General features: G+C 43.3%; 2 protein-coding genes across 2 annotated transcripts; one reads left to right on the forward strand and one right to left on the reverse strand.

The window, feature by feature from the left end:
• Positions 1-9,540: 9,540 nt before the first annotated feature.
• On the reverse strand, positions 9,541-18,190 carry chmp2bb (charged multivesicular body protein 2Bb). The gene is made up of 6 exons (XM_066662225.1): positions 18,052-18,190; positions 17,412-17,503; positions 15,096-15,290; positions 13,958-14,060; positions 12,934-13,040; positions 9,541-12,504 (listed from the first exon to the last, which is right to left on the reverse strand). Exons 1-6 carry the CDS (start codon positions 18,083-18,085, stop codon positions 12,391-12,393), a joined length of 645 nt encoding a protein of 214 aa, XP_066518322.1. The 5' UTR covers positions 18,086-18,190; the 3' UTR covers positions 9,541-12,390.
• Positions 18,191-19,882: 1,692 nt separating this feature from the next.
• On the forward strand, positions 19,883-30,850 carry creb1a (cAMP responsive element binding protein 1a). The gene is made up of 8 exons (XM_066661309.1): positions 19,883-20,088; positions 24,328-24,426; positions 24,973-25,119; positions 25,434-25,534; positions 25,675-25,814; positions 26,267-26,449; positions 27,910-28,063; positions 28,850-30,850. Exons 2-8 carry the CDS (start codon positions 24,337-24,339, stop codon positions 28,992-28,994), a joined length of 960 nt encoding a protein of 319 aa, XP_066517406.1. The 5' UTR covers positions 19,883-20,088; positions 24,328-24,336; the 3' UTR covers positions 28,995-30,850.
• The last annotated feature ends 36,142 nt before the right edge of the window (positions 30,851-66,992 follow it).

Consider the following 66,992-nt stretch of genomic DNA (forward strand, 5'->3'; position numbering starts at 1 on the left):
AAAAACACACGTTAGTAGGTGGATTGGCAACTCAAAGTGTCCGTAGGTGTGAGTGAATGTGTGAACTGGATAAGGGTTACAGATAATGAATGAATGAATATACAAAAAGTGTAGTCCTCTATTAGAGAATTCCTAAAGAGAATAAACCGATGTTAAAATGGTTATGCAGAAAAGCAATCATCCAATTCTGAAAGGCTCTGAGAGAAACTGAATTTGGACACATTTTGGAGTGACCTTGTCTAAGGTCAGACATAAATTCAATGGCGGTGCTATAACACAACCTCACATAAGCAGCCCATGCTTGGAAACTCACTAATATATATGCACTAAAGCAGCAGGTGGGTGGGCTCAGACTGTTCCACACTAGCATTGTGTTAGTTATTAGCATTAAAGGTCATGAAGTTATTCATTTTAAGGAAGCCATTATTGTGTTTTTTTTTTGTACAGGGATGATTCAGTGCTGCTTATCTTTGCTCCTTAAATAAATTAAATAATAATTGAAAAATGTGTTTTGTGTTTGTCAAGGCTCTATCTCTAATGTGACATTTTGTTGAACAATCTAAAAACAATTTACTGTGACGAGCATGTATCCTGTGTGAGCCACAGGTCTAGCAGAATGTGGTGATTCAACTGAATGTGTCTCTGAGCAGGGCCACGGTATTGGAGAGGGACATCTTGGAACCTAAATAAAAGAGAAAACTCAAAATAGTAAGGCAGAATAATGTTTGAACCTTATTTGCTGATACTTTTAAATGGGTAAGAGCCTCGAGAATCTTAAACGCACATGTTCTTGGTTGTTGCAATAGTGTTTTACCTCATATTCCCACACCTGCCACTTTATTTGAGTCGGATAGGCCAACTTTTTCTTTCTGACTTCATTTTTTTCCCCCCACATTTGTATTCTCTCCAGTGAGGAGGTCCCAAGCCGGCGGTGTGTCTAAATACTCTAATCCGATCAGGTTAAAAACGAACTGACATGAAAAAGATGGGGCTGAGACAGCACGGCCAGCCGTCTGAGCTTAGCCTCGGGCCAAAAACAGCGCCATTTTTGATGGAGGTTGCCTATGTTTTGGCATGTAACTTATTTTTTCAATATCAAGCACACGATCGGTAACGTAAGCCACATTGCATTGTGGGTATGCTCACAGCTGAATGTCTGGTTCATTGGTGGCACTGCTATAATGGTTAAAGCTTTCCTTAAGGCCTACATAAACCCATTAATAACTCTGACAATGAAATAGAGCAGGGCAGAGCTTGAAGTCAAGAATTGATCGACAACAGTCATGAAACGTTGTGCTTCAGAGACTTCTATGAGGTCTGTGGAGTCAATGCCCCCTGTTATTTTTCAGCAGCTGGACTGTCAGTGTGTGAAAAGTGTGACAGGAATGAAGAGCCCCAGTGTGTGAGTGAGTGTATGGTGGAGGGATTTACCTCTGAGACCACACATTTGTCACCATTCCCAAAAGAAGTGCAAAGTGGTCCTATCATTGGCTTTTGGACTGTTTCTGCGAAAAAGAGGTGACGATACGAAGGTGGCACTTTTTAAGTGACTTTCAAGGGACTTTTACAGTACAAACTTCAGGGTCGAGAATCAGGAACCACATGTAGGATCCCCATAAATACACTGGCAACATTAATCGAGATCCGCTAATGCAGTCACTAACTGATTGGTCACCCCTAGCTCTTGCCGTTTCATTTAAAGCTGCATTGACCAGATGGTTCAGGATGAGCCAGCTGATATAGGCAGTCCCATGATTTATATTTTAATTATAACCTTAACATGCCATGATAGTGCATTTTGTCCTTAATTAAGGCTGCAGGCATGCAAGAAAATTACACATGAAAAATTCAGAGACGTCCTTCCTTTTATTTAATTACCAGTTAAAGCGGCCATTAAGTTATTCATAGTTATTCATGTTTAGGTAACTGGGGAAATCAAGCAGTAATCACAGAACACACAAGCACATCAGCACCTGCACAACATACCAGCTCCTATTCTTTTCAGTAGACCGAAACATCCCAAATATGTTCAGAGACGCTGAAGACTTTTTAAACTGTGACTTGCTAAAAGAAAATTAATATTATCGCTCAGGAAAAAACGGACAGTCTCCAGGTGACTGTCTGTGAGGAGTGTGGTGTGTTCTCCCTGTGTCTGCGTGGGTTTCCTCCGGGTGACTGTCTGTGAGGAGTGTGGTGTGTTCTCCCTGTGTCTGCGTGGGTTTCCTCCGGGTGACTGTCTGTGAGGAGTGTGGTGTGTTCTCCCTGTGTCTGCGTGGGTTTCCTCCGGGTGACTGTCTGTGAGGAGTGTGGTGTGTTCTCCCTGTGTCTGCGTGGGTTTCCTCCGGGTGACTGTCTGTGAGGAGTGTGGTGTGTTCTCCCTGTGTCTGCGTGGGTTTCCTCCGGGTGACTGTCTGTGAGGAGTGTGGTGTGTTCTCCCTGTGTCTGCGTGGGTTTCCTCCGGGTGACTGTCTGTGAGGAGTGTGGTGTGTTCTCCCTGTATCTGCGTGGGTTTCCTCCGGGTGACTGTCTGTGAGGAGTGTGGTGTGTTCTCCCTGTGTCCGGGTACTCCGGTTTCCTTCCACACTCCAAAAACACACGTTGGTAGGTGGATTGGCGACTCAAAAAGTGTCCATACGTGTGAGTGTGTGTGTTGTCTTGCGTCCCCTCCAGGTTGTGTTCCTACCTTGCGCCCAGTGATTCCGGGAAGGCTCCGAGCCCACTGCGACCCTGAACTAGATAAGCGGTTACAAACAATGAAAGAATGAATGAATGAATGGATGGATCTTAATACACACTAATGTCAACAATGCTATAACCTGTCTGTAAATGGTTGATTATGGTAATTATGGAACACTGGTAGCATGGTGGCATAACTTTCACACAGCTCATGTGTTCTCCTTTAGTCTAAAACACATGCTGCTAGATGGATTTGCTGTGCAAATGTGTCCACAATGTGAGTGTGATGCCCTGTAGTGCACTGTCCAGGGTCTTTTCTTGCCTTGTGCCCAATGATACTGTGTAGACTACAGACTCACCACGTCACAAAATGTGACTCAGTGGTTACAGAAAACGAATGAATGAATGAATGAATGAAAGAACCTCAAACTCCACCCATGAGGACAAGCATGGAAGCACTGAAAGCCATTTTCTTTTAAAAGACTCAGCGTCCAAATAATTGAATGACTTATACTTCAAGTGATGTTTATGTAAATGAGGGCAAACTGGGGCGTGTTATATGTAAATAAGGTATTTCTGGGTGTTTCAGTGCACAGAAGCTGATTCATCAGTGACACTCAGAGCTTGTTTCGATGTTGTACAATGGTTTCTAAATCATACATAGGTTAGTTTGCCCATCACTCAGAGCACTAGATGTGTCCTCTGTTCTATGCAGCTGACGTCATAAGAGCCTTGGTGTTTTTTAATCAGTTATTTACAAAGGAGAACTTTAGTTCAGAATCAGTTTAAGGTTCGGAATGCATTTCAGAATGAAAAGCTTGAAAAAAGTCTTTGATTAAATCATTGCTCCTCCTTTAATACAAAACCCTACCCAAACTCTTAAAACAAGTGCACGCACCTCCAGATGTTAGAACCAGGCACATCAATTATCTATTAACTACCCGATCTCAGACATTAAACCAGGGCTGTCTTGGATCTATAGTTACCTGCTGATCCATTAATGGTTAATTAACTGTTAGTTCAATACAAGACACATAGGAATACCAGGAGCCTGCTATGAGAGAGAGAGAGCGAGAGAGTGAGAGTGAGAGAGACAGAGAGTGAGAGTGAGAGAGAGAGAGAGAGAGAGAGAAAGAGAGAGAGAGAGAGAGAGAGAGAGAGAGAGTAAGCCATCTGACCTCAGATGCAGTGGTGTGGTAACTAACGTCAATGATGTGTTAAGTAACCTATCTCAGTGGCATGTCCAATTGAATCCATAGTGATAAGGTTTAGTGGGATACGTATACCACATACAAATGGCCACTCACTTTATCTTCCAACTTCAGGGTCTATTTAGGAAGCGAAAAGCTAGGATTAAAAATGACATTGGCATATATAAATACATACAGTACTCTAGCCATTGCTTTTGCTTTCCGGTCACGGTCTAAAATAACTAAAGCCGATTATATGGTGCAACCCCCTTGAAAGTGTTTTTTTAATCATTGCCAGAAAAACTCTATAAGACTCACTGAAGAATGCTTGAGTGGATTGTTCTTTACAGAACCTGTGTCTGTAAATGAGAACTGTGTGTGTGAAGACTTTTAAGAAACCTCCACCTAATTTAAAACTGCATACGAAATAATGACGTTTCTACAGAAGTGAATCAAAGCAAAAAAAGATTCAAGTTCCTGAATTTTTAATAGAATTTAAAATAATTTTTTATTTTAATAACTGTCTGTGAGGAGTGTGGTGTGTTCTCCCTGTGTCTGCGTGGGTTTCCTCCGGGTGACTGTCTGTGAGGAGTGTGGTGTGTTCTCCCTGTGTCTGTGTGGGTTTCCTCTGGGTGATGGTCTGTGAGGAGTGTGGTGTGTTCTCTCTGTGTCTGGATTGGCGACTCAAAAGTGTCCGTAGGTGTGAGTGAATGTGTGACTGTGTGTGTTGCCCTGTGAAGGACTGGCGCGCCCTCCAGGGTGTATTCTTGTCTTGCGCCCAATGATTCTAGGTAGGCTCTGGACCTACCGCGACCCTGAACTGGATAAGTGCTTAAAGATAATTAATGAATATATATATATATATATATATATATATATATATATTCCTTGTTTCTCCACTCACCATTCTTTGTACTTGTATCTCTACAGTTGCAGACTGTAGTCCATCAGCTATCTTGCTAGCCCCTTTTACACCCTGTTCTTCAATGCTCACAACCCCCACAGGACCACCATAAAGCAAATGCTGTTATAGTGGATCATTCACAGGACTGCAGTAACACTGATATGGTGGTGGTGGTGTTACTGTTGTCGTAACACTAAGGTGTTGAAAACTCTAGTAGCAGTGCTGTGACTGATCCACTTGTACCAGCACAGACCACAGTAACACACTTCCACCACTTCAGTGTCACTGCAGCACTGAGAATGATCCACCACCCAAATCATACCTGCTCTGTGGTGGGCCTGTGGTGGTCCTAACCACTGCATAAGGGGGTTTAAGGGGGCTAATGAAGTATGCAGGGCAACCGATGAACCACTGTCTGTAACTGGGGAACTACAAAGTCAGTGTACCTGATAAAACTGAAAATGGACACAGAAAGAGGGCAGGTTAATGTTTTGTCTTGATGAAATATTTCTTACCTGCCAGGCATCCTGAGATTGGGAATCATTTTTGATGTAGTATTTTGGTGTGCACACTGGCATTCAAGGTGAAATCCATAAAAGTCTTCTTCCCTATGCTCCCTGAACTCATGCTCCCTCATATTAACAGACTTTCTCCACCGTGTTTCATCGGTGGCACTAAGCAGCTTCAGTCCTGGCCAAACACACTGAACCCCACGTGATCCAAACAAGTTTATTTTCTTTTCATCTGACCAGAAAATGAGCTGCCAATATTCATCAGAACACTTTTCATGTTCTTGGCAAACCTCAGTCTTGCAATTTTCTGCCTATTTGTTATTAATGGTTTTCTCCTTAGGAGTCGTCCGCAGAGGTTGATTGTCTGGGCACTTACTGAGAGCCCAGTATCTTATAAGTCTTGTGCTAAGCCTGAAACCGTGGGCTATCTGTTTTTCAGCGGAAGATTAGGTAAAAAGCAGACTGTGTGCTTTGTCATCTTTCAAGGACGGCCACTGTGGTAATAGTGTGCCTTTTTCTAAACTCCCTAATGGCCGTAGCAACTGTGTCTGGGCTTTTGTTTATTAGCTTACTAATGTTCCTCTAGCCTTTTCCATCTTTGTGAAGGCAGTTCCTTCCCATGGCAAACCGTCATGAACAAACAGAGCCTGTATTCGGCCAAAAACGCAGAAAACTCTGTTGTTAACAGCTTGGTTTGCATAACTACGTACCATGCATTCTAGCAACCAAACAGGCAGCCAGGAAATACACTGCACTGGGTCACAACTGGAGCACCTAACTTGTCTCAAACTGTACACTGATCAGCCATAAGGTTATGATTTGGGGGTGGATCATTCTCAAAGCTGCAGTGACACTGACGTGGGGGTGGTGTGTTAGTGTGTGTAGTGCTGATATAAGTGGATCAGACACAGCAGTGTTTGCTGAAGTTTTTAAGAACGTTACTGTGTCAAACTGTAAAAGGCAGGTGTGTCTAACAGAGTGGATTGTGAGTGGACACAGTGTTTTAAAACTCTAGCAGCATTGTTGTGTCTGATCCACTTGTACCAGAGCAACACACACTAATCCCCACCCACATAAAACACATACATGTCACTGCAGCATTGACAATCATCCACCACCCAAATCATAACTATTCTGTGGTGGTCCCGACCAGTGGAAAACAGGGTGAAAGGGGACAAAAAATGTACGCAGAGCAACAGATGGACTACGCGCTTTAACTGCAGAACTGAGGAGCTGACAGAAGGGACAGTGAGTGTAGAGACAAGGAGGTAGTTATAATATTCGGATATAACTCTCTCTCTCTGTGTGTGTGTGTGTACATATTTACAAATGCATATACATAAATATTTCTCTGGCAGCAAAATGTCAAATTATTGACTCATCTACTTGTCAGATTTTGCCTTTCACAAACTACAAACCTACTGGAAGAAATGCAAAAAACCAGGCAGGGATCCATGAAGTGATTCAGATATATGAATTATATATATCATACCCAAGTGTTTGGATCTCACACTGAGCACAGCTGGATCCAACAGTCAGAGAACAGTCAGAGTGTTTGGATCTCACACTGAGCAGAAGCTGCATCAGACCCAGACGGTGTCTAGAAAAGGCTGCCCCTCACAAGCCTGCATCCTGATAAGGTCTAGAGTAGTAAGGAAGGCCACACTTTTCAAAATCACTTTGAAGGAGCTACAGAGATCAGTAACTGAATGTAAAAGGAACCCTGCAGTAAACTAATGTGTACTGGAGGTGGAGGTAAAAAAGATTATTATCATTAAGGAAAAACTTACCGCAAAGTACGATAGTGACTGGACCATGTTGTGCTTTGTGGTGATACTGTATATACAGAGGTACAGTATATGGACCATTTGATACTCTACGTTCCCAAATCTTGGTAGAAACACTTATTATAAGCAAATCTATGTACAATCACAATTCCAAAAAAAATTTGACACTGTAAAATGGAAATAAATGGAAATAAAAATAGAATGCAATAATGCAGCAACGCATCTCAAAAATTTGGGACAGGGCCATGTCTACGTCTGTGTAGCATCCCCTCTTCTATTAACAGCAGTCTGTACACATCTGGGAAGTGAGAAGACCAACCACTGGAGGTTTTGGGAGAGGCGCGTTGTCCCATTCTTGTCTGATGTAAGATTCTAACTGTTCTGCATGCCATAGGCACTAATGAAACACTATTCTATGAGAGATGCAGGCTTTTGAATTGTACACTGGATGGTCCCTTTCCTCCTGAGTCCACAGGACATGGCTTCTCTCGTTTCAAAAACAAAAAAAAGAATTTCAAATATTGATTCCACTGACCACAGAACAGTTTCCATGCTCCATCAGTCCATTTTAAATGAGCTCTGGCCCACGTTTCTGGATTGTGTTGATATATGGCTTCTTTTTTTTTCATGATACAGCTTTAACTGGTTTTTTGGTTTGTGAACCACACTGTTCACAGGCAATGATTTCTGAAAGTGTTCCTCAGCCCCTGCAGTGATCAGGGCTGTTTTGAATGCAGTGCGGCTTGAGGGGCCAAAGGTCACGAGCATCTGTTTTTAACAGTTGGCCTTGTCCTTGGAGCACAGGGATTTCTCCAGATTGTCTGAATCTTTGGATGATAGTATGTACTGAAGATGGTGGGATCTTTACAGTCTTCACAATTCTAGTCACAGTTTTTCACAGAATGGTGAACCTCTGCCAATCTTTGTTTCTGAGAGACTCCGCCTCTGTAAAATGTTCTTTTTGACCCAGTCATGTGACTTAGTTGCAAATTAACCCACCAGCTGTTTTATGTTGTTTTTTATTAGTGCTATTTACTTTTCCCGCCCTAAACTTTATGAGATACGTTGCTGTCATCTAAAGTTCTAAAGTAATTCATATTTATCAAGAAATTTGGAAATGTCTCACTTTAAACATGAAAGTGAATAAAATAAATAAAATATGGGTAATACTTTGAGTATTTTTATGTAAATTTATTGACATTTTACACAGTGTCCCAGCATTTGTTTGGGAATTTTTGTTGTACTTGAAGGTGTAGCTAATGTAAACGCTGATGATGTTGTGAGTGAACTCACCAGAGAAAAACATATGACAAAATGGGATGCTGTAGAACAACCGAGCATAAGGTCATCATTGTCACGTTTGAGCTAGAGGGGTATAAAGTGCTCCAGCGCCGGGCTTTGGAACAGTGGAGTCATGTTCCCTGGGGTTATCTTTTGGATGAGTCTAAGTGGGGTTTCTGATCCAAACCTAATCACCCAAATTCACTACCTGACCTGTTCATATGGCTGAACGCCATCAAATCCTCCTGAATGTTCCAACATCCAGTGTGAATGTTTCCCAGAAGAGTAGAGGCTGTTATAGAGGCAAAGGTATTAATACCTTACTGTTTGAAAAGCAGGTGTCCACTTTGGACCATTATTTTATATTGTTATTATAATAAAAACATTTCTTGCGCTACATTGTCATGAGCATTAATGGCATTCTGTAAAGAACATTTTTCTCCAGCCTCACAATCCTTATAAGAATGCTTTTGTGAGTGAACCACTTCAATAGTTTTTTTTTTTGTTCTGATGCTTTTTAATGCCTTTGGTTAATAACTGAAACAAGCAAGGCCAGAAGCTTATATAACTTCACGACTGAGAGTCTTCCTAGACAGATGGAGGATGACACATGGTGACCAGTTCCAGAAAAAAAAAAAGAATTCTCTAATGCCTGTGCTCTGGGGCAACATACAAGGTGCACGGATTTTACACAGATCTCATCTTCACTTGTAGATCAATGGAGGTTAAAGGAAGAGGCCTTCAGGCTTTATTCCAAAGCTCATAATAACTTTTGAAAGTTGAAATCAGGTGCCCTCTATCCATTCGGCTGTATCCATTATGATATATCTTAGATCATCACTCTGTAGAGGTTTGACACAGTATATCCCCAGGAAACTAGAGCACTAAGCACGGAGTCTAAATTTGTTCAGCCAAGCCTGAGCTCTCTCTCCAACTACAACATAATGCAAGCTCGAAAGGTCCAGGATTCCAGTCCCTGCTATATAACCCACCTGTGTTTCTCATGTGAAGCAGCACATGGTGTGTTGTCTCCCTGTGTTTACACACTGCCATCTAGTGCATGGTGTTGTTGGAGATTAACCATGCTGTTTACCTAAAGCCCAAAGTATTATTTACAATCAACATTGGAAAATGAATCCCAAACAAAACAAAACAAACTGGAGAGGCAAAACCCAGCGCATCTTTAAAAAGGTATTTTTATTCACGGTTAACAAAAAGATATTCCAATTCACCCATCATGTAGAACAGATAACTGTTAACAGATGCATGTTACTCGTTTTCCAAAACTCTGATAAATATGACTATGAATATAAAACAAAAACTCCCAATCGCCATCACACGTGCACTATTTTTACACTGTGTTTGAATATCGCATAGCTTAAACAATGCTTTCCCAAATTCCATAGACATTAACATGTACATAGACCATGGGACCATCCAGCAATGTTCATATTATTATTATTATTACTGTTCTGCATAAGCAAATCCTTAGATGTATACAGTCATTCAGAGTGGTCTGAGGTGAATTGCACAATTGTATTCACCTAAACCAGACGTCCAAATATTCAAAATATTCTCAAATACACATCACAAAGCTATTAGATGAATTTGCCGAGAGTTGCCTCACAGAGTGTTTTAAAGGTATAATATATAAAGAAATAACATTTGAAGTAAACCATACATTTTTAAGCCATTCATGTTGGAAAAGTACCATCATCAACGTTATACATAAAGCTCAGAACATACAGGTTCACTGGTATAACTGCAAGTTTCCATCAAACCACCCTGAAAACCTTTGTTTACATCTCAGCACCTGAATTATACAGAAATTTGGGAAAATTGGTGGAATTCCCAAACCTGTCACGGTTTTTCGGTAGATTAAGTCTGCCCTTGGGTTAAAGCTGCATTCGCACAGAGAGCCGTAGCCACCCCGTCACAGACTAAAATAACTAAATCCCCATTGTTGGTTGCGATTCTCAATTGAAAATCCATCTTAGCTCTGAAATAGACTCAATCTTTGGCTGTGAAAGCTTCCCTGAACGATGAAGTCCAGGGATTAGGTGGCTCCAAATAAACTGAAAAGGAGTTTAAAAAAAATGTGCATATCCTTCACATTAGAACGTTCCTATCCATATTCACTGACACAGAACCGTCAGCAGGCTCATCGCTATAAAGTTCAGCTTTTATAAAATTCCATTTACACCCGCGTCATGAAGAGGGGCTCTGCTCTCCCCCCCCCCCAAACTACCCTTCTATAAGATACAGTCGATTACCAGGGACAATTATTTGGATTCTTTTTCTCTGGAAAAGCATTGGATTGTTATTTATTTATTTATTTATTTTTAAAATCACACTTCAGCATTTAGGTTTGTCATTTGTTGTCATTAAAGTCTTCGGTTTCTGTGGTAACTGAGTGTACACTGCAGGTGCACAGACAGACATTAGGCTGAAAGGTGGTGTATTCCTTTTAAAAAGCAATTATCAGGCAACCAAACAAGTCCATCTGTAATTTCTCAGCAAATTGGAACACGCACTGCTGCTGTATCTCACCATCCATTCACTCTTGACAAAGCCAGCAGCTTCGTATCCTTTGGTTGCCAATGTGATAAGCAGTCAGGAACCTTAAGGGACTGTACTGCCAAAAACAATGGCAAACAAATATGGAAGTCAGCAACAGGGTTGGAATGCCAGCAGCCAGCTAGCATGGTGATATTAACTGATGGTTTTCATGCCCTGCTAGCTTCTATGCATTGGCGTGCTTTGGCCAAAATTACCTCATATTCTTACTAGATTAAAAACAGAATATGTCCGTTCCAGGGCTCACTATTTGAGCCAAAGCAGAACATACATCACTCCAATGAGGCAGAGAGACTGCTGACAAACAGAACAGAATAAAGTGCTAAAATAGAAGTGAGGATTAAGGATTTGTTTGAAAGATGATGTGAAATCCCCCCCCCCAAAAAAAAAAAAACGTTTGATGTGCCTGCGGTGGGATTGGGGTTGTTTTAGGACGAGACGAAAAGGGTTTGACAAAACCGAGGATACGATCAGCACAGTGCCACTGCTCTCCAGTCAAGTCATAGGAGGTAGATCTCTTGGGAGAATAGGAGACGTTTGCAGTGTGATGAGATTCGTGTTAATATTATCATACAGTGGTGTGCCAAAGTCAGAAAGCACACTTCATTCATTTAATTTCCTGTCTGAATATCCATTAAATACAAGTTATTTATTTTTCAAGAGAGTTCTGAGGAAATTAGATAGAAGACAATCTACATGCAGATGGAATGGAATTTTTATTTCACAGTGGACGTGTCAGGGTTCCCGCACCCCCACCACCCAATACTGAAAAATGATAACAGTCTGGACCAGAAATTAAATGAATGTGTGGTTTCAAACTTTACACAGCACTGCAGTTGATTTTGAAGCCATCCTGCAACTGCACTAAAAAAATCTGTATATTGTCGCTGTTATATCAAAATCTCCACTTTGTTTTTTCTATTCATGTGTTTATTTACATACTTCTTTATCTATTTACATTATATTTAACATGCCAGTAGATCTTGAAACGACTAACAAAAATGGTACAAATAACATTTCTTGCCGTAACTTGCATTCAAATTGACATTTTTTCCATATTGCTGTTGAGAATTAGGAGCCTTTGTTACAACAGCGAGAACGTTGAATATTATCACTTGTTTAACTTTTTATTTTAACTTTTCTCATAACACTACATAAAAGAAGGGGTGATAGTTGGGCAAAGAGTGTTTTAGCCACACTGCAACCATCTTTTTGTGTTCCTTCAAACAAATAAATGGCTGAATGTTAATGCTATAAGGAGTTCTCTGTGAAAATTAAAACAGGATTGAATTTGCCTGGAGTGGCACTTTGTGAGTAGGTATATTTGTTTGTGTGTATATGAGACTGCAAACGTCAAGTCTGAGTGTTCAATAGTAGTGTGTGTATGTTCTGTGTATGTGTAGCACGGCAAGTGTGACACCAGGCAATATGAAGAGATGTGTGTGTGTGTGAAAGACAGAGAGTTAGTCCACTCCAAGAGCTTTTAGCTGTCTCTCGATGTCTTCATCTGATATCCCATCTGCTTTGGAGGTGGAGGTGGCTGGGGTGTTTCTGCTGGCTTTAGGAGCGGTGGCCATCTGCCGAAGAAACGGGAGGACATGGGTTGGCCATTACGGCTCAGAATGAAACATGACGCAAAAAAAAAGAACACAAAAAGAAGCCGCTCGAGATTTTGGAGAGGGCCCTGAAATCTCTGAACATTCATGAAATCTAGAGGATGTGACTGTGTGCACAATTTACAGGACGTACATAACATTCCAGGAAATAATGCTATCAAGATGCTTTTAGATGCTTTTACTGGCAAATGCATCAGTGCCATTTTAAAGAAATGGAGGTGTAAAAGATTTGCTGTTATCCTGTGGGACATCTATTTAAATAATTAATTCTTTAATGGCATAATAACATCCACCTGAGATTGGAAAAGACATCTGAAGTACAAATATTTATTTGAAACCAACTTCTATAAGAGTCCTAATCTTATAGCAATCTATGTTTGCCACTCTTACCTTTCCTGAGATTTCGATGCCAATCTCATCCAGCACCTGGTTCACAATGTCCTGAGATTCTTCCTCATCGCCAGAGTCCTCAAAGAGGTCGTCCAGTGTGTCGTTGACTTTAAAAGAACGACGTGTTAAAAATCATTGAACACATGACTCCTATATAAATATATATATAAATAAAAGTCTTAGGCACCTAAGATAATGATATTTCATATAACTTATGTCTTCTCTGTGAGCGTTGTGCTTGTATAAAGTTATATATAAATCACCACAAATACAAAAAATTATATATAAAACAATAAGGAATAAGATTATTTTCTATAAAGTAGTGGGTGTGAGTTTGAAGAACAATGTTTTGTTCAGATTCTCCTTGATTCTCGCATCATTCATTCATTTTTCATTATCTGTAACCCTTATCCAATTCAGGGTTGCGGTGGGTCCAGAGCCTACCTGGAATCAATGGGCGCAAGGCAAGAACACACCCTGGAGGGGGCGCCAGTCCTTCACAGGGCAACACAAACACACACACATTTACTCACACACTCACACCTACGGACACTTTTTGAGTCGCCAATCCACCTACCGACATGTGTTTTTGGACTGTGGGAGGAAACCGGAGCACCCGGAGGAAACCCACGCAGACACGGGGAGAACACACCACACTCCTCACAGACAGTCACCCGGAGCGGGAATTGAACCCTGCAACACTACCTGCTACACCACCGTGCCGCCCTTGATTCTCGCATGAATTTGTTAAATCAACAGCACACATTATTTAAAATCATTATTTATTAACTGCTAAAACTAGGTATTGGATGATAACCTCAAATAACATGGACTCCACGAGGAGAGATTTGGGAAAAGTTAAACCAACACATTCACACACAGTATCACACTGGAATAATGAAAATAAACACTTGCTGCTCAGATAAATAGCTTTTTAAAGCATCTCTGGTAAATAGATGCATCTAAAACTTTTGCACAGTACTGTAATATGAGAGAGAGAGAGAGATCTTAAGAATGAACATACTCATTTCTTCAGTCATCTCCATCTTGGCTGTCTCTTTCTGGAAGTTCTGCATGGTCTGCAAGGTTTTCTGAGGATCCATCTTCTTATTGACTGCCTGCATTGTCTACAGAGTGATACACAGAAGGATAAATACATTCATTCAGTATGCACAGACATAGCCCCAACACTAACGGCTCATACTGGAGCGTCTATTGTAATGGAACATCCTCAAGATTACATTATAGTTTCAAATTATCGCTTCTATTACAGCCACAGTCGCAAACACACAAACAAAATATTACTAGTTATGGGTTTAAAATGTTCCCCTAATAACAACTGCTTGCTTTTGATGTGAAAAACAGAACTCTATTATAGGCTACAACTATTATAGGGAAAAGAATTTGTGAACAATTAAATTATTTTGTACAATAACATCACAAAGCGTTTGCTTATCAGTCTCCACAGTTTTCAAAGAGCACTGCAAAAGAGCAAACCTTGATATTCATTCATTATTCATTAGCTGTAACCGCTTATCCAATTCAGGGTCGTGGTGGGTCCAGAGCCTACCTGGAATCATTGGGCGCAAGGCAGGAACACACCCTGGAGGGGGCGCCAGTCCTTCACAGGGCACACACACACACACACACACACACACACACACACACACACACACACACACACACACACACACACACACACACACACACACACATTTACTCACGCACTCACACCTACGGACACTTTTGAGTCGTCAATCCACCTACCAACGTTGTTTTTGGACTGTGGGAGGAAACCGGAGCACCCGGAGGAAACCCACGGGGACACAGGGAGAACACACCACACTCCTCACAGACAGTCAGCCGGAGGAAACCCACACAGACACAGGGAGAACACACCACACTCCTCACAGACAGTCACCCGGAGGAAACCCACACAGACACAGGGAGAACACACCACACTCCTCACAGACAGTCACCCGGAGTGTGACTCGAACCCAAACCTTAATGTAGCTTATTAGAATTTCAGTAAGACGTAGTATTTACAACTACCCAGGCTCTTCATCCTCACTGGAGAGCATGATTACTGGGTGGACTGCAAATAAAAATAATAATAATAATAAAAAAAACACCTGAGCAAGTTGAAAACTACTCAACCTTACTTTTGCTGTGGAGCCCATGGCCCCTGCCATCTTCATCTGTGAGTGCATGAGTTTGGTCTGAGTAGACATGGATGTGACTTTGGAGCTGACGGCGTATGTTCTGGTTTTCTGTTTTCGTAGCTGCACCAGCTGTTTGGCCAGGATCTTACACGCCTCCTTGTTCCCAGTCTTGGCCATTTTCTTTATCTCCATCTCCTTTTAATAGAAATTTAAGAGAATACACAAAAATGCAGTTAAGAAAAACATTCAAAAACTTGTATGAATAAAATTGTCTCCTCATCTGTGAAGGACCTACTTTGTCTTTAACTGTAGATGAATTTAACCAGGTTTTTTCCTCTTCCAATAACAATTCCAAACCCAATTCCAATTCCTGACCGAGTGTTACAGCCAAGTGTTTAAACACTGCATTTTCACTCTGCTTTTTAAAATTGTGTTTATCACTATTTCATTATTATCATTAAGAATAAAAAACATATTCACACCTTAAACTTATTCGAGTCTTTCATTAGTCCTTAAATAATACTCATTAAATGGCCGATGAATTTTGCCCTTATAACTTATGACCACGGTAAACACTGGATCTTCAGCAAAGAGTTCTGCACCTGTAGCAAGGAAGACATCTGATAAAACCTTAGTCTAATGAAGCCATTAAAATTTGCTTTTTACTACATATCAATGAGAAAGAAATTGCAGTAATTAATAAAATGCCTTACTTTGCACTGCTCTGTGTTTTTATTTCCTTGGTGTGAGCACTCTTGTTTTTTTACTGCAATTTGGTTTATTCTGTATTTCTCTACATCTAGAGTCCTATTCACAATGGATTCATTTTACCTGTGTAAATGGAGTAGTGTATTTATTATGTGAGTGTCTCAATGATTTTACTCCCGTCTGAATACACTGTTTTTGTAATTTTCCCCAGAGTGTGGGTTCCAGTTTAAGGAGCATTTTTCCTATTTTAAAACTAGCAGCAAAATTAACCCCAGGTTATATTAACATGTGGGTGAATATTCCATCACTCACTGTGGTAAAGGAGTTTGTGTTTTCAAGATTGGTGGCACTGGAGAAGGCATTTTAACAATATAATATACAGCACAAACAAGGCGTGTTGGTGAACTAGGTGGCAAACGTCAGTTGTTGAACAACGCACCACATTCAAATCCACAAGATGACCTAAAGGATCACCCAGGAGTGAAACTTCTGGCAGCTACAGGTATTTTTATTTTATTTATTTATGTTTTTTTACACAATAGCACCTTACAGACCTCACAGAGTTATTACAATTTAAATGGTTTATAAAAGCAGTTATAATAATTGTGTGAAGGTTTACTGGTGAAACCTTTTGCCATCAAATTGCCCATCTATTTTCTGTTATCAAGGACTAGAAGATATGGTTGTTGAAGGCTGGATATTTTTGGTTGGTTGGCTGTGCTCAGAAAAGTAGTGACAGTCTAAAAACAGTAAATTTAGTAGCCACTCACATCTCTTATGTACACCAAGATTTTCTTATCCAACATAATCATTACTGGCATCCTGCGGGAAAATGACATTACCCCAGCTCTTCATGTAAAACTAATGTCATTCAATAAGGGCTTAGGGGTCATGACTGGGTCCTGTCACTAGTAGCATCTCAGTTGAATTAAGCTATTAGTTAATAATAAATAAATATAAATAAATGCATTAGACAACAAAGCATTCACTCTGGATAAGAGCATCCACTAAATGCCATAAACGTAAATGTAATATACATTATATATATATATATATATATATATATATATATATATATATATATATATATATATATATATATATATATATATGTATGTGTGTGTGTGTGTGTGTGTGTGTGTGTGTTATCAGAAACCAAGCTACACTCAAATGGCTCACTATTTCATATGCATTTAATTTCATAATTAAATAGTGGAAGTAGAAGGTAACATCACTAAAACTAATCTCAAAGCAGAGGGTGTTCCATCACACCAGAGGACACCATTTCCACTGCTCTATGGGTCAGTGCTGGGGTGCTATACACCTCTGGCCGTCCGCATGTTGATGATAGGCTAATATGCAGCTACTGAAAATGCCTTCCTATAGAGACAGTACTCGCACAACTAAATGCCAGTGCCAGTAATGGGTGTCTCTTAGGGTCACAGAATTACAGGGAAACATATAGGGTATAATGCTCTACTGAGAACTTTAATATGTTATTCCCTAACCTACACAGTACACTAGATACGGAGTAGGAAGCCATTTAAGACTAAGCCTGGGATAGGATTGCGATTTGTTTTCTGGAGTAGGTGTCCCTCTGTCTCTTACCAGTTGTTTTTCCTGTTTCTCCAGTGCTGTTCGGTCTCGCGTGATCTGCCTCTGAGTTCCTCTCAACTCTTTGGTCTGCTCTTTAATCACATCTAAGATCAGGAAAGCAAAATACTGTTAATGATTGTTTTTCAGACTTCATCTCTATTTTATCACAATTAACATAAAATCTAGAAACTCAGAAGACGTGTGTAACCACATTGTGGTTCTTTATAACAAATAAATGGGTATGAGTGCAAAATAAATTAGAGCTGAGTTAATAAGTTTCTCTACAATTAACTCCTTCATATTAAATGACTCGGAATGCCTTGGTTTAACTCTCAGTGGCTGATTTACACAGACGTTTAGGAAAATATGTGCTATTCCCCTTTAAAAACACCAGGATGTCCTCCAATTTGTATTTTTTTTGACAGCAGGGTTGTTATAATCATCTGCTTGTAGCTTATTTTTCGTCAACCGACTCAAATACCCTAAGAGAAGGGGGTATAGTCAATTCATCATGATTCTTTATCCCATAACCCAGCTCTAAGACCTGAAAACAGAACTCGCCCTGCTTCTCGACATCTTCGATGAGACTGAAATGTTTATGTTTATGACCAACTTTAGCATCAAAAGTCGCAGTTTTCTTAAAGACACTCACCGTCTACCGTCTTCTTCTTGAAGAGCGAAGCCATGGTAAAAGACAGACACAACCGCTACAAAACAAAATAACACACAACGCTTATTTTAGACTTTCTTTCTGCCTCCTGTGAACCGCCTCAACAAAATGTCATATGTATTTCCTGGTTCTTCGTGGTGGGCGGGTCTAATGACGAGTCGCTAAGTAAATGCGCGTCTCTGATTGGTGGAACTCTGAGTCATGTTTAAATTTTGTCAAATCATAGTTTTTCTTAGGCGAAAAACAGATTTTTTGCGGTTCAACGCGGGGTAGACCGCCGAGACCGTTTAATTCAACACCCGTGTTTAGAAAAGACACGTACAGCAAATATTATTTTTTATATTAATTTTAAATATGTTTAAGTTTATGTTAAAATCGTTGTCCAATCAGGGCGAAAATGTACACGCATGCGTCCTGTAAAGAAAATATTGAGAGGGTGTTTTTTTTAATGTAAATATTTTATTTGAAGACGAACTATATGTATCCACAAGTAGAAGCATAACATAATACACAACGCATTTATCAATGAGTCATAAATCTAATTACCATACAATAAGAAAGAAAATAGACAGGATATAATTTAAAAATGGATGCACAGTTTTCTTAACACACGACCAACTCTCTGTCGCTAGGCAGTTATAATAAACAGGCTGTGTCATACTCATATGACTAAAGGTACACTAAAAACCAAACCAGCGAGTATCCAATCACATCGGGATTTTCCAAGCCCGGCCTTCTAAACCGATTCGGTTTAGAGAATCGATTCATTCATCAATCGAACAGCTGGAAAGAATCGATTCTCGAAACCGAATCGGTTCCATATAGAGTTATTCAGTGTAGATTAATTCCTCACGACAGTGGAAAAAATGCAATATACATTTGATATCATGCAGAATATTTGCCAAAGAAAAAAGCAGAACCTGAAAACAGCTTCATATCAGTCTCCTAATAGAAAAGAAAACTTTTTTCGGCTGTTGTGAATTATTTCAACATGGCACTAATTCTTCTCCGTATGTTTCTGTTATACACCATTTATCATTTCCTCTATGTAGTCTGTACTAAGTTTAATGTGCCTATATTTTAGAAGACTACATATTTACCTTTTTTACAGTTAGCTTCCAAAGCTATTGTCCAGTCCCCATACTTTTGAAGTACAGAAACTATTGTGACAATTTAATGTTTAAATCACAAATAACCTATCTTCATATATTCTCTTTACTGCCAAAAGCCAGTCAGTTTCATACAGAGCTGCAGAAGAGTGCCATTAAACTTTTCTTTTAATTTTGACTAAATATAGGCCTAAAATGATGGCTGTTCTATTGTTTACAAACTGAACATTTTAACTGTATTTAGCATCTAAAAGAACCCTTCTGCAAATACTACACTTGTACACTGTATCACCCTGGTACCAAATTATGCAGTGCACCTAATAACCCTTAGTTATTCCTAAATCCTCAGCCTCTTTATATGGATATGTTACATTATTCAGTCACCCATTAATTCATTCATTATTTGTCTATGACAGATTTTCCAGTTCAGGATCGCGGTGGGTTCGGAGCCTTTATAGGATCACGGGGTGGGAACACACAAATAAAACAATAATCTTTATGTTGTCAGACGATTTGCCAAACTGGTTGCTAATGGGAGGTATAGATTGTTTCAAGAAATGTAACAAAACCTACTCCAGCTTTAACAACTGAAACAATTTATGACACTGAAAAGAACCGGTTCACAAAAAGCGATTCACATTGCCCGTTCGACTCCGCCCTCGGCTGGACTCGGCAGGGATTCGTGTTTCTCCGGCGGGATTCGGCTCGTTCCGCGGCATTAGCGGAGCTGAATCAGAGTGAGAGAGTGATCGTGTATTTTTTGCTCGTCCCCCTCGCTCCTCTCTCTCTCTCTGGCGTTGTTGTCCTCGGTGACGCGGCGGAGGTGTAGCCTGACGCGGTCTCTTACGTGTCGGACCGAATAAAAGTGGAGCTCCGGAGGCCTGCGAGTGACGGCGAGAGTCCGTGTCGGGTAAGGAAGAGACAGATGGAGGCTCGGAGAAAGAGAATAACAGCAGCGGGTTTTTATTTTAACGCCGCTCAGGCGCCGATTCGTTTCTAACAAAGAGATCATGGCGGCGGTGGGGTTGTTTCATAGCTGAAGCTGAGAGTCTCTTCTCACAAAAAAAAAATGACTCAGGAGCAGAGGGAGTGGGCTGCTGCACATTTACAGCTAACGCCAGTGTTTTTATTAGAACTGTTTAAATGGCAGCGACCCAGAAACGGCTTAAAGGCGTCGTTTTTACCCTTAAATCCAACTGGATCTTTCTTTGCCAGCTTCTTATGGTTTTTCTCTCTCCCAAATAAAAATGGTGCAGCAGTTGGGCTCGTCGCTTCGGAATTTATCTCCTTAGTCGCCCACTTTTCATTGGGAATTTTTCGTTCCACCTTAAATGGTGTAGCAGTTAGTCTAACTTTGCCTTATTTGAATTTGTGACCGTTCCACCTTAACTAGTGTTACATTTAACAGTCGCATTCTGGCGCCAGAATAGAACCGCTGCACTGTTTAAGGTGGAACCGCGGCACTAATTAAGGTGGAACGGAAAAGTCAAAACAAGAAGCCAACTTCAGTCTCGTTTTCATAAGCGCGGCAGCTTCATGCTAACCGAAATAGCAGGGGGGTTACCCGTTATCGGTCTAGCTCAGATAGTAACCGTGTTGTGTTCAGTTTAATATTCTTACATGTTGAATTAAAGTTAGTTTTCATGTGTTAAATACAGTGTAGTTGAATTTGCTTATGGTAACTGAAGCTCAGTTATTTCTCAGGGGTATATGTGATACACTGCTTTAAAAAAGAAACACGTAGTCGCCTTTAGACTTTAAAATGTGCCACAAATGGGTCTCCACTCCTCAAAGTTTTTTCGTCAGTTCGTTTAAATCGAAGCCTGTGACTTCACTTTGGCTGTGCCTTTTAGCCCAAACCTCTCCAGACCAGCGCTCAGTGTTTGTAGGCGGAAGAGAAAAGGGCGGTAAAATGGACGCACCGTGTTTTAAGTTGTTGACTGGAGAAATGTCCACATTTTATGTTTCACAAACAGATTTTCCAACCAATGACAAAACGTTTAACACCCACGAACTTACCTTACACAAATAAAGGTTTATGTGCACCCACTTTCCACAGCTAGTACTTAGAGTTATCTCACAAAGCACTGGGTAAAGAAGGGCTGAGCCACACATTTTACAAACTTTATGCACAATTCAATCATAATGTAAACACCCAAAGTGGTGTTTGATATTTCAATGTAGGCAAGTGTTGAGATTTTAATGCATTTCATATGTAATGTTGGTAGTTACAGCGTTGAAAATATTATATTGGAATACTGTTTTGTCTTCTAATTCCCAGCTTGTGTCTTTCTGTTCTGCATGCATTCGAATTAACATAGGTTTTAGGTCAAAGTCTTAAAACTGGACTGAGTCATCTGTAGAAAACTGAGGGCATAAACATGGTATCTGAAAGTATCCACCTGAAAATTTCCCACTCCCTCCTCCAGTTGTCCTATAAAGCCTCACCCATAAAACATGAGCAGGAGTGCTTTAGGATAGTGGTGCATCCCATGGAGTGCGCTTACATGCGCTCAATATTAAGATAACGGAACCAAATCAGATTTTGTTGAGCAATTCAATCTGGCAATAGTCTTACTTCTGCTTTGCCACAGCCAATAATACCACAGAAAAATGGGACAAAACCATCCCGCAGTGGCTTTTTATAAACATGGACCCCCTGTACCTGTGAATACGGATTTTATTTTCTTATTATTTCTAATATCTTGCGGTGCTACACCTCTCTCAGCTGCTGAGACGTTTATAAACAAGCATCTGGGTTCTTTTTTTTTTTTTTAATGCAGCTGTTTCTGTTACAGAGACCTGAGCTGCTGGACATGTATGTGTAGTGAGGACTGGGGGTAGCAAGTGGTACTTAATAGATTTTCTGCCTGGTTACGTTTGCATGAAATCAAAGTTATGAGTATATATATATGATGAGGAATCAGATTAGTAAAATTCAGCTGTCTTAAATATTTTAAATCTGATTACTAGACTTTAATCTGATCTCAGAAATCGGAGTATGCCCTTTACGTGACGACTTCAAGTCTTATTAAGAATGGATTATAAAGTGCATGTAAACACACTCATTGTGGTGTACTTCTTTCTTTTCTGGGCCAGAAACAGTTTAACAGTGACAGCTGTTGTAGACGTTGATTTAATTGTCTCTGTTGTTCTTGTGCATGTCCTGTGACTGACACAGATAATGCATTTTTTCTTTTTATCATCAGGGCATGTGATTAGATCGCTGTTGGTATGTGAATAGTTTTAAAACAACAACAAAACCCTTTTTTTTTTAAATACATGAACTACGCCATGTTTAACAAGGGTAATATTACAACAGTCGTAAGGCAACATATTTAGAAACCATTTGGTGTAATAGCTTTCATTAGTGCTGGGCGATATGAGCACAAAACAGTATCACGATTACGGTTAATGAACTTTGTTTCTGTATTTTTCACCCTCATAGTTCGGTGCTGAGGCTTGTACTGTAAATATGCTCCAGTATTAAATATGGGATATATTTCTCATGTTGCTTGGAGCTTGTTCCTCTCTTGTTTTCTGAGCACAACACGTCCAAACCACAAACACTGTGATTTCCTTTGGTACGAGCTGCTTGAGTCGTTTGGCCAGCCTCGGCGTACATGTTGCTTAAATTGTGATTTACCCCAATAAACCAAACCTGAATTAATTGAATTCTGCAAGAAATGTGTGGAAGTACCATTTTAAATCAAAATCTTGTCTATAGGAGGGTCAGAGACATGATCCTACAGGGCAGCACTCACTGTTTGACACAAGCTATTCTGCTTACTGAGAAATCCTGCTCTGTGAAGTAGTCCCCCTAGTCTTTCAGTAGGTGCTACTCTATTATTGATAGTCATGTAGTAGTCAATATGAACACTGGCCTTTTTGCCCTCTATAACCCTGTGGTTCAACAAGGTCAAGTTACAGAAGCAGTAGCAGCTGAGGGGGTGTGGGAATCCATAGAGCTTTAATGAAAATGGGTCATCGGTCACGTCCCAAATGGAGTCCAAATGAGCATGCACTAGCCAGAAGCAGAGCCCCATTACTTTTCATTGCCTTTCCCCTGAACTCTTCCTGTGAAACATTTATTTAATGATTTTTAGATCTTTTTCCATGTTCTTCACTTTTTTTTTCTAAATATGGAGCATTTTCTGTTTGCTCTGTTGCAGTTTTGAGGATAAGGGTTTTAATTGGAGGTACACCTTAAATTGTAGGTGCTACAACAGTACATATGTTAGAAATCATGATTTGAAAGTGTATAGTGCATCATTTATTCATCTGTTTTTCAACATTATCCTGTTAAGTCAATTGGTCCTCTGTAATATGTAAATGATCAATCTAACTGACCAAGTTTATTTATTTATTTTTGTTATAATCATGGGGGCATCCTGACCAATCAGTACGTTTCTGCAAATTACGTTGTTTACTTGGCCAAAAATGTATCTAAATAATCCACACAGGGTTTCTGCAGTTTGTGTTTAAATACAGGAGGTCCTCGAGTTACGTCAGTCCCGAGTTACGATGTTTTGTGGTTACGACACATCTCCCGTTTACTGTATAAAGCCTTATTTCGACTTAAGTGGTTTTGCGTCGTAAACGTCGTAACGCAAACTTCGTGTGTGGTGTGCGCGGCGGAAGAATACACGGTTACGCGGCTCGGGACCGAGGAGGATAGGTGGTAGGATAGGATAAGTGCTTACAGTATGTTATTTACGTACAGTATGTACGTATGTTCCGACTTACACCGAAAATGGGTTTACGACGCGACGTAGGAACTGATCTACGTCGTAAGTCGAGGACCTGCTGTATTCTAATGTATATTAGAATGCTGTATGATCACAGTTATTTATCTAGTGCTGACTGGTCAACTCACTTCAGTAAAAATAGATGAGCGAATCTATTTTTAGGTATTTACATTTTCTGAATTAATTCTGAACACTTATCTTGGCCTTGTCTAATCTAAACTGGGGCTAATTTTGTAATTGTAACTTTTGTAATGTGGCCCAGGGGTATTTATTAAACAGGATTTCTTGAAAGTGGGTGATATCTTTAACATTTTTATGAAAACGTGGATAATGGATATTTAAAAAAAAAAACAGCTTTGCAATGAATATGCATTTGAACACACACTGCTATTTCCCTACAGGTTTTTTAAATGACCATGGAAGCAGGAGCAGATGTCCAGCAGGGTGGCGACACTGCTGTCTCAGAGACAGACACCCAGCAGATTGCCACTTTGGCACAGGTGAGCAGCCCCAAGGCTAAGCACTGTTACGTTGCCAAAACACACCAAAAAATCCCTCTGCAGTCTAGAAACTGTGTGTATGCTCAGACTTTTGCCCATTCCTCAAACTGAGCAAGTAATCCTTCTGTCATCTCCACGTTCTGCACAAGTGTTAGAAGAGGATTTTGTACAGAGGGGAAAAAAAACAATGCTAAAGCCATTTGGCCCAAAATTCAGTTTTAGCACAGAACGCCTTTTTCCCCGTTTTGGTCTGGTTTGATTTCAGAAAAGTGTAGCAGAATAAGCATTATTTTAATGTGACAGTGTGCACTCACCCTTTTCCACTATAATATTAGTAATAATGCATAATATAATAAATTAATAATACGTATAAATACGATAAACTGTCAGAAATCACACAAGCATGTCTGTTTAAGATTGCGTAACCTCCAGTGCAAAACTTATTATTTTAAACCAATGAAATATTCTCTTGCTTTTGAGAAACTGGACTATGTCTTGTTCTGATTTGTAGTGTCTAGTTGTTGAATCATTGTCTGTGTCCCTTAGGTTTCCATGGCTGCGGGGCAGGCCTCAGCCAGCGGCTCCACGGTGACCCTGGTACAGCTTCCCAATGGTCAGACAGTTCAGGTTCATGGGGTCATTCAGGCTGCCCAGCCTTCCGTAATTCAGTCCCCACAAGTGCAGACTGTACAGGTGAGTGCTTGACACTCTCTCTCTCTCTCTCTCTCTCTCTCTCTCTCTCTCTCTCTCTCTCTCTCTCTTTTGCAAATGTCCAAAATGTCTTCTTAAAGCAAGCATATGTTGCCCCTTATAACAGTTAATCGTTTAGAAGTGTCTGTCTTTCTCTTTCTTTTTTAAGAAGCTCTACATGGAATAACGTTTATCATTTCAACATTTACTGGCCCATTGGCCATGTCAGTGTGCTTATGAAATAAATGTTTTCTATAAATGTTGCCCTGTACAGTTTTGTACAATGTTATAATAATGTATTTTTTTAACCCCCCCAGATCTCCACTATTGCTGAGAGTGAGGACTCTCAGGAGTCAGTGGACAGTGTGACAGATTCTCAGAAACGGAGGGAGATCCTTTCCAGACGTCCCTCTTACAGGTTTTGTAATTTCTTGCGACCCGATTTTTTTATATATATATATAATGTATATTCATTACTAGTAGTAGTATTATGAAGTAGTGTTTATGGTCTTGTATTCATTAGTTGCTTCAATATATGTTTTACAATTTCGGGTACAGAAAGATCCTGAATGACCTGTCATCAGATGCTCCAGCTGTTCCTCGGATAGAGGAAGAGAAGTCAGAAGAGGACTCTGCCCCAGCCATAACAACAGTCACTGTGCCGACGCCCATTTACCAGACGAGCAGTGGCCAGTACAGTAAGTGTCAGCTCTACACTTAATTTGAAATGACATGCTGCATAATTAAGTTGAATATGTTAATTAGGCTTGTCAGGGAGGATTATATTAGCAATTAAGTAATCTTCCAGGGCTTTTTATGCCTATTTATTCTAATTTATTGAAAAAGATCAATTGGAGAGCATTTTTAAACATCATATGACAAAGTGCATACAAATAATGTTACTCTATTATTTACTTTTATTTTAAAACTATTTGAATACAGTCTTTTGATATTTTTGAACATTCCTTTTACTGTTGGTGAATTCTACCTGTATTAAATGTTACTTGTTGGTGTTTCAGTTCTAAAAGAAAGTAATATGCCTTCTAAGTTTAATCTTAACCCAATGCACACAACAACTCACATTATCACATTATTAACCTCTGTCAAATGTACACATTTCCAGTTGATGACTTTCTGTTTCTTCTTACAGTTGCCATCACACAGGGTGGGGCCATCCAGCTGGCCAACAATGGAACAGATGGGGTCCAAGGCCTCCAGACACTGACGATGACCAATGCGGCTGGCACCCAGCCGGGCACCACCATTCTGCAGTACGCCCAGACGAGTGATGGCCAGCAGATCCTGGTGCCCAGTAACCAAGTGGTCGTGCAAGGTGAGCACTAATGACACACAAACATGCACACTGGCAGCCAACAACAGGGTGTAGTGGAATTTTTACACTATTTTACTGGATGATACTGGATGTTTATGCCCACCAGTTAGGACTTTGCAGAATTATATATAAATACTCAAAATCCACATACTTCATTAAAACCATCTTTGAGCTTTGAGCCTTGAATGAGATGTGCAGCACCTGAAACTATATAGATACTGGAAGCCTGTGCTAGCATTTCTCCTGCGGTGTTGTTATCAGTGTGTGAAGAGTGGGAGAAGAGGGTTGCATTGACAATCCAACACAATGGGCAGCACTTTGAACACATTTTATAAGTGGTCAGAAACTTGTAAATAACTCATGAAAGAATAAAGTTACGTTAAAACCAACCATTGTTTTCCTCTGAAATTCCCAATAAGTTTGATGTGTCACATGACCCTCTTCCCATTGAAAAAACAAAAGTTAGATCCAAAATGGCCGCCCTGGTCACCACCCATCTTGAAAAGTTTTCCCCCTCCCATATACTAATGTGCCACAAACAGGAAGTTAATATCTTTTAACACTTTTTGCTCTGTGGCAAGATGCATTATCATGAATGTTGGTTTCATCACCACCAAACCTTTTCTGTCAATGGAATAAGTGGTTTTCCATATTATTTTACTTAATTTGATCTATACAAAAATTGTGCTTTTAATTAAAATAATTTAACTTTGTTTCACAAAGTCAAATAGTACCACCAAGTATTTCATGTTTTAATAATTTATTTTTATCTTTACCTACATATGGTTCTTAAAATCCATAAAAAGGCTTTCAAAGTACCCTAGGATTTAAATGTTCATATTTAGGAAGTATCTTTAAAAAATGGCACTGTTCATCTTCAGTTTCTTAAAAACTGTACTTAGTCCTGGACAGTATGGCCTACATTTATATCATGTTATTTAAAAATACATTTTTGGGTCTATATGATATAATTCTGATATCGATTTGAACAGTTTGAAATCCTCTGAAGAACAAACAAGAAACATGACATCACCATCAAACATAAATCCATTGGCTTTGTCAATATTTTTAGAATAAATTATAAATTGAGTGCTCTGTACTGACAACAGTGTCCTGTAATGGATTACAATCAGTGACAGATGATGTAAACAATGTGTACTAAAATATTGAAAATGTGTTTAAAAATCATACTGTAATTGAAACACATTATATTGTGATATAGATTGATATTGAATTATTGTTGAGCCCTAACTGCACTGAATACACAACACATCATTATAGATTCCATGTTCTTTTCTTTTTTCTTTTCCATGATTCCATGTTCATTTCTGACTTTGTCCATCACAAAATTACAATGTTTCACCAGATGACTCAAGGTGATTTGATCCCAAAAGGTTTTCTACATGTGTAAAGCCCTGTAAGAAATGGTTTCTGCTCTAATGGAACTTAATGTTGTGCAGCTGCCTCCGGCGACGTCCAGGCGTACCAGATTCGCACCGCAACTGCCAGCACCATTGCTCCGGGAGTGGTCATGGCCTCTTCTCCTGCACTGTCCGGCCAGGGAGGAGCTGAGGAGGCCACACGCAAGAGGGAGGTGCGCCTCATGAAGAACAGGTAAGAGTTCTACAATATTGGCCACCGTTAGATTAATATATTGGGATGTTCTCTGCATCCATTGGGATGTTTAAATGTATTTTTTGTGAGGGAGCAGTTAGGTGTTGTCAGCAAGGCTGTGTGGAGGTAGCTGATCAGTTTTAACTATAGAATATAATACTTTCAACAGCCTGTCATTAGATAATCCAGTAACTTCATCAACCTTTAAGTTTTTGGTTATCTAACCTTATCGATATTAGCCCCTCTGTTATAAAACATGTTCTTCTGTAAGGTACAGTATGTTCAATATTTGTGAACTGTCTCTTTCCCCAAATATTCCACAGATGCTTAAAATGTGGCTGTAGCTATTGATTCTTCATAATCAAGTAATACACAATTTGCTTGTGATACTGACGATTCTGAATAACCTTCAGAAATCTTTCTGAAAGGGCCAAATATTACCACAAGAGCCATTGCTGGTCATTTAAACTTTGCTGGAAATGTTAGACTAGGCATTAAATAAGAAGGATTAGGCCAGTACTTTGATTGTGAACGTTCTATTCACAACCCAATTTCTCTCTGTGGACAGGAGGTTTTAGCACAGCATTGTTTATATTGTGAGGTGTTTATACCCTGTGGTTTATTTCACACGGAATTATTCAGACCAACTCCCTTTTTTCCCTCTGTGCCAGTTTCCGGTTCAATATGTTTTGGGATTATATAGTTGGCCACAAATCCAGTTCTAAAGCCTAAGCTGAAGCAGATTGTTTTTTGGTTTCTGACTGTAATATTGTGCTTGTGCCACAGGGAGGCAGCGCGGGAGTGTCGTCGAAAGAAGAAAGAGTATGTGAAGTGTTTAGAGAATCGTGTGGCAGTGCTGGAGAACCAGAACAAAACCCTTATTGAGGAGCTCAAAGCACTTAAGGACCTTTACTGTCACAAATCTGAATAACTCTGCTGCTCCGCATACACACACACACACACACACACACACACACAAACACAAACACGTCCTTGTCTCAGCTGCCAGACAGACAGAATTACCCCCAGGTTCTTCAGAGACAGAGACTCTAGCTTTTCATATATTTCTGGGTGGCAATCCTGTCTTTTTCTATCTACGTATAAATTTTTTTTAAGAAAAATAAAAATATTATTGTTCCATAAGAAGTGGGGGGAAAAGAACTACGGTGTATACGAGTGAACCATTAATCATTTCCTTTATTGTGTCCTGTAAAAAAGAAGCAAAGCTTTTAAAGGAACAGACATCTTTTCAACCCTTAAAACTCCAATATGGCCAAGTGCGAGGTTGACGACCGAACGTCCGAACGGAGTGCTAATGTCTGACCGTCACAGGAAGAGCTATGGGTCAGCACAACCCCATCGTATGGATTCGCTCACTGTAATGAGCTTCCATGGAATCACAGCAGATCTGATTTAAGTTCATGGCGTTCCACTCTTTACAGATCCAACCATGCGTCAATTTTGGATGATCACTTCTCCAACAATCACGACTTTAATGGAGATGTTCGTCCTCCGGTTTCACCGAGTTGGATGTCTATAAACGGATTGTAATAGTCAACACTTCAGCAGCTGCCCCCATTCCTGTTGTTGTACTGATTCTGTTACACTTGAACTGTGTTTTGTTCATTCTTTTGTCTATGTTTTGTTTTTTATTTTCTTATAGAAGTCTGCAGATCGATTATGAAAGATATATGCCTCTATTATGAGTTGTTTTTGACATTCATCATGCCTCTTTTTTTTTTTTTTTTTTTTTCTCCCCTTTGAGAAATTACCAGTGTTGCTTTTGTTAAGAAATGAGGTAGAATATCAATCTCGATCTCGATGTTGATGATGAGTTCAGCGGTTTTGGATGTACCATTTGTAAAGCACTGAATATGACTATTATAAGCTTTCAAGAAGATCCTAGGAGCAGCAGTTAACCCCCATTTTGAACCTACATACCAATGAGCTAGCACCTTCTTGGATGTTCTAATAGAACAATTTACAGTAACAGTTCACTTGAATCCAGCTGCATTGTCACAGCCAAGCCATAAACAAGTCAAGAGTTTTCAGGTTGTTCAGTAATATAGCAGTGTCATTATCGCTAACAGGGTTGACAAATATCAATGTCTTGATGGTTTTGGGATGCCAGTTCTCTACACAGTATGAGATCTGAAACGGTGTGTTTCTTACATAGTTATGTCTGTTAGTCTAAAAGATACAAGTTAAGAGTTACACAGTTTTCTTATATCCTCTTATTCATGTAATCAAGAAAAGTGAAACCAGTATGACTGCCGTAACTGAGGTCAAGGCAAGGTGGTTTCCCTCGTGATGGTTAAGGCTGTGGTTTTTATGGGGTGTGACTGATTATAAAGCAAGAAAAAAGGATGCAATGAAACGTCATGTTATGTTATTCTGCCATGAAATGTAGCCATCTGTAACAATATTATATGCATTTTTTTTCTCTTCCAGTTCATTTTTCATTAATTTGTATACATTATATTTTAATCCCCCACCTGTTGCCTGTATGTAGTGCAATGCAGAAAATGGCCTACTGGAGCAGATTTTCTTCAATTATTACACATTCAACAGTTATTGCTAATGAAATGTGTCATCTTTTGTGTTGTTTATTTTCTGTAGTGGAACATTCTTAGCAAACACCCCCAGCCCTAACTTCCTTGTCAGACAGTGATGTAGCAAGGACCTGCTCATTTAAATTCCTGACCAGCGTAGCTCAGTCCTGCCACGGTCATGTGTGTCCACAGCCTGTAGCTTTTCTGTAAGTCCTGAGACAGCTGTTGCTCTGAGGAACAGTTTTTTACTGGAGGTTCGAATATGTCATTATTTTTGTTACATTTTTGTTAGCCCATACTTCAGTGTAATGATTTTCCCCACTATGACACTCCCTCAAATCTGCTGATGTATTTGACCCAGTGCTGCAGCAAGTCAAAGTCCAGTTGTCCACACAGCTGATGGACGTTTTCTGAAGGTGCTCCTCGATGCTCTGCAAACAGCGCATGAAGCTTGCCACACGCACTCATCTCACACTACATTAATCTCCCGCAGCTCGAGTAACCACGGCAACGGGGAAGTCCTCTCGCACGAGGGATTCCATTCGAGAGAGGGAGAGAGCAGATGCAGCAAGAACCCATTCAACCCAGTTACTACACAGTACTGCAGCCTCTAGGGAGGGGTTCAACAGTTAACACGGTACAGCAGCAGGTAGAAACCGAGAGATTAAATGCATTTTCCAGACAACGTGCAACTTGTAGAGCCAAAGAGGTTCAGAAGTTACCACACAAGGATTTGCCTAGAAGAAAAGGCAATATTCTTTAATTAATATACAGTATTGATACATTATTGTCGCCTATTCTGCATAGTTACCATATACTACTGCAGCCTGTGGAGATGGAGGGCTTTAGAAGTTACTGCGCAGTACTGCAGCCTGTGGAGATGTAGGGCTTAAACAGTTACTGCACAGTACTGCAACCTGTGGAGATGTAGGGCTTAAACAGTTACTGCGCAGTACTGCAGCCTGTGGAGATGTAGGGCTTAAACAGTTACTGCACAGTACTGCAACCTGTGGAGATGGAGGGCTTTAGAAGTTACTGCGCAGTACTGCAACCTGTGGGGATGTAGGGCTTAAACAGTTACTGCGCAGTACTGCAACCTGTGGAGATGTAGGGCTTAAACAGTTACTGCGCAGTACTGCAACCTGTGGAGATGTAGGGCTTAAACAGTTACTGCGCAGTACTGCAGCCTGTGGAGATGAAGGGCTTAAACAGTTACTGCGCAGTACTGCAACCTGTGGAGATGGAGGGCTTTAGAAGTTACTGCGCAGTACTGCAGCCTGTGGAGATGGAGGGCTTTAGAAGTTACTGCGCAGTACTGCAACCTGTGGAGATGAAGGGCTTAAACAGTTACTGCGCAGTACTGCAACCTGTGGAGATGTAGGGCTTAAACAGTTACTGCGCAGTACTGCAACTTGTGGAGATGTAGGGCTTAAACAGTTACTGCGCAGTACTGCAGCCTGTGGAGATGAAGGGCTTAAACAGTTACTGCACAGTACTGCAACCTGTGGAGATGTAGGGCTTAAACAGTTACTGCGCAGTACTGCAACCTGTGGAGATGTAGGGCTTAAACAGTTACTGCGCAGTACTGCAACTTGTGGAGATGTAGGGCTTAAACAGTTACTGCGCAGTACTGCAGCCTGTGGAGATGTAGGGCTTAAACAGTTACTGCGCAGTACTGCAGCCTGTGGAGATGAAGGGCTTAAACAGTTACTGCGCAGTACTGCAGCTTGTGGAGATGTAGGGCTTAAACAGTTACTGCGCAGTACTGCAACCTGTGGAGATGTAGGGCTTAAACAGTTACTGCGCAGTACTGCAGCCTGTGGAGATGTAGGGCTTAAACAGTTACTGCGCAGTACTGCAACCTGTGGAGATGAAGGGCTTAAACAGTTACTGTGCAGTACTGCAACCTGTGGAGATGTAGGGCTTAAACAGTTATTGCGCAGTACTGCAACCTGTGGAGATGTAGGGCTTAAACAGTTACTGCGCAGTACTGCAACCTGTGGAGATGTAGGGCTTAAACAGTTACTGCGCAGTACTGCAACCTGTGGAGATGAAGGGCTTAAACAGTAACTGCACAATACTGCAACCTGTGGAGATGAAGGGCTTAAACAGTTACTGCGCAGTACTGCAGCCTGTGAAGATGTAGGGCTTAAACAGTTACTGCGCAGTACTGCAGCCTGTGAAGATGTAGGGCTTAAACAGTTACTGCGCAGTACTGCAGCCTGTGGAGATGAAGGGCTTAAAAAGTTACTGCGCAGTACTGCAACCTGTGGAGATGTAGGGCTTAAACAGTTACTGCGCAGTACTGCAACCTGTGGAGATGTAGGGCTTAAACAGTTACTGCGCAGTACTGCAACCTGTGGAGATGTAGGGCTTAAACAGTTACTGTGCAGTACTGCAGCCTGTGGAGATGTAGGGCTTAAACAGTTACTGTGCAGTACTGCAACCTGTGGAGATGAAGGGCTTAAACAGTTACTGCGCAGTACTGCAACCTGTGGAGATGTAGGGCTTAAACAGTTACTGCGCAGTACTGCAACTTGTGGAGATGTAGGGCTTAAACAGTTACTGTACAGTACTGCAGCCTGTGGAGATGTAGGGCTTAAACAGTTACTGCGCAGTACTGCAGCCTGTGGAGATGAAGGGCTTAAACAGTTACTGCGCAGTACTGCAGCTTGTGGAGATGTAGGGCTTAAACAGTTACTGCGCAGTACTGCAACCTGTGGAGATGTAGGGCTTAAACAGTTACTGCACAGTACTGGAACCTGTGGAGATGTAGGGCTTAAACAGTTACTGCGCAGTACTGCAGCCTGTGGAGATGTAGGGCTTAAACAGTTACTGCGCAGTACTGCAACCTGTGGAGATGAAGGGCTTAAACAGTTACTGCGCAGTACTGCAACCTGTGGAGATGTAGGGCTTAAACAGTTATTGCGCAGTACTGCAACCTGTGGAGATGTAGGGCTTAAACAGTTACTGCGCAGTACTGCAACCTGTGGAGATGTAGGGCTTAAACAGTTACTGTGCAGTACTGCAACCTGTGGAGATGTAGGGCTTAAACAGTTACTGCGCAGTACTGCAGCCTGTGGAGATGAAGGGCTTAAACAGTTACTGCGCAGTACTGCAACCTGTGGAGATGGAGGGCTTTAGAAGTTACTGCGCAGTACTGCAGCCTGTGGAGATGGAGGGCTTTAGAAGTTACTGCGCAGTACTGCAGCCTGTGGAGATGTAGGGCTTAAACAGTTACTGCACAGTACTGCAACCTGTGGAGATGTAGGGCTTAAACAGTTACTGCGCAGTACTGCAGCCTGTGGAGATGTAGGGCTTAAACAGTTACTGCACAGTACTGCAACCTGTGGAGATGGAGGGCTTTAGAAGTTACTGCGCAGTACTGCAACCTGTGGGGATGTAGGGCTTAAACAGTTACTGCGCAGTACTGCAACCTGTGGAGATGTAGGGCTTAAACAGTTACTGCGCAGTACTGCAACCTGTGGAGATGTAGGGCTTAAACAGTTACTGCGCAGTACTGCAGCCTGTGGAGATGAAGGGCTTAAACAGTTACTGCGCAGTACTGCAACCTGTGGAGATGGAGGGCTTTAGAAGTTACTGCGCAGTACTGCAGCCTGTGGAGATGGAGGGCTTTAGAAGTTACTGCGCAGTACTGCAACCTGTGGAGATGAAGGGCTTAAACAGTTACTGCGCAGTACTGCAACCTGTGGAGATGTAGGGCTTAAACAGTTACTGCGCAGTACTGCAACTTGTGGAGATGTAGGGCTTAAACAGTTACTGTACAGTACTGCAGCCTGTGGAGATGTAGGGCTTAAACAGTTACTGCGCAGTACTGCAGCCTGTGGAGATGAAGGGCTTAAACAGTTACTGTGCAGTACTGCAGCTTGTGGAGATGTAGGGCTTAAACAGTTACTGCGCAGTACTGCAACCTGTGGAGATGTAGGGCTTAAACAGTTACTGCACAGTACTGGAACCTGTGGAGATGTAGGGCTTAAACAGTTACTGCGCAGTACTGCAGCCTGTGGAGATGTAGGGCTTAAACAGTTACTGCGCAGTACTGCAACCTGTGGAGATGAAGGGCTTAAACAGTTACTGTGCAGTACTGCAACCTGTGGAGATGTAGGGCTTAAACAGTTATTGCGCAGTACTGCAACCTGTGGAGATGTAGGGCTTAAACAGTTACTGCGCAGTACTGCAACCTGTGGAGATGTAGGGCTTAAACAGTTACTGCGCAGTACTGCAACCTGTGGAGATGAAGGGCTTAAACAGTAACTGCACAGTACTGCAGCCTGTGGAGATGAGGGGCTTAAACAGTTACTGCGCAGTACTGCAACCTGTGGAGATGTAGGGCTTAAACAGTTACTGCGCAGTACTGCAGCCTGTGGAGATGAAGGGCTTAAACAGTTACTGCGCAGTACTGCAGCCTGTGAAGATGTAGGGCTTAAACAGTTACTGCGCAGTACTGCAACCTGTGGAGATGTAGGGCTTAAACAGTTACTGCGCAGTACTGCAACCTGTGGAGATGTAGGGCTTAAACAGTTACTGCGCAGTACTGCAGCCTGTGGAGATGAAGGGCTTAAACAGTTACTGCGCAGTACTGCAGCCTGTGAAGATGTAGGGCTTAAACAGTTACTGCGCAGTACTGCAGCCTGTGAAGATGTAGGGCTTAAACAGTAACTGCACAGTACTGCAGCCTGTGGAGATGTAGGGCTTAAACAGTTACTGCGCAGTACTGCAACCTGTGGAGATGTAGGGCTTAAACAGTTACTGCGCAGTACTGCAGCCTGTGAAGATGTAGGGCTTAAACAGTTACTGCGCAGTACTGCAGCCTGTGGAGATGAAGGGCTTAAACAGTTACTGCGCAGTACTGCAGCCTGTGAAGATGTAGGGCTTAAACAGTAACTGCACAGTACTGCAGCCTGTGGAGATGAAGGGCTTAAACAGTAACTGCACAGTACTGCAGCCTGTGGAGATGTAGGGCTTAAACAGTTACTGCGCAGTACTGCAACCTGTGGAGATGTAGGGCTTAAACAGTTACTGCGCAGTACTGCAGCCTGTGGAGATGAAGGGCTTAAACAGTTACTGCGCAGTACTGCAGCCTGTGAAGATGTAGGGCTTAAACAGTTACTGCGCAGTACTGCAGCCTGTGAAGATGTAGGGCTTAAACAGTTACTGCGCAGTACTGCAGCCTGTGGAGATGAAGGGCTTAAAAAGTTACTGCGCAGTACTGCAACCTGTGGAGATGTAGGGCTTAAACAGTTACTGCGCAGTACTGCAACCTGTGGAGATGTAGGGCTTAAACAGTTACTGCGCAGTACTGCCACCTGTGGAGATGTAGGGCTTAAACAGTTACTGTGCAGTACTGCAGCCTGTGGAGATGTAGGGCTTAAACAGTTACTGTGCAGTACTGCAACCTGTGGAGATGAAGGGCTTAAACAGTTACTGCGCAGTACTGCAACCTGTGGAGATGTAGGGCTTAAACAGTTACTGCGCAGTACTGCAACTTGTGAAGATGTAGGGCTTAAACAGTTACTGTACAGTACTGCAGCCTGTGGAGATGTAGGGCTTAAACAGTTACTGCGCAGTACTGCAGCCTGTGGAGATGAAGGGCTTAAACAGTTACTGCGCAGTACTGCAGCTTGTGGAGATGTAGGGCTTAAACAGTTACTGCGCAGTACTGCAACCTGTGGAGATGTAGGGCTTAAACAGTTACTGCACAGTACTGGAACCTGTGGAGATGTAGGGCTTAAACAGTTACTGCGCAGTACTGCAGCCTGTGGAGATGTAGGGCTTAAACAGTTACTGCGCAGTACTGCAACCTGTGGAGATGAAGGGCTTAAACAGTTACTGCGCAGTACTGCAACCTGTGGAGATGTAGGGCTTAAACAGTTATTGCGCAGTACTGCAACCTGTGGAGATGTAGGGCTTAAACAGTTACTGCGCAGTACTGCAACCTGTGGAGATGTAGGGCTTAAACAGTTACTGCGCAGTACTGCAACCTGTGGAGATGAAGGGCTTAAACAGTAACTGCACAGTACTGCAACCTGTGGAGATGAAGGGCTTAAACAGTTACTGCGCAGTATTGCAGCCTGTGAAGATGTAGGGCTTAAACAGTTACTGCGCAGTACTGCAGCCTGTGAAGATGTAGGGCTTAAACAGTTACTGCGCAGTACTGCAGCCTGTGGAGATGAAGGGCTTAAAAAGTTACTGCGCAGTACTGCAACCTGTGGAGATGTAGGGCTTAAACAGTTACTGCGCAGTACTGCAACCTGTGGAGATGTAGGGCTTAAACAGTTACTGTGCAGTACTGCAGCCTGTGGAGATGTAGGGCTTAAACAGTTACTGCGCAGTACTGCAGCCTGTGGAGATGTAGGGCTTAAACAGTTACTGTGCAGTACTGCAACCTGTGGAGATGTAGGGCTTAAACAGTTACTGTACAGTACTGCAGCCTGTGGAGATGTAGGGCTTAAACAGTTACTGCGCAGTACTGCCACCTGTGGAGATGTAGGGCTTAAACAGTTACTGCGCAGTACTGCAGCCTGTGGAGATGTAGGGCTTAAACAGTTACTGCACAGTACTGCAACCTGTGGAGATGTAGGGCTTAAACAGTTACTGCGCAGTACTGCAGCCTGTGTAGATGTAGGGCTTAAACAGTTACTGCGCAGTACTGCAACCTGTGGAGATGTAGGGCTTAAACAGTTACTGCGCAGTACTGCAGCCTGTGGAGATGTAGGGCTTAAACAGTTACTGCACAGTACTGCAACCTGTGGAGATGTAGGGCTTAAACAGTTACTGCGCAGTACTGCAGCCTGTGGAGATGTAGGGCTTAAACAGTTACTGCGCAGTACTGCAGCCTGTGGAGATGTAGGGCTTAAACAGTTATTGCGCAGTACTGCAACCTGTGGAGATGTAGGGCTTAAACAGTTACTGCGCAGTACTGCAGCCTGTGGAGATGTAGGGCTTAAACAGTTATTGCGCAGTACTGGAACCTGTGGAGATGTAGGGCTTAAACAGTTACTGCACAGTACTGCAACCTGTGGAGATGTAGGGCTTAAACAGTTACTGCACAGTACTGCAACCTGTGGAGATGTAGGGCTTAAATAGTTATTGCGCAGTACTGGAACCTGTGGAGATGTAGGGCTTAAACAGTTACTGCGCAGTACTGCAACCTGTGGAGATGAAGGGCTTAAACAGTTACTGCGCAGTACTGCAACCTGTGGAGATGAAGGGCTTAAACAGTTACTGCGCAGTACTGCAACCTGTGGAGATGAAGGGCTTAAACATTTACTGCGCAGTACTGCAGCCTGTGGAGATGAAGGGCTTAAACATTTACTGCGCAGTACTGCAGCCTGTGGAGATGAAGGGCTTAAACAGTTACTGCGCAGTACTGCAACCTGTGGAGATGAAGGGCTTAAACAGTTACTGCGCAGTACTGCAACCTGTGGAGATGAAGGGCTTAAACATTTACTGCGCAGTACTGCAGCCTGTGGAGATGAAGGGCTTAAACATTTACTGCGCAGTACTGCAGCCTGTGGAGATGAAGGGCTTAAACAGTTACTGCGCAGTACTGCAGCCTGTGGAGATGTAGGGCTTAAACAGTTACTGTGCAGTACTGCAACCTGTGGAGATGAAGGGCTTAAACAGTTATTGCGCAGTACTGCAACCTGTGGAGATGTAGGGCTTAAACAGTTACTGCGCAGTACTGCAGCCTGTGGAGATGAAGGGCTTAAACAGTTACTGCGCAGTACTGCAACCTGTGGAGATGTAGGGCTCAAACAGTTACTGCGCAGTACTGCAGCCTGTGGAGATGAAGGGCTTAAACAGTTACTGCGCAGTACTGCAACCTGTGGAGATGTAGGGCTTAAACAGTTACTGCGCAGTACTGCAGCCTGTGGAGATGAAGGGCTTAAACAGTTACTGCGCAGTACTGCAGCCTGTGGAGATGAAGGGCTTAAACAGTTACTGCGCAGTACTGCAACCTGTGGAGATGTAGGGCTTAAACAGTTACTGCGCAGTACTGCAGCCTGTGGAGATGTAGGGCTTAAACAGTTACTGCGCAGTACTGCAGCCTGTGGAGATGTAGGGCTCAAACAGTTACTGCGTAGTACTGCAGCCTGTGGAGATGTAGGGCTTAAACAGTTACTGCGCAGTACTGCAGCCTGTGGAGATGAAGGGCTTAAACAGTTACTGCGTAGTACTGCAGCCTGCGGAGATGAAGGGCTTAAACAGTTACTGCGTAGTACTGCAGCCTGCGGAGATGTAGGGCTCAAACAGTTACTGCGTAGTACTGCAACCTGTGGAGATGTAGGGCTTAAACAGTTACTGTGCAGTAGTGCAACCTGTGGAGATGTAGTGCTTAAACAGTTAAACCAAGTAGCTCACTGTTACGAAACTATTCAGTGCCACATGAAACCTCAGAACTATGGACTATGAGTTGATCTGATTAGTTAGGAAACATTTTCATTCCGTAATATCTCTAATTTCAAAATGATTTACTCATGATTCTATAGGATATTTATAATGACCTAACATTTCCAGGCTTTTTTTACGTGATGAAATTCCACTCCAGTCAAAATTCAGTCAAAAAGCCAAACTTAATAAACATTAATTATGTAGACATCAGCTGTAAGCATCTTGAACTCTTTACATTGCCCAATTCAATATTTGTGCTGATCCCTTTCACTGTAAGACTCTCTGGCTCTGTTATCAGGAACCTTCCTGGGCCCACCAAAAGCCCACAGCTAATAATCTTGTAAGCTGAAATGCGGAAGTAATAGGGGAGGACAGGCCTTTGACTTTGTCACGATGAAAAGCTAGAATCAATGCTGATTACATGTCCTTGTCTGTTTACAATCTTTCCAGATCCAGCTGCTGCTTTGAATGCTCATTCATGGCTAAATGCGATTAGCATACTCAAGGATGATCGATGATGACTCAACAATTAGCACTGATTCGCAAAATGATGAGACCTACAAATGACCCATTACCCACACTCAATAACAACGACCCATTCTGACGTTCTTCCAGTAACTGAAACTTTTACTTTGATTGTTATCATTTGAAAACCAGGGTCCACAAGGGGTCAGTGGAAAGTGGCAGACACAGATTAAATGGAAAACGGACTAGTGTATTTATAACCTGAAGTAGGTTGATGCAGTTGTTTGTGTGGAATGTGATTCAGATGCAATGAAAGCAGAGGAAGCTTCAAGGAGAATCTCAGCAATAGTTTCTTTTCAGATTTTTTTTGTATCAATATGTTATTAATTTCATCGGTAAGTCATCTGCAACATAAATATGACACATAAATATTCCAGACAATGGAAACATGAACAAACAATCAATGTCACATCACATTTTTGAACAGAAAATCTAAGAATATCTAAGAATCCCACATCGAAATGTATCTTTTGAAATCCACTCTCCAAAGGGTATAGTTCTGGATTTCATGTTGAAGAGTTAATGTGGGAAGATATAGCTTTTGGAAAACACATTATAATGTGGTCATGTGAGCGTGACAATTGCAAAAATAAGGAAACACTTGATGATGTTTACAGAAGTAGGGATTTTGAGACTGGTGACATGCAAGGCAAAATTTTGTGCAATTATTTCTCTAATTGTTGGCTGCTTTGTTATTACATGGCAGCAGCATTTAAAACAAATTACAGAAATTAAATAGTTATTGTTTAGAAACGTGTGCAGACTCATCAACTTTTTTTGAGGAACTTACAAATATAATTTTCTTTTCTGTGTTGCTGACTTGAGCATGGGGTCACATCGTCCACGGCTCCAGAGACCTGGAGGTTGTGGGTTCGAGTCCCGCTCCGGGTGACTATCTGTGAGCAGTGTGGTCTGTGTGCCCTGCGTCTGCGTGGGTTTCCTCCGGGTGACTGTCTGTGAGGAGTGTGATGTGTTCTCCCTGTGTCTGCATGGGTTTCCTCCGGGTGACTGTCTGTGAGGAGTGTGTTGTGTTCTCCCTGTGTCTGCATGGGTTTCCTCCGGGTGACTGTCTGTGAGGAGTGTGATGTGTTCTCCCTGTGTCTGCATGGGTTTCCTCTGGGTGACTGTCTGTGAGGAGTGTGGTGTGTTCTCCCTGTGTCTGCATGGGTTTCCTCCGGGTGACTGTCTGTGAGGAGTGTGATGTGTTCTCCCTGTGTCTGCATGGGTTTCCTCCGGGTGACTGTCTGTGAGGAGTGTGTTGTGTTCTCCCTGTGTCTGCATGGGTTTCCTCCGGGTGACTGTCTGTGAGGAGTGTGTTGTGTTCTCCCTGTGTCTGCATGGGTTTCCTCCGGGTGACTGTCTGTGAGGAGTGTGTTGTGTTCTCCCTGTGTCTGCATGGGTTTCCTCCGGGTGACTGTCTGTGAGGAGTGTGATGTGTTCTCCCTGTGTCTGCATGGGTTTCCTCCGGGTGACTGTCTGTGAGGAGTGTGTTGTGTTCTCCCTGTGTCTGCATGGGTTTCCTCCGGGTGACTGTCTGTGAGGAGTGTGATGTGTTCTCCCTGTGTCTGCGTGGGTTTCCTCCGGGTGACTGTCTGTGAGGAGTGTGGTGTGTTCTGCCTGTGTCTGCGTGGGTTTCCTCCGGGTGACTGTCTGTGAGGAGTGTGATATGTTCTCCCTGTGTCTGCGTGGGCTTCCTCCGGGTGACTGTCTGTGAGGAGTGTGATGTGTTCTCCCTGTGTCTGCGTGGGTTTCCTCCGGGTGACTGTCTGTGAGGAGTGTGGTGTGTTCTCCCTGTGTCTGCGTGGGTTTCCTCCGGGTGACTGTCTGTGAGGAGTGTGATGTGTTCTCCCTGTGTCTGCGTGGGTTTCCCCCGGGTGACTGTCTGTGAGGAGTGTGGTGTGTTCTCCCTGTGTCTGCGTGGGTTTCCTCTGGATGACTGTCTGTGAGGAGTGTGGTGTGTTCTCCCTGTGTCTGCGTGGGTTTCCTCCGGGTGACTGTCTGTGAGGAGTGTGATGTGTTCTCCCTGTTTCTGCGTGGGTTTCCTCCGGGTGACTGTCTGTGAGGAGTGTGGTGTGTTCTCCCTGTGTCTGCGTGGGTTTCCTCCGGGTGACTGTCTGTGAGGAGTGTGATGTGTTCTCCCTGTGTCTGCGTGGGTTTCCTCCGGGTGACTGTCTGTGAGGAGTGTGGTGTGTTCTCCCTGTGTCTGCGTGGGTTTCCTCTGGATGACTGTCTGTGAGGAGTGTGGTGTGTTCTCCCTGTGTCTGCATGGGTTTCCACCGGGTGACTGTCTGTGAGGAGTGTGATGTGTTCTCCCTGTGTCTGCGTGGGTTTCCTCCGGGTGACTGTCTGTGAGGAGTGTGGTGTGTTCTCCCTGTGTCTGCGTGGGTTTCCTCCGAGTGACTGTCTGTGAGGAGTTGGTGTGTTCTCCCTGTGTCCGAGTGGGTTTACTCCAGGTGACTGTCTGTGAGGAGTGTGGTGTGTTCTCTCTGTGTCTGTGTGGGTTTCCTCCGGGTGACTGTCTGTGAGGAGTGTGGTGTCTTCTCCCTGTGTCTGCGTGGGTTTCCTCCGGGTGACTGTCTGTGAGGAGTGTGATGTGTTCTCCCTGTGTCTGCATGGGTTTCCTCCGGGTGACTGTCTGTGAGGAGTGTGATGTGTTCTCCCTGTGTCTGCGTGGGCTTCCTCCGGGTGACTGTCTGTGAGGAGTGTGATGTGTTCTCCCTGTGTCTGCGTGGGCTTCCTCAGGGTGACTGTCTGTGAGGAGTGTGATGTGTTCTCCCTGTGTCTGCGTGGGTTTCCTCCAGGTGACTGTCTGTGAGGAGTGTGGTGTGTTCTCCCTGTGTCTGCGTGGGTTTCCTCCGGGTGACTGTCTGTGAGGAGTGTGGTGTGTTCTGCCTGTGTCTGCGTGGGTTTCCTCCGGGTGACTGTCTGTGAGGAGTGTGGTGTGTTCTCCCTGTGTCTGCGTGGGTTTCCTCTGGATGACTGTCTGTGAGGAGTGTGGTGTGTTCACCCTGCGTCTGCGTGGGTTTCCTCCGGGTGACTGTCTGTGAGGAGTGTGGTGTGTTCTCCCTGTGTCTGCGTGGGTTTCCTCCGGGTGACTGTCTGTGAGGAGTGTGATGTGTTCTCCCTGTGTCTGCGTGGGTTTCCTCCGGGTGACTGTCTGTGAGGAGTGTGGTGTGTTCTCCCTGTGTCTGCGTGGGTTTCCTCTGGATGACTGTCTGTGAGGAGTGTGGTGTGTTCACCCTGCGTCTGCGTGGGTTTCCTCCGGGTGACTGTCTGTGAGGAGTGTGATGTGTTCTCCCTGTGTCTGCGTGGGTTTCCTCCGGGTGACTGTCTGTGAGGAGTGTGGTGTGTTCTGCCTGTGTCTGCGTGGGTTTCCTCCGGGTGACTGTCTGTGAGGAGTGTGGTGTGTTCTCCCTGTGTCTGCGTGGGTTTCCTCCGGGTGACTGTCTGTGAGGAGTGTGGTGTGTTCTCCCTGTGTCTGCGTGGGTTTCCTCCGGGTGACTGTCTGTGAGGAGTGTGGTGTGTTCTGCCTGTGTCTGCGTGGGTTTCCTCCGGGTGACTGTCTGTGAGGAGTGTGGTGTGTTCTCCCTGTGTCTGCGTGGGTTTCCTCCGGGTGACTGTCTGTGAGGAGTGTGGTGTGTTCTCCCTGTGTCTGCGTGGGTTTCCTCCGGGTGACTGTCTGTGAGGAGTGTGGTGTGTTCTCCCTGTGTCTGCGTGGGTTTCCTCCGAGTGACTGTCTGTGAGGAGTTGGTGTGTTCTCCCTGTGTCTGCGTGGGTTTCCTCCGAGTGACTGTCTGTGAGGAGTTGGTGTGTTCTCCCTGTGTCTGAGTGCGTTTACTCCAGGTGACTTTCTGTGAGGAGTGTGGTGTGTTCTCTCTGTGTCTGTGTGGGTTTCCTCCGGGTGACTGTCTGTGAGGAGTGTGGTGTGTTCTCCCTGTGTCTGCGTGGGTTTCCTCCGGGTGACTGTCTGTGAGGAGTGTGATGTGTTCTCCCTGTGTCTGCGTGGGTTTCCTCCGGGTGTGTGTGTTGCCCTTCAGGGTGTATTCCTGCCTTGCGCCCAGTGATTCTGGGTAGGCTCTGGACCCACCGCGACCCTGAGCTGGATAAGCGCTTACATACAATGAATGAATGATTTGTTAAATATGGTCTAATTTGAGTAAACAGGCATTAAATATGTTTCATAAACTAACATTCTATACATCAGACAGTGTATTTTAACCATGTTGTACTATACAGATATGTTTTACATTTTGCAGTAAAAGTAAAACAGTCCAAGATTCACATACAATCAATACAAAAAGTAAAGAGCAACACGCACACTGGCCGCATTCCATTAGATTCCCCACCTGGATGTTCATTAGTCCGATCTGATTAGGAGTCATTGATATGCACAGAGTGATTGCTTTTGGACTGCTACAGCTGTGTCAAGATGGCCAGCTGAGATCATCCGCTCTAGGCCATATGGGGAGGCAATGTGTCCCTCGGTCTTTCTTCCTCTCTTCTGCTTTCTCCTTGTCTCTCAACTCACCCTCTTCTCTTCTGTTCTCTTACACACACACACACACACATAAACACACACACACACACACACACAAACACACTTTCCACCTCAGGGCCCAGAATTTAAAAACAGTTAACAGATGGTTCTTCGTGTCTGGACTTCAGATCTAACAGATCTTTGGAAATTTCTAGGTCAAATCCCATATTTCTAGAGGGAAAACACTAAAACGAAGTATAATAATGTGCAAAAGTCAGTCACTTTTGCTGTTTGAGCCCTGACTGACTGACTTGCTGTGTTTGCAATGGTTCACTTGATTACTCCATTAACTACATTGTGATCTGACTATACAGGGTGTATAGTATACAGATGTGCAGCACCTGGAACTACGGATACTGGAAGCCTGTGCTAGCATTTCTCCTGCTGTGTTGCTATCAGTGTGTGAAGAGTGGGAGAAGAGGGTTGCATTGACAATCCAACACAATGGGCAGCACTTTGAACACATTTTATAAATGGTCAGAAACTTGTAAATAACTCATGAAAGAATAATGTTACGTTAAAATCAAGCACACAGTTGTTTTTCTTGTGAAATTCCCAATAAGTTTGATGTGTCACATGACCCTCTTCCCATTAACAAAAACCAAAGCTGGATCCAAAATGGCCGCCATGGTCACCACCCATCTTGAAAAGTTTCCCCCCTCCCATATACTAATGTGCCACAAACAGGAAGTTAATATCACCAACCATTCCCATTTTATTAAGCTGTATCCATACCCTGTAGAACAAGCAGTGGAATAAGTAAAAACTGCTTGGGACTCATAGTGGAGTTATGAGTTTGCATACCATGAGACATTTAATTGTGGAGTGGGCATTAGCAAGTTTATATCACAACAGGGTAAATGTGCTGAGCAAAGTCGAATCACACCCGGTAGACCACAGAGTTGGTCAAGTGAGTTTTATTTGCATCAGTGGAGCTACCAAGGTGAAATAGCTTTTGCTACAGCCTCACAGCTACACACCACTCTCACTTTACGAGACTCTTTTCCCTGCCAGGCTCATTCACTGTGTGTGATCACTGTGATCATCTAGGGGGAAGCAGGTCGTGTCACTACCACCCAGCCACGGGGTCCTGAGGTTGTGGGTTCAGTTCCTGCCTTCGGTCACTGTTAGTGAGGACCTTGATGTTTTCACTCTGTGGCTGTGTGGGTTTCCCCTGCATGTATCTGTATCGGTGTCAGGGTTTTGGAATGTCTACTGGAATAAGAAATGAAGAAGTGTTATATTGCCATCTTTAGTATGAACTGACCTTGAGTCAAAACGTATTTAACAGCAAGGAGTGCAGCTACTGAACTGACAGTAGAGCAGCTCAAACAGACAGGCAGGATATTCTCTGTCTAGGAAGCAAACATGACTGACACCGCATCACTGCATTAAAATTCAGCAAACAAAGCCGTGATTTTATTTTTTGCGTATTTCGCCTTTCTGGGACTTCATTAATTTCCCTACATGAAATGATCTGTGTCACAATGCTGCAAACAAACTGCAAATTGGTTCTAATTGAACTGTAATTAAATAACAAATGATGTGTGGATGCTCAGGAGCCTGCAGACCTATTTCTCGACCTTCTTACTGGTAAAAATCAGAATAAGGGGAATGCATTATAAGAGAATTCACTCTTACACTCTTGCTCCATTCTTTGTGCCTTTGTTCTGGTTCAAGCCTTGATTCGGGACTCTATCAGTTTCACTTTTCTGTGGGAATGGGATTAATTTGCAGTTGAGTAGACCCTACGATACAGAGATGACTGTATAGAAATGAACAATTTTTCAGAACATCTTTGGGTTCCACACAATGACAAAAATCCATTCAGCTCCTCAATGGCAAGGCTAGGCCCTCTGCCTGAGGTCTTTTTGCCTTTGTCTAGACATTTCAATTATCCACAAGGGACTCAAATAGTTTTCACAGGGTCCAGTAACACAAAGACCAGCCACACAATGACCTTCTCTCTGTAACTCCCAGCCGAAGGCAGGTGGGTGTTAAAGGAGTAGCTCAACCTCACACATTAATGGTGCTAATCTTGAATGCACGCTATTAGCCACTGATCAGCATTATTCCATGGGGCTATTCACTTTTATTTCCTAGTAGTAACATTAGCATTTTTGACAGGGCCTTTCCTCTGACAATCATTGGAAACTTGTTTAAGCTAAGCTAAGCTAAGCTAGGCCACGACTCCTTATGAATAAATCCGGTTATTACTTCATTAGTAAGTCCTTTGAAGTTCTTGTTCTTGAATCCGTCTGTTCACTTTATAATCACTGGGCTCCGCCCTCTTTGTAAAGAAATGATGAAAGCAAATTAAAGCCAAAAAACCATTGCCCATTTATTTGGGCATTATTTGGACATTGTTTCATTAAGATTTTTGTGTTTATTTCTTTATTGTCTTCTATAACGGGCCTAAGAAATGTGTGGTGCCAAGCCTCACACCAAACACAATGACAATGTAAACCCCTTTTTATGATCTTTGACAGGCGAGAGGAACAAGGCCAGGAACGGATAATCCTGAATTTCCTGCGAGCTCGCGCATGGCTAAAGCCCGGTCTGTTCGTGTTAAACCTTAACGTGTGTATCCACGCGGCCGCGATGACAGTCGGCTAGTGATGATGAATATGTCTGTTCCCACGACACTGACAAATCCTATTTTCACCCCTCTGCCTCGGACGCTTCAGATATGTGTTCAGACACATTCCATTTTTTTCTCAATAAGCCGCAGCCCACACAATCCCTCCTGCAGAATCGCTAGGCTAGGCTAGGAGAATTTTCCTGGATTGTCTTCACACACACACACACACACACATACACACACCCAGGCCTGGGCTAACACAAGAAAAGTTCCAGTAAATGTGATTTAATGATAATGTGTCATTGTCACTTCAATATATGGAGTGTGAAGGCGGGACGGACGATTGATTCTAAAGTGAATTGTGGTTAGCGGCATGTAGCTTAGAGTGATGAAGATGGAGGTAGCAATGAGGGGAAGTTCATTCAGCTTGATTTGCTATAAGGCAGAGAATGGAGAGCTAGAGGACTATTTTTCACAAAGCTGTAGGAATGTCTATTAGTCAGAGGTGTAATATACGCAGAAATAAAATCTTATATAAGGGAACTGAATCACCTGCATTAAAATGGCAGACTGTTTCCAAGGGACCAAAGGTTCATGTGGGTGCTTTGTTGTTAAAATAGATAGTAATCACACAATGTTGATGTAGATACAAGTAGTTAATGTAGATATGGCGGCACGGTGGTGCAGCAGGTAGTGTCGCAGTCACACAGCTCCAGGGACCTGGAGGTTGTGGGTTTGATTACCACTCCGGGTGACTGTCTGTGAGGAGTGTGGTGGGTTCTCCCTGTGTCTGCGTGGGTTTCCTCCGGGTGCTCCGGTTTCCGCACACAGTCCAAAAACACACGTTGGTAGGTGGATTGGCGACTCAAAAGTGTCCGTAGGTGTGAGTGTGTGAGTGAATGTGTGTGTGTGTGTGTGTTGCCCTGTGAAGGACTGGCGCCCCCTCCAGGGTGTATTCCCGCCTTGCGCTCAATGATTCCAGGTAGGCTCTGGACCCACCGCGACCCTGAATTGGATAAACGGTTACAGATAATGAATGAATGAATGAATAATGTAGATACGAGGCTAGCTGCTTGGCTAAGCTAAGCTGCACATGGGACAGGGTTTAGTTATTCACAAAATCCAAAAGTTAAAACTGCACTACCGCTATATGTGAACAGCATGCAGAAAAACATCTCTGAGCTCATCTGAAATGGTCTGATGTATAGTGGAAATAGTGCTGAGGGTTCAACCTTTCAGGTTATTTTTGGAAATATTAGCTGCTGTGTACTCCAGGCCAAAGAGGATTGCTCTTGTTCCTGGAACAATATCTATCAAGCAGGTCCAGGACCAACAACCATCGTATCCAATCAGATGTAGCGTCTTTCTGTGATGTCATTACAATTGCACCCATGTAAAAATATTGCAAAGCTTCAGTCGATCTTGTTTCCAGCTTCAGAATGGACTGTACCGTTTACGAGCAAGATAATATTCGTTCATGGTCTATAACCTTTCTGTAATCTGTGGTAATAAGTTTTAAGTGAAATTAATATGTGGCTTTTGGGCTTTTGGAATAGGATGAATAATTTGAAAGAGATTATACAAACCATAGCCTAGTTTTGGGAAATTGATTTTATTGCTAACTTGTTAATATTAGTTTATTGCCTCACTTACATTTTCAAACACATGTGGAATCCATCCATCCGGGTCCAGAGTCTACCTGGAATCATTGGGCGCAAGGCAGGAATACACCCTGCAGGGGGCACCAGTCCTTCACAGGGCAACGCACATATTCACACCTACGGACACTTTTGAGTCGCCAATCCACCTACCAATGTGTGTTTTTGGATCGTGGGAGGAAACCGGAGCACCCAGAGGAAACCCACACAGACACAGGGAGAACACACCACACTCCTCACAGACAGTCACCCGGAGGAAACCCACACAGACAAAGGGAGAACACACCACACTCCTCACAGACAGTCACCCGGAGGAAACCCACACAGACACAGGGAGAACACACCACACTCCTCACAGACAGTCACCCGGAGGAAACCCACGCAGACACAGAGAGAACACACCACACTCCTCACAGACATTCACCTGGAGGAAACCCACGCGGACACAGAGAGAACACACCACGCTCCTCAACGACAGTCACCCAGAGGAAACCCACGCAGACACAGGGAGAACACACCACACTCCTCACAGACAGTCACCCAGAGGAAACCCACTCGGAGACAGGGAGAACACACCAACTCCTCACAGACATTCACCCGGAGGAAACCCACACAGACACAGGGAGAACACACCACACTCCTCACAGACAGTCACCCGGAGGAAACCCACGCAGACACAGAGAGAACACACCACACTCCTCACAGACAGTCACCTGGAGGAAACCCACGCAGACACAGGGAGAACACACCACACTCCTCACAGACAGTCACCCAGAGGAAACCCACTCGGAGACAGGGAGAACACACCAACTCCTCACAGACAGTCACCCGGAGGAAACCCACACAGACACAGGGAGAACACACCACACTCCTCACAGACAGTCACCCGGAGGAAACCCACGCAGACACAGAGAGAACACACCACGCTCCTCAAAGACAGTCACCCGGAGGAAACCCACGCAGACACAGGGAGAACACACCAACTCCTCACAGACAGTCACCCGGAGGAAACCCACACAGACACAGGGAGAACACACCACACTCCTCACAGACAGTCACCCGGAGGAAACCCATGCAGACACAGAGAGAACACACCACACTCCTCACAGACAGTCACCTGGAGGAAACCCACTCGGACACAGGGAGAACACACCAACTCCTCACAGACAGTCACCCGGAGGAAACCCACACAGACACATGGGGAACACACCACACTCCTCACAGACAGTCACCCGGAGGAAACCCACACAGACACAGGGAGAACACACCACACTCCTCACAGACAGTCACCTGGAGGAAACCCACGCAGACACAGAGAGAACACACCACACTCCTCACAGACAGTCACCTGGAGGAAACCCACTCGGACACAGGGAGAACACACCAACTCCTCACAGACAGTCACCCGGAGGAAACCCACGCGGACACAGGGAGAACACACCACACTCCTCAAAGTCAGTTACCCGGAGGAAACCCACTCGGACACATGGGGAACACACCACACTCCTCACAGACAGTCACCCGGAGGAAACCCACGCGGACACAGGGAGAACACACCACACTCCTCACAGACAGTCACCCGGAGGAAACCCACACAGACACAGGGAGAACACACCACACTCCTCACAGACAGTCACCCGGAGGAAACCCACGCGGACACAGAGAGAACACACCACACTCCTCACAGACAGTCACCCGGAGGAAACCCCCGCGGACACAGAGAGAACACACCACACTCCTCACAGACAGTCACCCGGAGGAAACCCCCGCGGACACGGGGAGAATTATTCCCTGGTCTCCAGGGTGTATTCCTGCCTTGTGCCCAATGATTCCAGGTAGGCTCTGGACCCACCGCGACCCTGAACTGGATAAGGGTTACAGATAACGAATGAATGAATTAATCTTCCTATTGTGTGTATAATCTCTTTCACAGATTTAAAAACCTAATAGCCACATTTTAATCTCACTTTAAAAAGTATTACCACAAATTGCAGAATATATATGATCTCGATCTTAACCAGTGCAGAGCACACTGAAGATGGAAATGAGATTACAGTCGCTTGAATCTTTGCGGAAATTTAACCTCTGATTGGATACAACGGTTGTTGGTCTTGGAACAAGAGCAAGCCGGGGAAATCTGATCGTGGGAACCGTAATAAAGTTCAGAAGTGTTTATTGATCATATGCCAAGGCTCCATTAGTACTGAGTGAAATACACATGTTAGAACAGCATTTGATGCCCTTTAGACAATATGTGTTTTGTTGATGTACATGCTTATCTCAGCATGACAAACGCCACATTTTACCAATTACAACAGCATAAGAGAGTGTGGGCGCTGAAGTGTCTCACCTGCTGTCCAAATCTCATTGAAAAAGGGCAGGCGCATTGTGCAAAATATGGCAGCAAAAGCCCTGCATATTTGTGCAGGAAATGGACGAATGGCAGAAAAGTTCAGCTTTTGTAACTAGATCAACAAGAGCTGTTAAAAGGAAAATTCATTAGGGATCTTCCCAAAAAGGGCTCCTTTTATAGCACTGTGTCTGTGTTTGTTGCGCTGCTCACCGCAGGGAGCCGATTATATCAGAGCATGTGTGTGTCCCTGCAGGCATCAAATACAGCGCCTCCAGTGAAGGTCATAGACTGCACCCGTATAATACAATCTACATTTGCTCAAGCGCTGCTCAATTTTGCACCATGTTGGCAATAAACTATCTCTGTTCATTCCCCCCTTTTGATACAGCCACAGTAATCGACCTCAGTGTTCCCAGAGAATGGCCTGCTGCTGATAGAGTCTTCCATTTGCTGTCTGCCTCTACAGTACTCTGCTAGTTTGTCGTATAATTATAGGATCACATTTATTATTATTGGCTGAGAGTTATTGCCACTTTATTGGTCTGACCCTGCCAGCATGGAAAACTTCAGCTAATTTTGGTCAACAGTGCAATATCGGGGGATTTGCAGATGTTATTGACGCCTGTGGCTAACAGCGAACTGCACCGCAGTCAAATTTGCATCGAAATGGGAAATGTGGGAAGAAATCAAAGCGAGTAATATTAAATCCATCTCTGCCCTTCTGGTAGCGTTGATGCATCTGTAATTATGCTCCGCAATGCTTCAGTTTTAATTGTTAACCTTGACGTGGAGAGTCAGAAGCCTCTGGTACCTGATTACTGTAAATGTGTGTGAGGGAGAGAGAGAGAGAGAACAGAAATAGAGGATAACAATTGAAGAGACTGAACGAGGATGAAAGAAGGAGGAAGAAGCAGAAAGGGCAGAACGTGCAAAAAACGTTAAAAGAATATTAGATTAAGATATTAGATGTCAGCTGTTATTTCACCAGAGGCGGGTTGTTCATTAGGGCGAAAAACCCATGGCTCTGTATTAACCAAGCTCTGCCAGACAGTTTGTCCCACCTCTAAGTGTCACAATCCAATCAGCATTAGGTTTTGTTCCATACAGTCCCGCCTCTTTTTCGGGCAATTTCAAGATGGTGGAAAATTGTGCTAGACTCTCATATTAACTCTCATAAACCCTCATATTAAGGCTCTTTTTTCATGTTGCAGAGCCTTCAGTTCATTTTCAGTGGGTTCTGGGAAGGCTCACCCCAGTGTACTTTCAACTTATATAAGGTGAGGCGTGTTCCAAATGGCTCCCTAGTTTATTCCCTACACTGCTCACTATGTAGTGAAGTATATAGTGAATAGGGCACTGATTAATTTTGGGCACAACCCTGTACAGACACCCGGAGCAGCTAGCAATCTGGTCAGTACGACTTTACAACACTCTTTATTCTGGAACTCCTGCACCTGAAATAAAACATCTGACTGAAGGCTGAAGAGTGAAAAATGTATAGAGGTTTATACGAGTAGTGATTAAAGCTGTTCTCTTCAAAATATCGTTGAGGGCGACTCAGTGGCAACTTACTTGTGATTTGCTGTAGAGGTAAAATAACTTTATTAAAGAACACCTTTATAATGAACACTTGGATAAAGCTCTCCACAAACAGTACAGTATGTAGATAAAGACAAAGCTTTATGAATCTAGTGGTTACTGGTGGTATTTCTATATGAGGTGACCACAAAAATAAAACTCTTCAATGCTAGATGACACTCTGAAGTTAGATTCCTGATTAATTTGTAAAGTGAACAAATCACCTAAGCAGTTATCACAAAAATTGCCCCCCCTAGAGAGATTTGGCAGGAGCCTTGCACAGTTACTTCACTGATCCTTTAGTAATAGTACAACTAATTAGGCCCATGCCACTGAATCCAACTGAATTCATTGGCGGTGAAGCTGAGCTTCGAATGAGTAACAGTTCCAGCCAGGTTGAGCAAGAGAAAGTGGAAGGAGGAGTGTGTGGCTAGTGTTTACCGTGTGATTAATGACTATAGCGCTGAGCTGTTGACCTTGAGAGTTCAGTCATTACAGGTGGCTGCTTACAGGCAGAGAGGGAGCAGATGGGCTGCATTAGCCTTGCATATCAGAATATCAAAGGAGTGGACATATTACACAGTATTAACACATCCACTCACCTCAGCATCAAAACATGTGCCTTGGGAGCAATTTAGAATCATTAACAAATAAGCATAGTCTATAAGCCATGTCTGGACACTGTAATTGGCTATTCATAACAGTGAGTGATGATCCAGAAATCAACCACTCCCACGCTCTGATACAGCATCCATAGTAATATACCATATGTCAGTTTGTAGACGTGCCTTATAAATACTGTATTCCGCTACTTTGAAGTGACACATGCATCAACTGTGCTCACGGCTTGTTCAGTCTCCAGAGAAAAGCATTGCTAATAGAAAGAGATGTTGTAGAACAGCTACATGCAAGCCTCAGTTCATCATCAATACCAGGAATGAACTAGACTGACAAACAGCATCTGGTGTCAGTCTGTGGAGCTCTAGCTAATATCTGTGATGATTTGGAGTCCAAGAAGTAATCATCCAACATCAGTTCTTTGAGGTTCCTGTGAAGTTCTCATTTATTGTAATCGCTTATCGAGTTTAGGGTCGTGTTCTCCCTGTGTCTGTGTGGGTTTCCTCCAGGTGACTGTCTGTGAGGAGTGTGGTGTGTTCTCCCTGTGTCTGTGCGGGTTTCCTCCGGGTGACTGTCTGTGAGGGGTGTGGTGTGTTCTCCCTGTGTCTGTGTGGGTTTCCTCCGGGTGACTGTCTGTGAGGAGTGTGGTGTGTTTTCCCTGTGTCTGTGCGGGTTTCCTCCGGGTGACTGTCTGCGAGGAGTGTGGTGTGTTCTCCCTGTGTCTGTGCGGGTTTCCTCCGGGTGACTGTCTGTGAGGGGTGTGGTATGTTCTCCCTGTGTCTGTGTGGGTTTCCTCCGGGTGCTCCGGTTTCCTCCCACAGTCCAAAAACACACGTTGGTAGGTGGATTGGCGACTCAAAAAGTGTCCATAGGTGTCAGTGTGTGAGTGAATGTGTGTGTGTGTTGCCCTGTGAAGGACTGGCGCCCCCTCCAGGGTGTATTCCCGCCTTGCGCTCAATGATTCCAGGTAGGCTCTGGACCCACCGTGACCCTGAACTGGATAAGGGTTACAGATAATGAATGAATGAATGAATGAATGAAAATTCAGCTTCTAGTCAGTTGTTAACTGTGAGTAACATGACACAAAATGCCCCACAAAATGCACTGTGAGCTCAAATTAGAGCCAATACAACAAATGAGATTACTCTAGATTAAATATCAAACTAATGCCATTAATCTAAACGAATTCATTCAAACGCTTGAAAGCACTAGATCAGACACAATGGGTTAATACTCTGTATACACGTGTACTCAAACATCAAACCAGTCAAAGCATGGCTGTAACGTCTTGATCTTTATAAATCGTATCGCCATGCACGTGATTAGACAAAACACACGGGTGAGTGTGCCTTGGCTTTACATAAACCGTGTCTGGGAGCATATCTTTCATGCCTTTATTTAAGGAACGGCACTAACTTTTTCCTGTAATTTGTCTTAGCCGTTAATTTTCTGCTGCGTCCCCTTCAGTCACGTTTAACCTTGAAACAAGTGTGGCATCCCCCCTGAACAGTAAGAGAAAAATGTAAAAAAGAAAAACCCAAAGACCCAAAGCCTTCCCTGCATGACAAACCGCATTTGAAATGCAAATCAGGCCCTGATGATGATAAGGAATAACCCAGTCTCTTTCAGTAGTAGCTGCTGTACGCTTATGGAATACGTTATAGATTTCAATTATGGGCTGCTGGTGTAGATGGATGACGGGTGGCTTTGGTAATCACACCTGAATATTTCTCATGAGCAATTTAATCTGGTCATTTCCTCCTTTAAAGAAGGTCTAAATTCCTTTCTTGTGCAGGTGCTGAATATATTTGATCGCTCCCACGCGTTCTTGGTGTCTTTCCAGTAATATGTGCGCACCTCCTCCGGGTAAATATACACACGGTCACAGATACACAAACACACAAACACACACACACACACGGGACTCCTCCAGTGTCTTAAATTACAAACACAGAGTTCGTATAAACGACCCCAATATTACAACCGGCATGTCAGCAATCCATCAATGGGACAATTTCATCACAAGTAGAGAGCCCTATTTCACGTGAAACAGACTCAGCCATTCATCAAAGTGTATAATGTGACGCAGCTCGCCCTCCAGCATTTTAGACATCTTTATTAACCAAAGGACCCAAAATATTTAAAGCTATTGTGCCCAGACCATTGTGCTTCCTACAACAACACTACCACTGTATACCTTCTCTCTTGGTGGTCAGTAATCCACAGACATTTCTTGGTGTGTGTTTTTCCATCATCGTTCAGAGCAACCTTCAACCCTCTCCTCTTGAACAATGCTGTTGACAGAACTCATTCTCTATGTCCTTGAGACACAGCAGTACACAGCTTTCCCCATACTGATGACTCTACAGCCACCACATCACACGCCCATGGTTCACACTGAAGAAACACACCAGCAGTATGCGTCTCCATATTTCCATGTGTACTCCATATATATTCAATCATTCATTATCTGTAATCATTATCCAATTCAGGGTCACGGTGGGTCCAGAGCCTACCTGGACTCATTGGGCGCAAGGCGGGAATACACCCTGGAGGGGGCGCCGGTCCTTCACAGGGCAACACAGACACACACACATTCACACACTTTGGAGTCGCCAATCCACCTACCAACGTGTGTTTTTGGACTGTGGGAGGAAACCGGAGCACCTGGAGGAAACCCACGCAGACACAGGGAGAACACACCAACTCCTCACAGACAGTCACCCGGAGTGGGACTCGAACCCACAACCTCCAGGTCCCTGGAGCTGTGTGACTGCGACACTACCTGCTGCACCACTGTGCTGCCCACTCCATATATATATATATATATATATATATATATATATATATATATATATATATATATATATATATATATATATATATATATATATATATATATATATATATATATATATATATATATATATATATATATATATATATATATATATATATATATATATATATGGAAGTTACCATGGAACTTAAACAACAATTGACAGTCTCACGGATGTTACTCATGAAAATACAAATCCAGCATTATTTTACCCAAGGACAAGCACTTCAGCAAATGGAACCGCATTCTAGACCCCATCAGCTCTTAATGGAAAGGTTTGGTGAGCTTTATCTTGTTTGAGCGTCATCATTTGGCCATTGTAGTGCTGTGGTTGTTATTTTTATGAGGCTTTAAGACATATACCTGAACACAAAACTAGAAAGCAAAGAGCCCAGAGAATAACCATCCATTGTCTGAAGCCCTCATTCTGCCTGGATGCTTGGCATTCTCGTTAGCGTCTCTCAGTCGCCAGGAGCAGGGCCTGTCCAGACGTATAATGCATTGTCCTCTGCCCATCTGTCTTAAGGAACCTAATCTCACCCACAAGGCATGGCGCCATAGCCTCGTAGATTTACGTAGTTGAGAGAAAGAGGGAAAAGAAAGAGAGAGGGAGATAGCGTCAGGGCATGGATTTTCATTTGGACAAATATTCCAAGTTCCCTTTGAGCCTGTTTGGGCCTATTTTAAATGCACTAGAGTGGAAGAGGGCCTTAAAGAAATGTGGTTTTTAAGATGTCCTTTAAAGCTCAAGGCAGGCCAGGTACCTCTTTAAAACTAGTGTCTCCAGAATGGGACTGAGGAGCAAAAAGATGATGTCCATGCTTTTACATCTCTTGGTCAATGTTGAAGATCAGGTCTTCTGGACATTAAACTCAAAGCCCAATCAGATCACTGGTAGTTCACACACTGTCACGAATTACAGGAAGACATTTCAACATGCCTTATTTATCTCTACTCTGCTCTCTGTCCTCATGTGACCCCCCTATGGTCCGTGCGCATGTTTGATAATCTTTGACCTGAGATAGTATTTGCCTGGGGGAGGCAGAGTGGATCAACTCAGTGACGGTGAAAATTCCTCTCTCTTTATCACTCACACTCACTCCTCGAGTATGCCAGCTATTTATCCACAATTTTCTGAGAATGAAAAGCCAAACTAAAATACTCACTACACCAAAAATGACTTTCCTGTAAATACTTTGTAAATACTTTCCTGTAAAAATGAATGAATAAATGGACTCCCCAAAGTCCAGTCTGAAATGTTGTTTGCATTTGTCCTTCTCAGAATCAACCAAATTATACATTTATAATATTATAATAAATCTGGGGCGGAACGGTGGTACAGCAGGTTAGTGTCGAAGTCACGTGGCTCCCAAGGACCTGGAGGTTGTGGGTTCGAGTCCCGCTCCGGGTGACTGTCTGTGAGGAGTGTGGTGTGTTCTCCCTGTGTCTGTGTGGGTTTCCTCCGAGTGCTCCGGTTTCCTCCCACAGCCCAAAAACACATGTTGGTAGGTGGATTGGTGACTCAAACGTTTCCATAGCTATGTGTGAGTGTGTGTCGCCCTGTGAAGCACTGGCGCCCCCTCCAGGGTGTGACCCCACCTTGTGCCCAGTGATTCCGTGTAGGCTCCAGATGCCTGGTTTCAGTGTCCTAGTGCAGGTCTTTTTTTTTCTTTTCTCCTTTTCTCAATAATGGCTTATCGACAGCTCCACATCTGTTGAGACCCATAGCCTTGAGCTGCCTTTTCACAGTTGAAGAGCAGACAGAAACACCTCTGAATTTTCTGAGATCTGCAGCAAGAGCAGAGCTGGATTTCTCCTGTCTCTCATAAGAGGAATATTTTAAGAACTGTTTATCTGATGGTGGCAGTCTTGAAGGTCGTGCACAGCCACATGTCTGTACACAGTACTGCGCATGGCTAAATCCCATGGTTCACCACAATCCTCACAGACAATCACCCGGAGGAAACCCATGCAGACACCGGGAGAACACACCACACTCCTCACAGACAGTGACCCGGAGGAAACCCACGCAGACACAGGGAGAACACACCACAGTCCTCACAGACAGTCACCCGGAGGAAACCCACGCAGACACAAGGAGAACACACCACACTCCTCACAGACAGTCACCTGGAGGAAACCCACGCAGACACAGGGAGAACACACCACACTCCTCACAGACAGTCACCCGGAGGAAACTCACGCAGACACAGGGAGAACACACCACACTCCTCACAGACAGTCACCCGGAGGAAACCCACGCAGACACAAGGAGAACACACCACACTCCTCACAGACAGTCACCTGGAGGAAACCCACGCAGACACAGGGAGAACACACCACACTCCTCACAGACAGTCACCCAGAGCGGGACTCGAACCCACAACCTCCAGGTCCCTGGAGCCGTGTGACTGTAACACTACCTGCTGCACCACCGTGCCGCCCGCCATAAAAACAATTTAAGCAAAATCATTAATAAGAGAATGGTACAAATACACATGGACATTGCTCTGTTGAATAATTCATGTTAGTTAATGCATAATGAGATTTAAGAGTAAGGACTGAATAATGAGCGCATGTTAATGTGTTGGACAACATTATGAAAAGGGAAATGGGCAGTCGGTGCCATCTGCATAAGACAGTTTCAGCTAAAATTTCCTCTTGATTCAGAAAGCAAAACTGTTATTAAATCACTTCTTTCTCTCTCTCTCTCTCTCTCTCTCTCTCTCTCTCTTCACCACAGTTTTCTCCTCCTACATTTCTTTCTTGGGGAAGAAAAATTCCCAGTGGTGTGAAAAACTGTGGAGATTTCGCTCTAACATCAGGTTCTCATTACCAAAAATGAACAACAACAAAAACACTTATTACCTCAATAATGATCTTAACATGCAGCAACAGGCATGAGACAAAATTGCTAATAGCATTCAATCGTCCCCTGAGATGGAGACCAACTCTGTATGCATTCTCATCCTTGAGCCTTTTGTGCACAGAAAAATAGGCGAGTAATGGCAGAATAGGAAATGGATTAAACATCCCTGAACAATACTTTTTTTTGTTTTGCTGGTTTTTAACAAGCTACATAGAACATTTCTGGACACTGAGCTTGTTCTGTTTCCATAGCTACATCACCCAAACATATCTCCTTGAGCTTGGTTCTGAACCTAACCTCTATTCTGAGTCTAAACCCAAATACATGTCCTTGAGTTTGGTTCTAAAGCCAAAAGCAGTGTCCTTAAAGCTTGATTCTACACACAAAGCTATGCCTTTGAGCTTGTTTCTGAACCTGAACCCCAATCTAAACTTCAGAGCTTTGATTTAAACCCAAAGATTTGTCGTTGACATGGTTCTGAACACAAAGCTAGAAGTCTGACCTTGGTCCCAAGAGGAACACTGGAGATTTGAATGGTTGAGGTGGGCTCATGCCACAGCAGTGCTACAGTATTATGGGTTTGTTTATTTTGAGCGCTCCGGACATTTTTCCATCAATGCAGCACTTGACGCACTCTCGGCACACAGCATGTGTTATTCACAGCTTGTTAGAACGTTCTTTCATTAGGAACAAAGAATTGCAATCCAGAAAAAACAACAACAACCCACTCCGGGCATGTAAAAAAGGTCAGTATTGGGACAGTTGGAGAAGCTTTAAAGGACCGTGGGCCTTGTAGACCTACATGGCGTCACATATAAAAAGGTCATCCACTAACGTCCAGTGGAATGGAGGGCTCTAAATAAACTGTTGGATGTAGGCTGTGTGATCTATGAGGCTGATAGCTTAGCATAGGGTTAGGAGACTAGTCCAAGGACTGTTATTATCGTAGCATGGTGTGCGTAGCTTACCCAAGTGGAGCCAGTATTCTGTATAGAAGGCTGTGGATATATCTACTACACTACCCCAACCAATTATAGGCTTTATTCATTTTCTGTACACACTAGTTCTCTAATTCACTGAACAGACAGGCTAATTTACTAGACTTATTTCCACTTACTATATCAACAAAATGTAATTTGACCAGGCGCCAAGAGCCTCAGACGTGTCTGTACATCAAGCACATCCTGGGGATAATGCTTTATGAATAAGGGTTTGAACCACAGAGGTGTTTACAGTTAAAATCCACAACACAGCCTCATCATTATTCGCTTTGCTGGCCACATACAAGTTCATCATTCACCATGTGACCTCCATGATGATTTCAGTTGTGGTTTATTGATAGCTTTATTGATATTGTAGTCAGCCTAATCTCTATGGTCACCAGCTCATTTGCATTCGCCTGTGGTCACCTGTAACTGGAGTTAAAGCTAATCTGTGCTGGTTAAAGTGTACTGTCATTTTGTAGCATTGTTTTTGACCCATTCCCACATTCATTCATTCATTATCTGTAACCGCTTATCCAGTTCAGGGTCGCGGTGGGTCCAGAGCCAACCTGGAATCATTGGACGCAAGGCGGGAATACACCCTGGAGGGGGCGCCAGTCCTTCACAGGGCAACACTGACACACACATTCACTCACGCACCCACACCTACGGACACTTTTGGGTCGCCAATGGGAGGACTGTGGGAGGAAACCAAAGCAGCCGGAGGAAACCCATGCGGACACAGGGAGAACACACCAACTCCTCACAGACAGTCACCCGGGATTTGAACCCACAACCTCCAGGCCCCTGGAGCTGTGTGACTGCGACACTACCTGCTGCGCCACCGTGCCACCCCCATTCTGGAAATTATGTTTATCCTGTCTTTCAGACCTCACCCTGTGTTTGATGTCTCTGTATGCAGCGTTGACAGGTATAACATGGGTAACCTACATAATACACAAACGGTAATAAATGAAGTAGGTGAAACTCATTGAAGAAACATGCTCAGAAACATTTCGCCTTCGGTTTGTGTGTCTGGTTGTGTTTGGGGGATTAGGGCTGTAAGAGAACCCCAAAAAAGAGGGTCTCTGAGGAGGACACCACATTCAGCCCCTGAGCTATTGCTATTGATCTCTGAGACGATTTGTATGATTTTCCTTCTGTTACCTGAAGATACTGAAGGAGCGACTGTAATGATGTAATGAACTTCAATGAAAGGCTACACATGGCGCTAATTGCCACTAACCCGCTGTGTCTGTGTTCACAGCAATTAGCAAACACATGACGGCGGATGCATCAATAAAACTATTTTTAGAGACCATTATCGGGCTGTTGCATTTATACAGGCTTTAAATCATAAATCCAAAAATATACGGAGGTTTCATGAGAACACAATTATTACATTATCATTTGCCAAACGATTAGGGCGCATCGTTGTTTGTAGTGCAGTAATATGAATAAATTCTGAATCAAATCTGTCTCTACTTCCACATTTAGAGTTGAAACACTGTATGGTCAAGGGTTTCCAGACACTTGATCATGAGCCCCCTGCTCAAAAGGGTCCCCTAGCGTTCATCTCAGGCTTTTCCATGGGGATTATTCCAGGCCGAATGTCTGTGTTTAAAATAGATTTAGATAATAGATAATTATAGAGGGTGTCCAAAATGTGTGGACCTGTTTTTGATGCTGAATCGTGAACGTGTGCAGGGTTCAAGATGGCAGAAGTAAGCTACGTAGCATGAGCTAAGCTGCTAAGCTAGCTGAGGTGTTCCTTACGATTTGAATGTTAGTGTTTAGTGCATAGTTGACATATATCTCATTTATTTAGAATGTATGAAGTTTATTCACAAGCTGACCCCATATTATAAACAGAAGTGCTTGAAATGTGATTTCAGGCCTCCTCACTAACTGCCTGCGTAATAGATACTTAGCATTTAGCACACGTTTTAAAATGCTCTTCTATCATCATGTATCTGCACTCAGGGGAGCAGAGTGGAGTGATAAACTCCTGTTAAATATGAATGTGCTCCACGTCTCTGCGAAAGGGAGAGAGAGGGTGGAGAAAGGGAAAGGGGGGGGTGGAGAGAGAGAGAGAGAAAGAGAGTTTGTGGCTTATCAAGACAGCTCTGTCAGTGTTTAAGCAGGGCTGCTGCTGGATGGAGATAAGGCCTCACGGTGGAGCTCACTCTCAGGGCTCACAGGGCCTAATAGCTGCATGTCAGGGCCTGCTCACTGACAGCCCTCACAGCTCCCAGAACAGCTCACCCATTACACACTGATCCACAAGCAGCCCTTTGTACCACACAGTCCAGGTAAAAAACAAATAAACAAATAAACAAAAAACTCAGGCTAGCAAAAAAAATCATGGATGCCAGCTTGGGATAAACTAAACCTGCTTATGTCCTAATCCAATGAAAAAGATGTTCCATCCTGGGTGAGAGACACAGATAAATGAGCTGGAATCATAGGTGTATATTATTATTAGTAGTATTTTATTTGTATATATGTCATTGTTATTATAATGCATTAATGAAAAATGATAGAGATACAGCCCCTCCCCCCTGCTCTAAATTCAGATCACTTCTTTAAAGCCACCGTCCACTCATTTTCACACGATGACAAGAAATGAGATGCTCTGGAGGAGCTGGGCATGACCTCAAGGTCACTCTGCCCTCAGGCACAAGCTACAGGAGTGTAACACCCACCCTGACCCTGATCAGGATGAAGCAGTTAGGAATAGTTGATGACCATCGCTGCTGATTCTCGGACATTGCTGTCTTTTCTTAATCAAACTCAATCGATTCATCGTAAAAACAGTTGTACGCAAACCCGCAGCTTCCTCTGCCATCTCCATCTACGGTCTGGGTCTCATGCTGTGGGGAATGAGGAGAGATTGGCTGGCCTCCGGATTGTGGGGGGTTTATAGCTTCCAGAGCTAAGCCCGCCGGCTGTGATCTGGAGTGTGTGTTCATAGCAGTGACAGTCAAGCAAGCACACTTAGCCAGCGTATTAAAGCCCACACATTCTTAACCCAATAAAGTCCTTCTGATTTCTCATTTCCACTAATAACCTTGTTGTTTTCTCCAACAGATGAGCCTCTATTACCACACTGCAAGTAAACGAGTCACTAAATGAGCCTGATTCTGGTTTTATGTGATTTTCTTTAGACTAGCACCATATGCACTGTCAATGGTCCGTACAGTTGAAGACTCACTGCTATATTCATTAATTATCCAGTTATTCAGTTCAGGGTCGCGGTGGGTCCAGAGCCTACCTGGAATCATTGGGCACAAGGCGGGAATACACCCTGGAGGAGGGCGCCAGTCCTTCACAGGGCAACACAGACACACACACATTCACTCACACCTACGGGCACTTTTGAGGAAACCCACGCAGACACAGGGAAAACACGCCACACTCCTCACAGACAGTCACCTGGAGGAAACCCACACAGACACAGGGAGAACACACCACACTTCTCACAGACAGTCACCCGGAAGAAACCCACGCGGACACAGGGAGAACACACCACACTCCTCACAGACAGTCACCCGGAGGAAACCCACGCAGACACAGGGAAAACACACCACACTCCTCACAGACAGTCACCCGGAGGAAACCCACGCAGACACAGGGAGAACACACCACACTCCTCACAGACAGTCACCCGGAGGAAACCCACGCAGACACAGGGAGAACCCACCACACTCCTCACAGACAGTCACCCGGAGGAAACCCACGCAGACACAGGGAAAACACACCACACTCCTCACAGACAGTCACCCGGAGGAAACCCACGCAGACACAGGGAGACCACACCACACTCCTCACAGACAGTCACCCGGAGGAAACCCACGCAGACACAGGGAAAACACACCACACTCCTCACAGACAGTCACCCGGAGGAAACCCACGCAGACACAGGGAGAACACACCACACTCCTCACAGACAGTCACCCGGAGGAAACCCACGCAGACACAGGGAAAACACACCACACTCCTCACAGACAGTCACCCGGAGGAAACCCACGCAGACACAGGGAAAACACACCACACTCCTCACAGACAGTCACCCGGAGGAAACCCACGCAGACACAGGGAGACCACACCACACTCCTCACAGACAGTCACCCGGAGGAAACCCACGCAGACACAGGGAGAACACACCACACTCCTCACAGTCACACGCCACTGCTTTATGTTTAAATGTAAAAACCGAAGTGTAATGTGACTTTCCAGTGGAGACCTCTCTGAAGAAGGCTCAGTGATTTGTGTGAAAGATGAAATAAATACATATTTATAAGTCGACAATCGTGGTAATTTCATATTTATGTAACAATCTACATTTATAGTCCATAGTGAGAGTTCCACTCTTTTGCTGAAGTATCTAGATCGGAAAATCTGATATATCCACCAGGTGGGCTGTTTACTCACTGTCCTGTTACCAAATACACACCAGCTGCTTTTAAGGGATAAGGGATAAGGGTGAGGGGTGAAGGTGTGAGACACTGAGAGAGACCGGGCGGAGCCGAAGCAAAGCTCCACAGAGACCGAGGTGAGACAGGGCCAGCAGACGAGCCCCAGCAGGTCCTGGACAGTGATAAATTAGCCACAGCTTTGCTTCTTCAGGGACACCAAACTGGAGAGGAGCAGAGTTCACAGTTACACATGCACACAGTGAGCTGTCTAGTGTTCAGTGTTTACCACTTACAGTGAGGGCTTGGGGGAAAAAATTAATTAAATGTTACACAACTGTCCCCAGCTCACAGCAGAAATCTTGAAACTTGATATCATTTTTACTTTGGTGATAAATAATATTGTCAAATGTGAATAGATTTGAGTCATTTCTTTCTAAAAGGGCAAATGGTGGAAAATAAAGTGGGGCAATACTTTAGAAAGCAAAACAATCACAGAGAGCTTCCTCACCTCCTTCAGGGGCTAACGTGTTCAGGGGCTAACGTGTTCAGGGGCTAACGTGTTCAGGGGCTAACGTGTTCAGGGGCTAACGTGTTCAGGGGCTAACGTGTTCAGGAGCTAACGTGTTCAGGAGCTAATGTGTTCAGGGGCTAACGTGTTTAGGAGCTAACGTGTTCAGGAGCTAACGTGTTCAGGGGCTAACGTGTTCAGGGCTAACGTGACTATAACTCTGTATGTGATAAAGTAGATAAGCTAGCAGTTAGTAGGTGTTAAAGTTTGTGTTGCGGAGACACAGTGCTGGGCCAGACACCACAGAGATTGGCCAAATGAGTTCACGGCCCTAGTGAAAGGTTGCACTTATTAAACCGAATATAAATGATGTCCGATTTTCAAAATTCAAAAGATGGGGTTTGTTCTCAACGTTTAAAACACCTTCCAAGCTTTCTCTGTTTCATTCTCATTTGTGACAGGCACAAAGTCAGAGGACACTAAGCTGAAAGTGGCTGGCAAACATAACACAGACTGACCAAGAATTGCACAGTCCTGTTAGTTTAGCGAGACAGGCAGACGAGAGAAAAACACACAGGCCGCTAGCACTAACCGTTATTTGCTGAAATCAAACTGTTCTTGCAAGACACTCTCTTGGTGTTTTTTGTTCATCCTCTTATCCACATCGAAACGAACACTAACAAGACCCCTACACAATTTCTGTAGTGTGAGTAACTGCCAAGAAAATTGTGTTTAATTTACTTATGACATCACAACCATGGTGAATTCAAAATGGCCGTTTCTGCAGATGCGTTTCTTTATTCTTTTTTTTTTTACTTTGTTTATGAGGATGTTTGTAACAGGAATATAAGATTAATTCTTACTTCAGCGTCCTGCTGAAACCCCAGGCCACGGTAATAATGAGAAAGTCAGAAAACATGAGGATGAAACGGAAGTGGAAAGAGTACAGACGTCTGAACGTGGGCATGATTTGAATGACGCCTCATTAGACGTTCGGATGCAAATATGGTTCGTCCAGAAACACATGAAAGCATTGTTTTTATTAATGCAGAAGTTCCCGAAAGCTGGAGTTCAGAACACAACCATTACCATATACCACTGTGCCACACTTTATATGTAGATTCAACACGTATTGTCTTTGATTGTTCAGCTTGGACATATACAAATGAGCAAACTCCCACGCTTCACATGAGGATCTAAGGCTCATGTGTGGCTCCTCCTCTCATTCTATCGGTTATTGTTATCCTATGGAAGCAACAAGAGACACGAACGTAGCATTGCTGCCACACAATTCCAGGATCTCTGGTTTGGTGTGTTCTCCCAGTGTCTGTATGGGTTCCCTAAAACAAAACACAATCAAAACAACATGGCGGCTGGTGGATTCACTGTATGAAATTGCCTGTAAATGTGAGTAACTGAGTGAGCGTCATGGACTAGGGTCCATGTCCAGGGTGTGTCTCTTGCCTTGCTCTGACATCTCTTCACCAACCTGCTGATGCGTGGTGAGGGTACTGGTGAGGATTGGCTTCTGTTGCATCATCCGGTTGGAGGAGGTTGCATTGGTGGTGACTTGTAAACGCTCTATAAGTTTAGAGGCTTGGCAAATTCAGTGTGTGATTATCATTATATCTGTGTGCATCGACTCATTTCATCTCATTAATTAAAGTGACACATCAATAAAACCAGTGTCGTTTGTAAGGTGGTGTATGTCTTTGAGCTGAGCTACTGTGTGTGCATGTGGGAGAGTGGGAAGGTGTGAGTGTCAGGACTTCAGAGGGATCAGTTTGATCCTCACAGGCTGCTGAGGGGAGACGTGACAGAAATGAGTCAGCTACTGCTGTCCAGGGGAAAATTAACACACACACACACACACACAGTCTGTATCCCTGTCTTTGTGGGGTATATCCAGTTCTAGCGGTTTGTAACTGTTGCTCAATGCTGCATTACTTCTAAACACCTATGACATCAAACCCAAGAATCAACAGCTATTTTTTAGCTTCAAATAAAAAGTATTTTTCGATTGAAGGACTTTAGCATCTCACTGGTTTTCTGGGTTTTTTGGGGACACTGGCTGGAAGCAATCTACATTTCTATCTTGGCGTGGTGTTCTTAAAGACTTCAGCAACAGCAATGGCCTAACAATGTTAGACTGGATAACTTTAGCAACCAAACATACATCTTTTTTTTAAACATTTTGCTCTGACTTCTTTTTTTCAAACACCTTTTTGACATAAAGTGTCATAAAGTTTTCCTCTATTCTGTCCCTGCTTTTTTGCAGTGTTTTATCAAATTCTAAATGTGTTTATATTTAAAAAACACAGTGAAGCTCATCAATAAAATAATTGGAAATATTTTCCTTGTGGTTTTATCGGTTACAAAAAGCTTCAGGGGAATGATCACGTCACAGATCGTAGTTTTGATTGCGTTTTTCAAAATGTCCCACATTTTCAGGAAGTGGGGTTTCTCTTCCCTTTAATTAAACCTCTAAGCTGCAA

Source organism: Hoplias malabaricus, chromosome 2 (genome assembly GCF_029633855.1).
Source record: "Hoplias malabaricus isolate fHopMal1 chromosome 2, fHopMal1.hap1, whole genome shotgun sequence".
NCBI lineage: Eukaryota > Metazoa > Chordata > Actinopteri > Characiformes > Erythrinidae > Hoplias > Hoplias malabaricus.

Excerpts from the sequence above, each read along its gene's own strand:
- chmp2bb (XM_066662225.1), bottom strand. The coding sequence starts at position 18,085 with ATGGCTTCGCTCTTCAAGAAGAAGACGGTAGACG. Across the intron at positions 13,041-13,957 it reads GGAGATGACTGAAGAAATGA|TCAACGACACACTGGACGAC; the intron begins GTATGTTCATTC and ends GTTCTTTTAAAG. Across the intron at positions 12,505-12,933 it reads GCATCGAAATCTCAGGAAAG|ATGGCCACCGCTCCTAAAGC; the intron begins GTAAGAGTGGCA and ends TTTCTTCGGCAG.
- creb1a (XM_066661309.1), top strand. The coding sequence starts at position 24,337 with ATGACCATGGAAGCAGGAGCAGATGTCCAGCAGGGTGGCGACACTGCT. Across the intron at positions 25,120-25,433 it reads CACAAGTGCAGACTGTACAG|ATCTCCACTATTGCTGAGAG; the intron begins GTGAGTGCTTGA and ends TAACCCCCCCAG. Across the intron at positions 25,815-26,266 it reads GACGAGCAGTGGCCAGTACA|TTGCCATCACACAGGGTGGG; the intron begins GTAAGTGTCAGC and ends TTCTTCTTACAG.